The sequence below is a fragment of the Salvia splendens genome, chromosome 2, assembly GCF_004379255.2.
Source record: "Salvia splendens isolate huo1 chromosome 2, SspV2, whole genome shotgun sequence".
NCBI classification, from domain to species: domain Eukaryota; kingdom Viridiplantae; phylum Streptophyta; class Magnoliopsida; order Lamiales; family Lamiaceae; genus Salvia; species Salvia splendens.
This window is the reverse complement of record NC_056033.1, coordinates 43,569,754-43,641,842: the sequence shown is the minus strand read 5'-3', so window position 1 is coordinate 43,641,842 and position 72,089 is coordinate 43,569,754. Positions and strand designations below refer to the sequence as shown.

The 72,089-nt window shown below is 39.7% G+C and overlaps 4 protein-coding genes and 1 non-coding gene across 8 annotated transcripts; 3 read left to right on the top strand and 2 right to left on the bottom strand.

Moving 5' to 3' along the window:
• Window positions 1-1,020: 1,020 nt before the first annotated feature.
• On the top strand, window positions 1,021-1,964 carry LOC121767848 (non-specific lipid transfer protein GPI-anchored 14-like). Of its 2 annotated transcripts, none has more exons than XM_042164182.1 (3): window positions 1,021-1,443; window positions 1,514-1,624; window positions 1,694-1,913. In XM_042164182.1, the coding sequence occupies exons 1-3, from the start codon at window positions 1,101-1,103 to the stop codon at window positions 1,696-1,698; spliced, it is 459 nt and encodes a 152-aa protein (XP_042020116.1). In that variant the 5' UTR covers window positions 1,021-1,100; the 3' UTR covers window positions 1,699-1,913. The 2 variants fall into 2 exon arrangements, with proteins under 2 accessions (XP_042020116.1, XP_042020108.1); XM_042164174.1 differs by having other exon boundaries at window positions 1,027-1,443; window positions 1,713-1,964.
• Window positions 1,965-18,005: 16,041 nt separating this feature from the next.
• Window positions 18,006-20,581, top strand: LOC121767828 (tRNA (guanine-N(7)-)-methyltransferase-like). Its single transcript, XM_042164154.1, has 8 exons — window positions 18,006-18,531; window positions 18,630-18,686; window positions 18,761-18,836; window positions 19,087-19,166; window positions 19,274-19,323; window positions 19,400-19,484; window positions 19,599-19,697; window positions 19,973-20,581. Exons 1-8 carry the CDS (start codon window positions 18,331-18,333, stop codon window positions 20,195-20,197), a joined length of 873 nt encoding a protein of 290 aa, XP_042020088.1. The 5' UTR covers window positions 18,006-18,330; the 3' UTR covers window positions 20,198-20,581.
• Window positions 20,582-20,878: 297 nt separating this feature from the next.
• On the bottom strand, window positions 20,879-38,100 carry LOC121793071. Of its 3 annotated transcripts, none has more exons than XM_042191278.1 (26): window positions 37,796-38,100; window positions 37,395-37,475; window positions 36,438-36,575; window positions 36,054-36,164; window positions 35,919-35,969; window positions 35,725-35,825; window positions 34,423-34,522; window positions 33,378-33,509; window positions 33,030-33,299; window positions 32,852-32,930; window positions 31,605-31,693; window positions 31,437-31,520; window positions 30,835-30,909; window positions 30,700-30,747; window positions 29,844-29,939; window positions 29,476-29,705; window positions 25,319-28,848; window positions 25,142-25,221; window positions 24,840-24,920; window positions 24,430-24,501; window positions 24,250-24,355; window positions 23,973-24,027; window positions 23,557-23,685; window positions 23,002-23,119; window positions 21,823-21,905; window positions 20,879-21,448 (listed from the first exon to the last, which is right to left on the bottom strand). In XM_042191278.1, exons 1-26 carry the CDS (start codon window positions 37,958-37,960, stop codon window positions 21,076-21,078), a joined length of 6,477 nt encoding a protein of 2,158 aa, XP_042047212.1. In that variant the 5' UTR covers window positions 37,961-38,100; the 3' UTR covers window positions 20,879-21,075. The 3 variants fall into 3 exon arrangements, with proteins under 3 accessions (XP_042047212.1, XP_042047213.1, XP_042047215.1); XM_042191279.1 differs by having other exon boundaries at window positions 20,879-21,436; XM_042191281.1 differs by lacking the exons at window positions 35,725-35,825; window positions 35,919-35,969; window positions 36,054-36,164; ... (1 more) ...; window positions 37,395-37,475; window positions 37,796-38,100 and adding an exon at window positions 35,667-35,688.
• Window positions 38,101-59,976: 21,876 nt separating this feature from the next.
• On the bottom strand, window positions 59,977-60,513 carry LOC121780354. Its single transcript, XM_042177941.1, has one exon. It carries the CDS (start codon window positions 60,511-60,513, stop codon window positions 59,977-59,979), a length of 537 nt encoding a protein of 178 aa, XP_042033875.1.
• An 804-nt stretch (window positions 60,514-61,317) lies between these two features.
• LOC121793193 lies at window positions 61,318-61,424 on the top strand. Its single transcript, XR_006049031.1, has one exon. It is a non-coding gene; the product is annotated as a small nucleolar RNA R71 (small nucleolar RNA).
• Window positions 61,425-72,089: the final 10,665 nt, after the last annotated feature.

Genomic DNA, 72,089 nt, shown 5'->3' with positions numbered 1-72,089 from the left:
TGATTTCATAAATTCGCAAGCCCATCAAATATATATGGGCTATTACAAATTTCTTGTATTCATTTATTTGTAAAAATTGTTTTTAAATATAAAAATAATTTTTATAAATAAAAAGTATTTTTTTAAAAAAATTGATTTATTGCGTCAGCGTGACGACGCCCACTCGCGGGCCGGCGAGTGGGCGTCACGCATGGCGCAGGGGCGCGCCACGTCGCCACGGCGCGTAGCGTTACAGCCCGTCCCGTGTCTCGCATGCACGGGTCGCGGGATCGGGACGAGCGTGGGACGGGACGATGTGCCGCAACGCGTCGCGCGAGCGTTCCGTCCCTCCGCAACGGAACGCGGGACGGTAGCGCGCCACGTTGTGGGTGCCCTTACACAACTCAGTCTTTTATAAAATTTTTGACACATAGTAGCTTTTTAAAAACTTTTTGTAAATTTTTGGGGTTTTTTAATCGATAGATGGTGGGAACACAAAAGAAAGATTACATGATTCAAAGTGTAGCAAATAACTAGTCTTTTATTTTTAAAATGTTACTCCGTGATTATTAATTGTTTAAGGTTTTTTTAGTTGTCTATGAATGATTATCTTCATTTATTTTTTTACTACTATTTTTAGTAATAAATTCATCGTTAACTCGTTTCACTTATATTTTATTATAAAATAATATATAAAAACATAAATCTACATTCCAATAAAAAAATTTTTATCATTTTCCATTACGAATCAATTTAAACCCCTAAACAGTAGTATTATTGAACATATTCTTTTATTTTTCTACCCCTATAAATTATGTTTTCACTTTTTCCATTTCATTTCAGTGGAATCAACTTAAACCCCTAAACAGTAGTATTATTGTACATATACTTTTTACTATTTTTCTAACCCTATAATTTTCACTTCATAATAATATAGTACTCCGCATCTAGAAAACTCAAACTGTAGTGGACATGGCACTAGACATAGGGTGGCAAAGTAATGATTGAATAAGCCAATATAGGGAAATTAATCAAAGCACCCTTCCCTTGTGTTTTATATTTGGCCACTCATTTTTTGTTGATAAAACGTCACTCATCAAACCTTATTCTATCTCTAGAAAATGAATATCTCCAAGGCTCTAACATTGAAATCTTCGTTCTTGTTAGCATCAACTTTGATGCTATTCACCTTATCAGTCTGCGACACATCCAAGGACAAAGAAGAATGTGCACAGTCATTAGTGGGATTAGCAACATGTCTGCCTTATGTCGGAGGAACTGCAAAATCCCCCACACCAGATTGCTGCAATGGTCTCAAGCAACTTCTCAAAACCAACAAAAAGTGTCTGTGTGTGGTTATTAAGGATAGAAATGATCCTGATTTAGGCCTCAATATTAATGTCACACTTGCTCTGTCTCTTCCTCATATTTGTAACGCCCCGGCTAATATTTCACAGTGCCCAGGTAAGCCTGCTTTATATATGTTCACACATATTTTTTCAGCTTCATTAATTGAGTTAATTAATCGATGCAGCTCTCCTCAACTTGCCACCAAATTCACCAGAGGCTCAGGTTTTTTACCAACTTGGGGAAAATAGAAGCAGTGTTGCTGCCGGCCCTGTAGCAGGAGGCCCAGCTGGCAGTGGTATGGATAAATAAAATTTCCATTTTCAGTAATAACGTTTAGTTATGGAGTACTTAATTAATCTGATAGTTTAATGTTTTTATGGAAGCGGCGGTTCCGAGTCCAAGCAGTGGCGGACCACCCACATCGCAGCAGAACACCGGTGGCTGTGGCAAACTGAATACCAACACACTACTTCTTACCGGCTTTGCTGCTTTTATAACACTATTTTCTCCTCAACTTTAAAAACTAAACTGAACTAAAATAAAATTATACTACCATCTTTTCATTCGAGTATGAGTTCGCGATATTTCTCTTTTCTCTAATCTTTGTTAATAAAGATATTTATCCTTTGAGTTTATTTCTAGCTTTGTTTTAAATATTTGAACCTAATTTAGTTCATGACAAACTCACTAGTAAGGTGTATATTTTTTTTTCAAAGAGGAATTAATAATGGTTTTCCATTTATTTCTGTGGTGATTCCAACTCGACCTATTAATTAGAGTAAAAGCATTTTATCACCTACGGTTTAGTGTCACTAGTATGATTTTGTACAGCCTCGTGTCTCAATTCAACAACCAAATTGACGATATATTCGTAAACTTCAAAAATAATTATTATATCTAATATTGCCCAACATATTATATTGATTGCTATAAGTATTATAACAATGTTTGAACTATTTCATTTTTTGAAAATATGCTAGTACTATTGATTCATTGAAGTTGTCAACAAACCTATATTAATTAATGAATATTTGAAATTTTAAACATGTGAAATAATCGATTAAAAATAGTCATATTCATAATTTGGATAATGATGGACATTCGCAATATATTTGAATGAAATAGCTAGATTGATTAATTAAGTTAACTAAATTGACCAACTTAATAAATCTAGTAAGAGACATAGTTATAATCCTTCTTAGATTCATAACTTAGCCCAAAGTCCCAAACCAAGGCCTATATAAATAAGGGTGATGGGTCGTAATAAAACAATACAACGAATAAACAGTAATTTTCTTTCGTACATTTAATGGACTATCACGAGTTCGTGATATAATCTTTGAATTTATATTTATTCATTAATAAAAAAATACTATCTTATACAAATAAATTCGAATCACGTGCAACTCTAATTTTAATATGCTACACATAGTAGTGAACAAAAATCAAACTCAGTGCATGTTCAAATCCCACTCGTCCCAATAAGAGCATCCACAATGGTCTAGGACCTCTCATAGCCCTCACATAGTCTTCCCACTGCGACATCATCCAGCACTAAAATCCTCCTGCCACATCATCTGGACATGCAACTGGACATCAAATTGCCCTCACATAGCCTATCCACATCACTAATAACAATTATATAAATTTAATTTACAATTGTAGCAACATACGGGATTTAATTTACGAGATAAATACAGAAAAATTGAATAATACTATTAAAATTTCAAAAAGTACAATAATTTTAAAAAAATACATTTAAAAAAATTACATAAATTTAAGTAAAAACTAATGCCTTTCAATCCTCCGCTCCCACAACTCTTCAATTAAATCCTTTTGGAGTCGAATATGAGCATCCGTCTGACGCATGTCGGCATGTGCTTGGAGGAGGGCTTCTTCATCGTGAGGTACCCCACCTCGTACGTTGGCGGCGGCGACGCCGTGGCTTGGACCGGCTTCATCATCGTCATTGGCCCAATCAGTCAGTTGTACATCTTCATCTTCGACAATCATGTTGTGCATGATAATACAGGCGTACATTATATCAGCAATGCAGTCGACATGCCACAAACGCGTTGGTCCCTTAACTGCAGCCCATCGCGCCTGAAGCACACCAAAGGGGCGACAAGTTGAGGACGTTTAGGTCGTTGTTCGAACCGGCTATCCCAAAATACGCATGCCAAATCCACGGTCGGTAATCAGCTACGGCCTCAAGGATCATCGTGGGATTCTTTCCCTTGTAGCCGGTCGTGTAGAACCCCTTCCAGGCAGCGGGACAGTTCTTCCACTCTCAATGCATACAATCTATGCTGCCTAACATTCCCGGGAACCCATGCTGCTCCCCGTGCATCCGCAGCAGATCTTGGCAATCTTCGGGGGTAGGCTTTCGGAGATACTGATCACCGAATACTTCAATCACGCCCTGACAGAAATACTTGATACATTCGAGGGCAGTCGTCTCACCGATGTGGAGGTATTCGTCCCACATGTCTGCCGAAGTGTCGTAGGCCAACTGCATGATTGTCGCAGTGCACTTTTGAATAGGGGTGTGGCCGGGTTTGCCAGCCGCATCGTGCCTGAAGCGGAAATACAGATATCGCTGCTCCAAACCGTTAACAATACGCATAAACAAGTCCCGCCTCATCCTAAAACGACGCCTGAAATGGTTGGCGTTAAAACGCGGCTCCTCTGCGAAGTAATCTGTGAACAGGCGCTGATGTGCAGCTACATGATCACGATCAACCACTTGTCGACGGCAGACAACTGGTCGTGGGCGAGGTACCGGCGGCTGCATATAACTCTGCATCCATCGATCAACCTCACGACTCGTATAGGCATCTAGCTCTTCGTTCAGCTTACGCTCGTACTCATCAGCATCCCCATCACTACCACCACCACTACCATCGGCATTACTCATTTCTTAAATTGATCTTGTACAGAAAGAAAGATAGAGAGAGTACTCGTTAAAACAAGTGGTGCGAATGAAAATGACGTCCAAAGCGCGTATATATAGTGTTTTCGAAAAAAAAAATTTAATTCTAACGCCGATCCGGGGCCTACAATGGCGCCGTGAGGATCGGCGTTAGAACCGGCGTCACCACACGAATCGGCATGGGTACGCCGAAATTGACGCTGATTTCGCCGACGCCGGTCGCAATGGTTCGGCGTCAGAACCGGCGTCGGCGAAAAATCGGCGTCGCGGTTTTGACGCCTCCATTGCTGATGCTCTAAAATGCACACAAAGTTTGTTGGAAAATCAAACACAACGCAGGTTATTGAACTACAAAAATGTTCTTAGAATATGTCACTCTCACCCTCGTAAGTACCCAACGTTCCAAAAATCACATTTTCGATCAAAAACACTCAGAATTCACAAATTCAGGCACTATTTGTACCATCCTGTCCTTAAGGCCTGAAAGGATATAAATATCAAACTACACAAAAAAAATTCAAAATATCAATTAAAGTACACAAACTATATACAAATACCATAGCATATTACCACATTATGAGCTATGAGATCCTTAGAAAGAGTATTTTGCATAATAAAAACTAAAATAAGATAAATAAATATTTGTATTAATATTTTTAAACAATCATTACACGTATATAAAATTAAACAAAACTCTTTAAGTTTTTCATATTTTATTGTCAAATTTTTAAAATAAAATAAATATAAAGAATTGTTGAAAACCAACTTTTTGTAAAATACATTTGAAAGAAAAATATAAGAAAAAATTGAAATTACCAATTAAAGCCAATCGCAAAAATTTGGTTTTTAAAATTTGACAATGAAAATATAAAAAATTTAGAGATTGTAGTTTAATTTTATATGTGTAATGATTTAAAAAAAATTTAAAATTTGACAATGAAAATATAAAAAAATTTAGAGATTGTAGTTTAATTTTATATGTGTAATGATTTAAAAAAAATTAATACAAATATTATTTATCTTATTTTAATTTATATTATGCCAAAAACTCATTCTAATGATCTCAGGTATCTCATGTTAATGAGGTAATATGTTACTATTATATTTGTATATAGTTTATGTACTTTTAATTGATATTTTGTATTGAAATTTTTGTGTACTTTGACATTTATATGTTCTCAGACCTCAATGGTAGTATGGTAAAAATCGTGTTTGAATTTGTGATTTTTGGACATTTTTGACAAAAAAATTGATATTTGAAACGTTGGATACTCAAAAGGTGAGAATGACATTTTATGTGTACCAACATAATTCACTCTAAAATATTTTATCTAAGTTCTCAATTTGATTTTTCCATCTTTTAGGCATCATTCAAAATTTTTGGTTAGAAAATTTGATGTATGAAATATATTTTTTATTATGTATATTAATTTTGAATATTTAATTATTTGAATATTTTTTGATCAAAAAAGCTATTCTAACAAAATTGAAAATTATAATTTTTGAAGAAAAAACATTCGTCGCGTTCGAAAATTAGAAAAATTCAAACTAACTTTAATATACAAACATATCTTCTACCCTTAGGCCACCCGCAATGGGGCGCCCGATGGCGTCCATCGTCCTCGGGCGCGGACGATGCCCACATTGTGGGTGGCCGACATCGTCTGTGCCCTACGTCACGGACGATGGCCTATTGTCCGCGCCATTGTGGGCTCGGCGGACGATGGCGCGAACGATAGGCCATCGTCCGCGCCATCGGGCGCCCCATTGCGGGATCGGCGGACGATGGCACGCGTTTTCGATTTTTTGTATAAATACCCCTACCCCACCTTCATTTGTAACGTTTCATTTCACGATTTCACCCTCGAAACTCACATTTTTATTATTACTACGAAATTGATTCAAGTCCCAAGAGTCCGATGTTTGGGGAGGCGGGTTGGCCGGGTACAGAACCGGGCGAATATCGACCGTTCGACGCCAACACGCAGTACGATCCCGAATTCAGCATGGAATCGTACGGTTTGGATGACATGGAGCCGTCTCCAAACCGACCTGTCGCGCCCTCCCGCCGCGCCGCCGACGCCACCCCTTCTGTCCCCGCCAAAAAGAAGCGGACCCGACACCACGCGCAGAAGTTGCCGCCTCCGGAAAATTGTGAAGAGTACGCCCCCGGCCGTACGAACTACCAGCCGGATGAAACCCTCATATTGGCGAGGTGTTGGGTGGACATATCGGAGGACCCGATATTCGCGAACAACCAGAGGCAGGTGGCGTACTGGGAGCGCATCGCCGAGCGCGTACAAGCGCCAACGGGAGCAGCTCCACAAGCACTGGGACCAGGTGAAGAAGCAAATCAACCTGTTCTCGTCGGAGTACGAGAAGTGCGCGAGGGAGCAGGGGAGCGGCGAGAGCTTGAGGGGCAAACAGAAGTTCCAAGGTGCGCGCCAAAGTGCTGATGTCGTATCAGTCCCTGTATGGCGAGTTCAAGCACGAGGCCATCTGGGCACTCTTGAGGGACAAGCAGAAGTTCCAAGGCGGGATTCTGCACACCGGGGCGACAAAGAGGACGAAGACCACCGAAGCTGGTGGTTACACGAGCAGCGAAAGTGGAACTCGTCCGGTGGACCTCAACCGGACGTACGAGGACATTGAGAGTTCCGGCACACCGATGTCCTCCCTATGTCCCATAGGCGTCAAGGCTGCGAAGGCCAAGGGGAAGGCGGCGGCAACATCATCCTCGACCGTCGCCGCCCCATTGCCGATCCCGGTCCCGCTCCAGACCCCGAACCCGACGGCTGCCGCGTATGAGCAGTTGGCAACAGCCTCGATGGCGAAGACGTTGTTGCAGACGCACAAGGTCCTCAAGAAGTGTACGGACCCCGCCGAAGACGAATATCTCCGGGGGTTGATCGATGAGCTGCGCCGAAAGTTGGGAATTGCGTAGATTAGCCAATTTGAATCGTGTAACTTTTGTTTAATCAATGCAATCTTCGCCGATTTTTAGTTAATCGTTGTGTTTTTTAATTAGTTTTCATTACATATTTGAAAACATTTAAATTAATTAACAAAACAATAGTAAAACATATAGGGCGCGCCTTAGGGCGCCCCATTTCAGGTGGGGGGTAGGAGGATAAAACTGATGACGTGGCGCGCCTTAGGGCGCCCCATTGCTAATGGCCTTAGAGCATCTCTAACCGTGCTCTTAGCTAAGTGTACGATTGTGAACCCGGTCCAACTTTTATTCATTTTTTATTCCATGCTCTTAGCTAAGGCACAATACCACCAATCGTGCTCTTAGCTAATGCATGTTTTTCACTATTCAGAGGTCCAACTATTCTATTATTCAATTTAAATGCTTCAATAACACTTCTATAATACTCCATCCGTTCCGCGGTAGTTGAGTCATTTCATTTTCTGTACTCATTTTGCAAAAATGATACGTAATAAATAGTTAAAATGGAAAGAAAGTAAAATTGGTGACAGAATAAGGTAGATAAAAGTCTTATCAATATTATTCTATCTATTATCATTTTTCTAAAACAAGTGCAGAAAAAGAAATGACTCAACTACCGTGGAACGGAGGGAGTAATAAAATACATTAATAAACCCGAAACAAAATTATAAATTCCTAAAAAATAAAAATAAAAATTTAAAAGTGCATAATTAAAAATCCTAAAAATTTAAAATTACATCCCAAAAAATTTTAATTGCATAATTTAAATTCAAAAAATTATAAAGTACATATTTCGGGTTTGGAAGAAGACTACACCTCCGGTGGCGGGCGAGCGGGTGGGAGGGGGGAGTATACCTAATTGCACTTAGATGGATTCATTCATCTTGATACTCGCAGCTCTTTGCTCGGGAGTCATTCGGGGCAAATCAGCATTAATAGCTATATCCAAATACCCAAATAACGTATTCAGGTTAGGAGGGATTGCAGGGGGTGAAGGCATGAGAGACGGAGCCGCTGGTTGGGATTGGCTCGTTGCGCGACAACGGCCAGCCATCGCCGCCTTCGTCCCTTATGGACGAACCGGCGCCGGAGCTATCCAAGTGATCTCCGGCAAGCTGGCTTGCCACCTCATCTTAGCTGACGTCGGATTGCGACCTTGACCGTTTGCTGGTGGAGCCTAAGGAGGATTGGGTGTCTCCCGACCACTTAGACCTATGACACACCTTCTTCCAAGTATTGAGATGCTTGAATGCTTTGTAGGTCATTGTTTGGAAAGCCATCATGGCGCCCGTGATGATGTCAGCTTTGCTGGAGCCGCTCTCGGCCGTCCGCTGTTCCTCGAGGAAAAACCCTAGAACTTCTGTATGTCCTTGCTCTTCCAATCGCATTGCGCAACATACTCTGGGTGCGCTCCATAGTTCCCGCCGGACGCTTTAGCGTTGTAGATGTTGCAGATGCGCTCACAGAACTGCTTCCTACTTTGGTTTGTGCCGACAGCGGACACCGAAACATGTAGTTGGCGTGTTAATCTAAAAAATGCCATTTCGAATGGCGTGTTTAACATAAATACGCCACCCTAGTCGGCGTGTTTCTGTTGAACCATATACCAATCAGATCTCCCCCAACATCGCAAACCCTAAACACTTTCCCTCCCCAAAACGCGAAAACCCTTCCCAAGGCGGAAAAACCTTTCGCTCGGGTCGACCCGGTGGTGGATTTGAGCGTGGAGATTTCGATTTTGGCTCATTCTTCTAAACATTAGTCTTTCTAATCGGTTAGTATATCAAATTTTAGACTCATTCTTCTAAACATTAGTCTTCCAATATTTGATGGATAGTTGTGATAATATATATTGTAGTGTAATTAATATAATAGTTTGACCAATTGTTATGGGCACACTAATATTTTGATGGATTATTATGATAGTATATATTTTAATAGAAATATTTTGACCAATTGTTATGCTATTATATGTTGTAGTATATCTAATTTTGTTACCAATATTTAATGGATTGTTATAATAATATATATTGTAGTGTATTTAATAGAAATATTTTGTCAAATTTTTGGGTCACTCTACATAATGATGAATGTAAAAATAATACATATTTATTTGTGTTTTACATTATTGCAGATAGTATGACGTGGTGTGTCAATTTATATTGGGGTGGAAAGATAATTCCCGGAGCAGTTATTTCGTATGATCCTCCTTTTGCTAAAGGATTCATTATGTTGGATGAAACAATTTCGTACGATGAACTTGTGGAAAAAATTTGTGAAAGGATGGGGATAAGCATATATGAAAACAAAATTCAAATAATATGGAAACGTACTATATGCTTTGGATCCGGAGTCACGTTTATAGGTGTTCAACTAGAAGAAGTATGCATGCAACTAATGTTTAGTGAGAGTATGGTTATTGGAGGTGTAATTGAATTATATGTGAGTATTCGGCAGTTACTCAACATCATAGTCATCATGTCATAAGTTATGATGTTGGTACGTCTACGAGAGCCCAAGAACCATATTTTGCTGTAACACAAGATTTTGATGTTGGTACGTCTACGAGAGCCCAAGAACCATATTTTGCTGCAACGCAAGATTTTGAAGCTAGAGGCGTGCATTTAGGGGAACGTGACAATTGTGATGTGGTTGAGGACATAATAGGTCCTGATAAAGCCGACTTTCTTGATCCACAATCACCTTATTATTCTGAAGATTCCGACACGGTTAGTACAGACTCAGATAGTGATCCGTCGGATGATGAACAATTTGTTGCTTCAAGACCATCCATTCCACTTGGTGATCCACAATTTGGAGAAACAACAGTTGGAGAAACATCAGTTGGTGGAAGGGCAGTTGGAGGAAGAGTAGTTCCACAGTTCCCACAGCGTGGAATCAACTATTTTCGCACCTTACTAGGTCCATATGATAGTTTTGATCCCAAAAACTTTGAGCGTGATGATCCCAGTGTGCATTATTGGAGTGAAAAAGATCCTAGCAATGTCGGTTTGCATACTAAATTTAGAACGAAGTTGGAATTAAAGGCAGCTGTGACTCATTGGCATTTGGAAAAAATCCGACAATATACAGTTGCTAAAAGTAAAGGAAAGAGATGGCATGCAGTTTGTAAGTAGCCACAAGGAAATCCGAAAGATAAGTTCTTACCGCCATGTTTGTGGGAGTGCCGAGCAACACTGAGGAAGCATGATGAACACTGGCAAATTAGAGTGTTTAGCACTGCTCATACTTGCATGGGGGATCGTAACTATAATGGTCACGCTAATCTTTCGTCGGGTATGATAGCGTTGAGTGTTCGCCATCAGATAGAAAACGATCATTGCTACAAGGTAAAAGCAATTGTGGCGGATATTGAAAATAGATTTCATGTCAAAGTTAGTTACAAGAAAGCATGGTATGCTCAGATGACAGCGATTGAGCTTGTATACGGTGGATGGGAGTGGTCGTTCAAAGTGTTACCAGCTTATTTGAATGAAATGCAAAGACAAAATCCTGGCATAATTGTGGAATGGTTGCACGATGACATATTAAGCAATGGTATGAACAAGGTATTCAAGTACGTATTCTGGGCTTTTGGACCAGCTGTGGAGGCTTTTCAACTATGCAAACCAGTTTTAACGGTTGATGGAACTCATCTACGTGGACGATGTCGAGGTAAAATTCTTATTGCCGTTGGATTTGATGCTAATAAGAAATGTTTGCCTGTTGCATATGCCATTGTTGATGAGGAAACCAAAGAAAGTTGGAATTGGTTTATGGAACGCATTAGACTTCATGTAGCAAAACATGAAATATGTGTCATATCTGATAGGCATGTCGGAATCATAGATGCAATTAATTCTCCCATATGGAAAGAAGAACCCAATGTGGGTCATCACAGATTTTGCTTTATACATGTTAGAAAGAATGTTTTGCAGAATCACAAAGGTATCATGGTCAAAAGACTTGTTTGGAAAATTGGTATTGCTACCAAGAAGCGCAAGTTTAAGATCAGACGTCGTTTACTTCGAAATGTCAACACCTACGCTTTGCAGTACCTTGATGCCGTGGAGTTAGAAAAATGGAATCTGACGTATGACAAACACAAAAGATGGGGTGAGGTGACCACTAATATGGTGGAATCTTACAACAATGTGCTGAGAGGCGCAAGACAACTCCCAATTAAAGCTTGCATTGATATGATATTCTGGAGGACAATAGAATGGTTCAATGACCGGTCAATTGCATCAACACAGTGTGCCACACCACTTACCCCGTGGGCGCATGACAACTCCCAATTAAAGCTTGCATTGATATGATATGTGCAAAAATGATGCAAAATGTCAATTACATAATGTGAGAGCACACAACACAATTGCAGGCCATTATGTGGTTCGAACAAAGCGTCGAATTGGTGGAAAGGGCGCTAATAAGTGGAAGGTAAAGTACTTGAGTCGCACTGTCAAATGTCAAAAGTGGCGATGTGGAGACTTCCATGTTCACATGAAGCGGCCGTTGCGGCTGTTTAAGAAACGACAACATGCCTGCCGCTTGTTGATCCGTATAACCGCACAGTGGTTTGGGTACACCAATATTCTATCGACGGTGGTCACTCCACCCCGACACCAAGATTATTGGGCCGTGCCTGAATGGACTTTGTGCAAGTTCAACGATCTCATTTAATGCCTAAAAGGTCCGGTCGATACCCGTAACTACTTTAGGATTCCTAATCAGATGATATCCGTGAAGCTGACCAGCCACGAGCCCGACGCCGATGTAAACATTGTCGTCAACCAGGTCACGACAGGCGCAACTGCCCGAATGCTCTTTCAAGGATGGATACTCTAAACGATTTTATGCCTCCACCTCCACCAAGATATGCAGTTCGAGGTCGTCATTCTGTCAGTCACACTGATGATGCCGATCACGATTTTATGCCTCCACCTCCACCAAGATCTGCAGTTCGAGGTCGTCATTCTGTCAGCCACACTGGTGGTACAGGCGAAGACATCGGTCTCAGTGATGTCCCACATTCTCCACCTCGGTCTTCTGTGCGAAACGATTTTTTCGGGGTTGATTTAGAGAATGTAGTTGTTCAAGATATTCCTCCGTCTAGACTCTCAACCGCCAGAATTGGGAAGGGTATCCGTAGCTTTTTTACGCGGAAAAGGCGAGACAATTGAACTTATGCATTGTGTAATATTGGATTTCTGTATTTAGTAATATTTGGACTTATGTATTGGGTAATATTTGTATTTACTTATATATTGAGTAAAATTGCGTTTTAAGTATCAAATGATCAGCTAAAAACGCTAACTTGGGTGGCGTTTTTTATTGAAACACGCCTATGGGAGTGGCGTGTTTCAATAGACGCCAACGGGACTGGCGTTTTTGTTCAGAATGCGTCGTGAAAAAACTGGCCAAAATTTCTTCTAACTTAGACACGCCAATGACATTGGCGTTTTTCACAAAACACGCCATCTGCATTGGCTTTTTACCTAAGACGCCAATGGAAATGGCGCGTTTGTTCAGAATGTCGCTATTTCCTCTATCTCTTTATTTGCCAGTTTTCATTTCAACTACGAAATAATAATTCATACATCCAAAGACTTAAGCATAAAGACTTAAAATCAATGAGTTCAAAGCAAATGAAAAAAACACCAATATCAAATTACTAATATAAAGAGTTCAAATCAATGAAAAAACACTAATATCAAGAGAATGTATCCAATTACTAATGTAAAGAGTTCAAATTAGTTCAATCGTCACGACTTTTCCGCATAAACAGGCGCCGTATCCCCTTCCCAATCTTGGATGTAGATCTAGGGATCCTTGGGGGAGGAGTATCTTGAACAACAGCGTTCTCAAGATCTACCCCAAAAAAATCATCATGCACAGACGACCGCGGTGGAGAAGCGGGGACATCACTGAGGCCAATATCTTCTCCGGTACCACCGGTGTGGCTGACAGAATGACGGCCTCGAAGTGCAGAGCTCGGTGGAGGTGGTTCCACAAAATCGTCATCGGAGTTGTGTACGAACTGAGATGACGACTCTCCGCAGGCGGTTTTCTTCTTGGTTCGTCGTTTTGCCTTTTGCCTTACGGGTACGTCCACGTCCATTGCAGAGCGCTGCGAAGGACGGTAGTCCATCAGCTGAGCCTCCCCGGATATCTGCAGTCCTTCTTCAACCATCCTCGAAATGGTTTCCATATCCGGACAAAAATGTCCTGTCGCAGCTCGGCCACTTAGAAAGTGGCGTATATTGTGAAGCGTCTCCACCTACAATTTTTCAAAGTTAAGTACATATCATAATATGAATTTAAATAAATAATCAGGGTTTAGTTAAGTATAAATAATGTACCGTAAAGTTATGAGACGATGTCGTTTCGTGGAATCCCTCTTCAGCATGCACGCCGGGTTTGGTTAAATACACCACAGTGATCTGGCGAAACCAATTCATATATTCTTCCGTTGCAACAGGCTCAGTACTATCCTCCAGATCAGTCCATATCGTAAAGTGCCTGTTGTCCCACTCCTGTATATAATTGGCGTGCTATTGAACCCAATTCCGACCAGATTTTCCACGGCGATCTTGTTTCAAAAAATCAGAACCGTGGAACAGGGGGAGATCCGAGATATACGGTTGGACAATCCCGAATTGGCGCAACACTCGGTGTGGCAGGTGTGGCTCAGCCAGATTCCAACAAATAAGCGTTGTTATCGACATCCATATATGACGACCGGCATCACAACTTTCCGGCAACTCTCGGTGGAGATAAGGCCTCCAAATAAACTACATGTGATACAAATTTTTCAAAATAATTTCAATAAAAACAAAAAACAAAAAACAAAAAACAATTTATAAGTATATGAAGTACCTGATTAGGATGCATCATGGAGAACTGATCTCGGAAATTTTCAATACAATGTCCGGGTGCTTTTACATATGACGCCGGACCATTCCATCTAAAAAATTTAAATTATGAGCGAATAACACGAAGATTGATGAACATTAAGCTTAAAAAATGAATTAGTAAACAACTTACGCGCTTGCACATGGTAGATAGTCTGTATGCACGGGATCTAGCATCCTCGGTCTAATATTTGGGATTCTCTCCCAAGCCCAAAGCTGTAATAGAGTTAAGGCTCCCCCTACATCCGTCCTCTTAGCAACGGCCGCTTCACACAAATTGTGGTACAAGCAAGCAAGCGTCGCACCACCCCAGCTATATGTAGAACACTGTTCTATATCCATGAAAAAGTGAAGGTAGAAGAACGGAATTTTATTTTCGGAGCCGTTGGGAATCATCAGACCACCAAGTAATAGCAGACAATAGATACGAGCCCGCTGAGCATATATGTTGTGTTCGTGGTCACCAGACAGCTCAATCCTCAATTGACGCGATAAGCTTGTCTGCTTAAAAGCCATTTCCTTCAACTCGGATGCGTCTGGTATGAATCCTGTTAGGGTTTAGTTTACTGAAAAGCATGTTTCGAGCAAATTCGCACGAATAGGAATTTTGCTTGTATACGAAAAAACTCTACAATCCACTTTTAACCCGATTCAGTATTATTCGAGCAGTTTGCACGAATAGAATCAGTATATTATTACATTGAGTTTACTTTTGCGTTTATAAGATGTTTTATAAACATTTAAATGCATAAGAAGTAAACAAAGCCTAAGTCTTTTGCTTAGTAGACTGGTTGTGGGCGTCGTCCACTTTAAGGTAACTACAGTCTGTTCTTTGCAATGCTTTGCAAAAGAAAAAGAAGAATTTCACAACCTAGATAGGCTTTGGCTACCTATCGTGAAAGGTTGCAATGTCAGTCCGATTATTTCCAAGCCTTATTGAAATAAGATGACGTTGGTGTGGTATAGCACTGAATGGATCTAACAGCAAGACGTGTCTTTATGCTATCTACTGAAAGACGGTGTCTTGATAAATATTTAGTTCTTAATCAATGTACGTTAGCATTGAGCATACGATATTGAGTATCTACTACTTTGACTTACCAAAGATGCGGGTTTTTCGTCACCCAACGATCTAGGTATATTGGGTAGTGGTGATCATTATCTAGCGGTGCTAGGATTGCTATTATGTTGAATCGCGCACGAGGTGAGTCTCGTTTGATAATGTCCTCAAGAGGAGCTTGAACAAGGTTTTATTATTCGGAAACTGGCCAGTTGGAGTTTTATTACTCTATGAATAATAAATAAGTGTTTCTTGCTAAGTCTACTCTTGGAATTAATAAGATGTTAATTAATTAAGTCCATAGCAGACTTTAATTAATTAATGGACATTTCTATCTTAAGCGCGGGAAATAAATAATAAATAAAGTGGAAACCCGGATTACTTGTAATTTCGGATTTGGATGGGGAGTTCAATATTACGTCTGTAGTGGCTGCTCGTAATATTCCAATATAAGCTTGTATTAAATTGTGGGTTCAATTTAATTAGGAAAAAGCTAATTGGGTGAGCCCATATCCAAAGCCTTCCATAGATCCCTGACTGGACCCAATATGAACTATTATAAATAGGAGAATAAATGAGACAGAAATTATTATTAATTTCATTATGAAATTTCGTCCACCCTCATATTTTGAGGGAGGAACGATTTTCTTGAAGAATTCTCCTCCGTGAGTTCTTCAGCTCCTCCTCCGTGAGAAAGTTCTGTCTTCTTTATTCGAGTCCTAGTGTTTCGATAAGATCAACCCACACTGATTTCGGAATACAGTTCGGGACACCAGTCAGAAGATCCGTGGTCTAGTATTGAAGATCATCGTGGAGAAGGCGCAAGCAATCGACGATTCTTTGGAGAATCAACGAGGTAAATTGGCTAACCCCGTAGTATGCATGTTTTAGGATTTATTTGTTCTAAAGCATGTATGTAATTCAAGTTATGAGCATGATACATGTGATAATTACGCGAATAGATTTTTTCTAAATAATCTGCTAAATAGATCTGTATTATGTGATCCGTTAGAACGCACGCTTCTGCTGCCAGCCCCTTCAAATCCTAGAAAATCCAAACACCTGTCCTTCCAATATCCCGCTTCCGTCGGGGGGATGTAATCTGTCAGAGCCTCTCCATCAACTTTCAGGCCCCATAAGACCTCCACGTCTTCCAGTGTCACAGTCGCTTCACCAACTGGAAAGTGAAACGTGTGAGTCTCTGGCCTCCAACGTTCAATCAAAGCTGTGATAAGATGGTGGTCAATGTCTTTTGGTTTACCACACCTTAATATACCCCCAAACCCCATCTGATCCACTATTGTCAAGACATATTGATGGATGGGAACATCCCAAATTATTCCTTCATATCGTCGGCAGCGTACATATTCGGATGGAACTCCTGCCCATATGTTGTTAGAGACATGTTGTCTCTGAAAATATAATACAGATGGATCCGCAGGACCACATGCAAGCCGACGACGAGAGGTTGAAGATGATGCCATAATTTACCTACACAACATTCATAATCCAAATTCAACAATAACCAACCATAAACCATTTCAATAATTAGATACAATTTAATCCAATATCACAAAATTGAACACCAACATCAAATAATTCACCTACACAACATTGCACATTCAAAATCATAATCCAATTCACCTACACAAAATTAACAATTTAAATTAACAATTCGTCCGACCTAACAATTTCAATTTGCCCAATTTCAATTTTGCCTAACCTAACAATTTCAATTTGTCCAATTTCAATTTGACAAACCTAACAATATAAACAAATTTAACAATTCAAACTAATCAACATACATCAACCAAAACCCACATAAACCAAAACAATTTGCCCAATTTTTTAGCTATAACAACCCTAGGGTTTAGGTTTATAATCAAATTTATACAAAAATTCACTTAAACCAAACAATCCAACATAATAATCAACAATAATGTCATTCAACCATCCAAAATGCATAATATTTCTACTCAATTCACAACTCATTACAAACCCTAGCTAACTATCCACCACTTACTCTAATAATGTAAAAGGTAAGCATACCAACCAAAGAAAATAGATGAATTTGGGGAAGAATAGCACCGATTGATGAATGTAGGCCAAAATCACGGAGAGGAGGGCGATTTCGCGTAGAGGAGGCCCGCAGCTTGGAGAAATCGCGAAGTGTGTGTATTGTGAGATTTTCGCGATTTGGGGGAGGCACGGCTGGTATATCAGCCTGTGAAAACACGCCACTCAGGTTGGCGTTTTTCGCGACTAGGTGAACACGCCACTCAGGTTGGCGTTTTTCGCAAAACAAGTAAACACGCCACTCAGGTTGGAGTTTTTCGCGACTTCAGTAAACACGCTACTCGTGTTTGCGTCTTTGCATAAACACGCCAATCTGTTCGGCGTTTCTACAACAATACACACGCCAATTACAAAGGCGTTTTTTCAGGAATACACGCCAACCAAGTTGACGCTTTTCAACGTAATTGCAATTGGAGAGAATACGCCCAAAATACGGCACAAGTATAAAACGCCACCTACGTTGGCGTCTTTACGTGTAAACACGCCATTAATATTGGCGTTTTTACTTAAAGACACGCCAATTGCATTGGCGTTTTTTCCATATGTGGAATAGATAACAAAATGGGTACATTTACGTTATCTTTAATGTAAACTGCCCCAGAAACCCGATTTTTCCGAGAATGGAGGTGCTGGTAGTGACGACTGAATGGGTCAGAATTGATATTTCTCTTTTTCCCTCCTTTCATCTTTCTCTCTCGCAACAAAGCGAATTTCTCTCTCTTGAGTCCACTTCGGTGATTGGGTGCTGAGGGTTTTACAATCTCACAAGCCCATTTTCGATATTTGAGCCATTCACTTCTCAATCCACTTTATCCCAATGGGGAAATTTATTATTTTCGCCTATCGCAATATGATTCCCATTTTCTAGTAAAGTTACTGCTAATAAATCAATTTGGCCAAAAAGAAAAAATTGTGGGGATGAAGAAAGAGTTTTTTTTATTTCTTATTATACTACATATATTAATCCATTCACTTCATAAATAATTTGCTACAAAATCTGTTAAGTTTATAAAGTTTCCCGTCCTCCGGTTGTTAGTGCGTTGCTCATCGACAACCCGGAGCTCCGATGTGGTGCTCCTTACCCAGATTTATCCGCCCCATCACCGCCGTATCACCACTGCCGAATTCATCACTTACTATTTTATGCCACCACGGAGGTTCGGCGGCGGTGTATCCTGCTATATCCTCACCGGAAAAACTAGAATATAGCACCCAACTCGTCACACGGGAATACGCTGACCTAAATCTCTCCAACAATGATTCCCAGGTTGCTCAACTGGAGTTTAGGGTTCTATATATATGAAAATTAGTGGAAAAATCAAATTTTAAATGAAATGCTAACATATGTTCGATTGGGTTTTTCAGGAGGTTGGTCATGTTAGGGTCCGGCAGCATGTTAATCCTCTCAGTTTTTCCAAAATGGTAAATTATATAGGTGCATTTTTAAAATTTTATACTTTGTGTGTGTGTGAGATCCATATTTGTGTTTTGCATAGGTACCGGTGGAACTCCCAGATTGGAATGCTGTTTATAAAGATGCTAAGCTGCCATTGATGGTGGATATTGGTAGCGGTAAGAGCTTATTTGTTTTTCTTATGCTTAGGGGATGGAAGACATGCAGTTCACTGGTAGTAATTTTAACCATATCTCTATTAATTTACACTTTATCTTGTTTAACATTTTTGTGCTTCTGATCAAGAACATGATTGGATATTAATATGATATAGGATGTACAGATGAAATTATGCGAAATTTGCATTTCTAAACTCTTAATGCTATCTTGTCACTAGGAACCTAATCTCAGAAGTGTTGCTAATTTCAGGTAGTGGGAGATTTCTCCTATGGCTTGCCAAAAGAAACTGCGGATTGAAGAATTATCTAGGATTGGAAATACGTCCTAAAGTATGCTATACATTCCTTTGAGCATAGATCTAATTGCACTTTTTTGCTTCGTGGAACCCAAACAACTTTAGAAATCTATTCCTACCTGACTACTTATTTTTCTGCAGTTGGCCAAACGTGCTGAGCATTGGGTGCATGAACTAGGGCTGAACAATATGTAAGGATAACTTTACTTTATCTTCTTTGGGAAGTCCTTAAAATTTGAATAGTGGTTTACATGTTTGTGGATGCAGCCACTTTATGCATGCCAATGCAACGGTCTCCTTCAAACAATTTATAACTACATATCCAGGTCCCTTGGTTTTAGTTTCTATATTGGTGAGTGTTTTTCATATCCAGGTCCCTTGGTTTTAGTATCTATATTACCCCCGTTTTATGATTGTAGCTAGCTGTATTTTCTTATGTCGGAGAGTTATTTGCTCATGTATGCAGTGTCCAGATCCTCACTTTAAGAAAAAGCATCATAAAAGAAGGGTTGTGCAGAAGCCTCTAGTCGATTCCATTGTAGAAGGCTTAGTTCCTGGAGGACAGGTAAGGGATTTCTCGGTGTTCTTTTCTGACCTGATATAATCTGATTATGTCTTCTTCAATATATGCCATACTTGACACCATTTCCTGTTCTTTTTTTTTCCTCAATACAACCCCAATTGTAAGATAACCGAGTGTATAATCCGTTTCCAACTGGACAGTCTTACACAACCCACTCTTGACTTGTCTTTAAAAGGATAAGACATTTAGAACCTGCGGCATTCCACCGTGTGTACGCTAATTATTAAGTGTCGCCTTCTTTTTTTTCTGTTGAGCAGATATTCATACAATCAGACGTCCAGGAAGTAGCAGTTGATATGAGGAAATATTTTGATGCTGAATTTGACAAGCTTGTGCATATTAACCATGTTGATCCTAATATTCTTTGCGACAATGATGGATGGTTGTTGAGTAATCCAATGGGCATAAGGACAGAGAGAGAGATCCATGCAGAACTCGAAGGAGCTAGTATTTACAGAAGAATGTATCAGAAACAACGGTAACCAGCTGAGTAATCTGTGGGCTAACCAGACCTCAGAACATGAGACCTGCACTCATTTCTTCTTGGAGTTGGAAGAAGTGGTTGGTTTGTCAAGGATTGGAAACACGGCCTGGTGCAACCGTCTCCCCTTGTTGCTTGTGGAAGAGAATAGTTCTGTACTTATATCTGAATCGAGTTTGAGTGAAAGGCTTCTTGACTTAATTTCCTGAATCACGGATGACCTTGTCTTCTGTTATCAAAATTCAGCCAATCTTTTTTCCAAAAGTTTTCTACTATAACCTCGGGTGTTTGAGAATGTTTCTTTGGTGAAATGTATCTTCAGGATCCATCTTAGGTTTAGAGGGATTGGTTCTTTTTATCGATTCACTTTATATTTCCTTTTGCAGTTTCAGAGTTTCCCCGTGTCAGGATTTTGTTGTTCCTCCTCTAACCCTTCACATCAATCTCCATATACGTTCTCATTGTGAAAATACCATTCATTTTCTTTACTAATATTAATATAGTATATTTTAAAAGGATTCCCTTTTAAAAGTTTGATGTTGACTATAAAGCCCTTTCTTTTTTCATTGATGAAGTGATATAAATTGAAGAATTCATAATATTCATATATTTTTAAAATTATGAGTTACCCTTAAATCATTTTTTTATTTGTCCTTAATCACGAACACATACCAGTTCAAACTAATACAAAAATTAGCAAAAATTACTACTAAACTTGAAAGTGCATTAATATACAAGGTGATAGCCACCGGACACTAGTCCAATGATGTATCACTCTCTCCGAGCCTCATTCTATCAGCCGGTGTACCACCATGTAAAAATGTTACAACAAACAAGCATACAACAAGAATACATTAACTTGTACACTTCATACATTCACTAGTGTTTTCGCTCCCATTTTCCTTCACGTCTACCATCGCGTTCTTTTCTGTCAATTATCTGGCGTGATTTGCTGCCCCTGGATCCATGCCTCTGACCAGATCCGAAACTAATGGGTTGCCCCTCCATGTCTGGATCCCCAACACTACCTGTATCACCTGAATCCTTGCTTCCATCAAAAGTTTCTTCATAACTGCTGCCACATTCATCTGTTCTTTCACGCGATTGCAGAATGGTGGGAAGTTGTCCCGAGAATGAACCTCTGCCAGGTAGAGCTGTTGTGGTGGTAGCATCAGCACCACGACTACTTGCTCTTAAGCTACCTTCGCCCCCATCCCTGCTTGCTTCTCTTTCACGGTACCTATCCCGTGTTCTATTGGTTAAAAGCAATAAAAGGTCACTCACGAGAAAAAAGTCCTACAATTATCATGAATCTTACGTGGCTAAAAATACACGATAGAATTTTTATCTTTTCAAGATTACTGTTTATTCATGAGTTACCAGCACTCAGAAGGATCACTTTTTTTCCATTTCCCTTTCACGAGCCTCAAAAATTATGTTTGGGGTTTTTCTACCATATTAACAATCTCTCTGCAGAACCATGGCTACTTTTTAGGGATAACAATATGAGAGACACCATGATACTAATTAATTTCACATTTGCAAAAAAGACGGCAACCTTAAATCGTAGCAAAAATAAGTATTCTAAACAAGACTTATAAATCGTTTCAATAGAATAAAACTCACCTAGTTTGACTGGAAGATGAAAATTCTCGTCTTGAAGGTCGGACTCCAGATTCTATTTGCTCAAGTTCCCGCTGGAGATCCCTCTACAAAAAATTTCATCTCTGTTAGTTAAAGAGCCACATGATTAGATAAATGAAATTTGAGAAACATGGATATCAAGTACAGAGAGGAGCTCAAGTTGAACTCTCCCATTTATCAAGCATATATAACTCAGGAGCAGGGATACAGAGCAAAAGTTTGTCAGGAGCCAAACTCATTGTTGAATAATAAAAGCAAAGAAAATCTCAAAGAGAGAAAGAATAAAAGGGAAAAAAATTAAGTTAGATAACATAGAAAAGCATAATACATTCTAGGTCAGGATTGAAAGGCAGATTAAGCAGAAGGCTCCAACAATCAGAATGTGTGCCTAGCAATGCACGAATGAAGATTTATAAGCAAGCAGTTCTCATGAATTTCATAAAATATACTACCTCCGTCAAAAGGTAGATGTCACACTTGAGAATGACATATGATTTTAGGTAGACGTCACATTTGTTTAGTGGAGTATTAATAAAGAGAGAGTGTGATTGGATGTATTAATAGTTACTTACTTTTGTCCAAAAAAATAACTGACATTTTTTGTGGGACAACAAAAAAAAAGGAAAGTGTGACATCTACCCTAGGAAGGAGAGAGTACAAATTAGCTTATGATATACTCCCTCCGTCCACAAAAAATAGGGCACTTTCATTTTCTGCACTCGTTTTGAATAAATGATAATAAATAGTTAAAGTGAAGAGAAAGTAAAGTACGAGAGAGAGTAATGTAGAGAAGTCTCTTGTCAACATTATTCTCTCTCTTACTTTTCTTTCTCTCCACTTTAACTATTTATTATCATTTTTTTCAAAACGAGTGCAGAAAATGAAAGTTACCTATTTTTCGTGGACGGAGGGAGTATTCTAGTAATCATGGTGCAGTATGATAAGGCATTCTATTAAGTTATCAGTTACTATCATATTTTCTATAGGGATATTTCAACATGACCCAGAGGCAGACTATTCATGATCCAAGGATGATTTGCAGAAAAGTTGGCAACTGGGATGAGGCATGTAAATATGACTCCTGAATCATAAACTTTTTATTCATCAAGTAAATATGAAAGCACGATCATCTCGGCAACCAGTTACTATAGTAATCCTTGCCTGAGCCTGCTTTTCTTTCTCCATTTCAAGATTGTTCCGTAATTCTCTAGTTTTTGCTCGTTCAAGTTCAAGCAACTGCTGTCTCTCGAGCTCCTTTTCTACCTCATCTGCTCTCTCTCTGATAATCCATATTGCAGATTTGTCACTACAAATAATATTCACATACTATATATATATATAGGGGTGTGATCCGTTGCTAACTTTTCTTAAATTGCTAACTTGCTAACTCATCAACGCAATGTATTAAAAATGTCAACACAATGATACTGAAATGTCAATATAAACTTAAGTTGATATTTTAATGCATTATGTTGACATTAATATTTAAATGTCAACACAGTTTATTAAAATGTCAACACAAATATATGTTGACATTTTAATGTGATCGTATTGATATTTTTAATACACTGCATTGATGAGTTAGCAAGTTAGCAATTTAAAAAAAGTTAGCATTTTAACGCACCCCTATATATATATACATTGTTCTGCATTTTTGTATTTAAATTTAATCTATATATATATATATATGATAATAAACCAGAAAAAAGGTGAAACCTATCAAGCTTCTGAATGAGTTCTGCTTCTCGTAAAGTTGCCTCTTCTAAAAATTGTTGACGGGCATGCCTCAAAAGAAGCTTTTGTTGCCTGCGAGCAACTATTTCTTCCCTGAGTTTTGCCTTTTCTCTGGTGAAAGAGTCCAGAAAGGTCAGTAATAAGTACTTCATTATTCAAAATATTGATGTGGTTATACTCCTGGTTTTATTCTATTCTTTTAAAAAAATAAGTAGTACTCCACTTAACATGAAAAAAATATTAACAAAATAAAATATAAAATGTGTTGACAAAAATAAATTATTTATTAATTTCATATAATTCCACAAATTCAAATGGAAATGTATGCATATTAATATATATCTCATTAAACACTAATGTTAGAAGACTAGATATGAACAAGCATTAACAGAACTTACATAGATTTAATTCTTTCTTTAATTTGTTGCAGTCCAAGATCATCCTTTGAATAGGCTGCAAGGAACAGAAATGAGTATAAAAATTAATTAATCTAAAGCTGTACAATAACATCTCACAGAATTAGTTGGTAGTACACTATCAAGTGGAAAAATTACTATTTGCCTCATATATTAATGACAAGATAAATCTCTTTCCGCAGATCTGCTCCTAAATAGCTAGTATATTAGTAGTAATATTACAGTAAGAGAAAACTACATCAGGGGCAGCTAGTATTACAGGACATAAATGGAAATTGGCGCCAATCTTTGAGTTTGAAGGTTGAATCAGGTAGTGGGTGCTCTTTTTGCAGAAATTCCATTTCCAGTTGAGCTTCTTCCAGTTCCTACAAGAATAATAAGAAATTACTACCTGGTGTAATTTACTAAAATAAGCAATGGTTAGGGTTCAAAGGCTGACCATGAACCTCTGTTCAGCATCCTTTGAGAAGAAGTCCAAGTATGATTTGGCAGAGGTTAAATTGCCAATAACCTGGAATTAATGAAAGATAAGTGGACGCCAAACCAAAGTGAAGTATGAATGTAAACAACAAGTCAACTTAAGTTTCATTTGAAAATTTCAATATTCATTATCATATATTTGAAAGCTGCACAAGTTTTTTAATGTGTTTGAAAAAGCTACAAATAGATTATTGAAATTAATTTTAGGGAGAAAATAAGAAATTCTGTAGTATCAAATAAGAGTACTTAGCAAAATGACACATGAAGTTGCAAATAATGTTCAATTTCATGTATTTGCCTTTCAATTGGCAAATTCGTTTTCCAGACAAAGATTAATTTCATATAAAGTAGTGAATCCTTGATGAATACCATAAGAATGGAATCGCGGGTAGTTAAAAAATCAGGAAGTTGCTGCTTTGGAGGAGTTGAAGAAAGCACTTCCCTCAAGACCTACATCCAAGTAGAAAAATGAAGGGAATGGGAAAAAAAGATTAAGTACATTGGTAAGTTCTAACTGATACAGAATTGAGAAAGAAACATAGAATAAAGAATGAAGATTTAGATACTGATAATTCAATTAAAGGCTATTGCATTTGGACCGTATTTTACCATCTCAAATTATAAGCCCTGTTGGATATTATTATCTTATAATGCGTATCAGACTGCAATACCTGTTTAGCCTGTTCCCCGTCACTTTTAAGTCTGCATAGTGCTTCACAAGCCTTTTTCTCTAGGCTGGTGCAATACCTATCTACAATTAATAAGAAAAATGAAGTACTTTTAGATATATGTCTGGCATCTTTAGATTAGCTATTTTTGTTGATAAGAATAAGATGTGTGAGGATTACCAATTTTAGACATTCCAAAAGCTTCAATACTTCTCCAAATACTTTCTGGAATCAGTGAAATATCTTCAGATGGACAATAAAGAAAAACACTGGCTATGAGTGCCAAAGAGAATTGTGTAAGTGGGCCATAACGTGTTGGTTGTGAAAGAGCTGTCAAACACTGAAGAATGTTGTCAGCAGATGCAAGAAACGATTGCAGTTTAGACCTCGCAGAATATGGTATGAAGTTGATAAGAAGTGCTGTTGCATTTGTTCTCAGGAGCAGTGATGTATCAGAAGATGCCATCAAGGCTACGTTGTCCCATGTGGCTGCAACTAAAGAAGATAAAATATGCTCATTAGCAGAAATGGGCGAAACAGGTGTAGCTATAACAGACTCGATTGTTGACGATAGAATTAACTTTCCACCATCAACATCCTGGCCCACAAGTCTGCCCAAGTGCTTTAGTACAATATATCGTTGTTCCGGCTCAGGATGCACAAGCATGGCACGGAAAAGATCAACCAGAGGAACTTCATTCTGACAGACCTTATAGATACCTCTTGCGAACAATAATTGTATCAGCTTGTCAGTTAATATTCTCCAAGAGATGTTTGGAGCACTGTTAGAAAAGTTCTTAACTGCTAAGCATATGTCACTTATCACATTATCCAAACAAAAGTGCTGGGGCACTCCCAGGAGAGAGTCGAGTAACAGAGATGCGACCTCCCAACAATGCTTATCCTGAAGCAGTAAGATCTTTTTAGATAGTCCTTCAAGACTTGTCCTCCAAATATCTTGCACATCATCAAAAAGTTTGCTCGGATGGAGATCCTCTACTTCTGAAGAGGCAGAAACTCTATCAGCAATCAACCATAAGCACCTTGAGTATATCAAACACTCAGCACATGTGGAGGTCAGTTTCTTGGACAGTTTATTATGTAGACTCCAGCACTGTTCCAAGGTCGGACAGAGTTTGGAAATAATGGCCTCTATTTCTATTGGTAATGTCTTTACTTCTTCCAAAGTCAATTGACAAACCTTTTGACTGACATCAGCAACTGGTTTATCTTGATGCTCTCCAGATACATCAGTAGGAGAGGGAGAATAGCATATATCATTGAGAAACCAGGAGGAGAACTCAGGAAAACCATTAACAAAGCTAATGCTAGCATCGGAATCTGGAGAAACTTGAAGTGGAATAATACCCCAGACTTTAGAAGTAGCAATTAGTAGGTCTCTGCAGTTCTCCATGAGAACCTGATATGCACAAATATAATCAAGCAAAGAATTTGTTCCATCAGATGAGGCAAAATCAGCCCATAACAGGGCGGACTGTAAGAGTTCTGTTTTCCTCTGGAAGGACAAATTACCAAAAACGGAAGCTAGAACATATATTGTTAGTGCCTGGCATTTTCCTTTTTCCACAGAAGGGCCTAGATTCTCGTCAGTAGACTTTATAAATTTAAAGAGCTCACTGAAGCATAAAGATTCAAAACTCTGACATGATTCATCTACTAATGTATCTTCCCCGGTTGGCACCTTATTAAGGGAGTATGCTATAATGGGCTTTAACAAATGCAATATCGATTCAAGAAATGATACGTCGCAGTATGTTGTCTGACAAAGGGATACAAACACTTGCACCACTCTCGGTATCTCTGGAACCATTGCTTCCATATGCTCAACTACAATGGTTTCAAGAATGTAAAGGACGACAGCTTTTGCATTCTTGGCAACAAAACCTTTGTAATAGTCAGGCTTATCTTTGGATAAGGCCTGGGTATTCTTACTTTGCACAAAGGGACTTAAGCATATATCAGAAAACCAACACATTAGATCTGGCACCATATAGGTAGAAAGAAATTTCATTTGCAGGCCAACTGCCTCCAAAATAGTTTCACCAAAACCTATAAAGTCTTCCTTCAAATTAGGAAAATATTTGCTGATAACAGGATACAAGACATGAAAAGATTGCCATCTATCTTCACATCCTAAGCCCTTGCTTCCATCCTCACAATTTATATCTGGGTGAATACTCAATTTCTCAATCTGCTTGCCCACATTTTTCTGAGCAGCGATGTTATCAACTACAGAAAGGTCATCCGAGAATATGGATAAAAGATATGTTAACTCTGAAAAATCAGAAACTAGGAAGAGACGGTCATCAAGATACTGCTTGGCATTGCGTGCAACTGCCATCCATCCAAAATACCTAACAATCGGGAAAGGAGAAGAAGAAAAGGCTGGTACTTTCTGCAGCCAGACCAAACTAGGAACAAGATTCGAGAACCGAAAACCATTTCTGACATTAACTGGTAGTACAGATCTTTCATCATTGCCACTTGAACCAATGACCAAGTTTTGAAGGAGAATCCAGCAGCGTTGCACCTCATGCAGCTTTAAATTGTGTAACTGTGGGTCGCCTTCCTTTGATTGGTAACAAAAGGATTTCAAATGCATGTTGAAGGATTCAGCAAACTTTAATATCACATCAACCACAAACTCAGGGGCACAGAATAATCTAGTTGCAGAATGCAACAGAAAAAGAAGGCACCACATTAGAATCTCCTGCCTTGGACGCTGCTCCTGATGTGAGTCTATCTGCAAATGATGTATCAAGAAATCGCACAGTAGTGCTTGATTCTGCCTAACCAAGGTAATCGCATCTGCTGAGAGATTATCATGCTGGAACAAATTAACAGCATCCTCGCCCCCTTCAACAGACAATCCCAAGGTTTCGCCCTCTGATGCCACTTTGCGGTACTTCCTGTCTAAGTCGGCTGCCTCAATCAGGATTTCAAGAACAACTCTGTCCCTTCTCCTTTCAATATCTGCAACAAGCTTCAAATCATTATCCTTTTGTCCAAAAAAATTCTCAATATCTGCTGCTCCGAGATTATCAGAATTTCCATGGTAGATTTTGCTCACACTGGATAAATTGTCCTTGAGATGGACCATAAAGTAGGGATTTATATAACATTCTGCAGCAAGAAGCAAAGCATCTATGGCAACGTCATGACTCTCCTGAGTAAACTTTTTCTGGGAGATCAAGTTCAGAGCTAAACGCCTAAACTCAGAGGCCCTTAGCTCACAACCTCTATAATTTGTGAGTTGTGAATAATCAGCCAGCAAATTACTGAATTCAATACCCTGGTCAGCATCAAGTGCAGCATCATTTCGAAACTGGTTGACTGAATTTTTAAGACTGGCGTTGTTGACCTCTAAACTTACATTCAGATGGTTAGAATCTGAAATATTTTTGTCTGTGGTGGATGGAACATGAATGAGGGACATTCTATTCAGTTCTGGTGGAGCAAAGAGAAGATTGACATCCTCCAACACATCCACTTTCCCGGTAATGTCAGTAATATCAACCTTTGTATCAGTAGTCTCTTGGCTATTTGACCGAGAAGAGATTACCCCATGATGAGAAGAAAGAGGTAGAGAAGCTAATGACTGTGGCTCCACCTTCCCAGGAGAAGGGAACTTGCGATTGTCAATATCAGGAGGTAACTGCATCTGAGGATCCAAAACTGATAGAAGTACACTGCACACAGAGCACTTCAAGGTGTTATCAATGTTTAATTGCAGAAAGAGATCAGAAGCAGAAAGGCAGAGCATGAGGAATACCATAGAACATCCAAGTTTCACAAAACAAAGGCTTAGCATACTTATGAGTTAATAAACTACAGCAATATTAGTAAAAGATGCTATAATCCTTACGTGAATTACGAGCAACATTAATGAGCTTATTTCAGTGAACATCACAAGCAAGGAAAACTTATAGTCCCTTGAGTCCTTGACATTATTAATTTACAAAAAAACTGTATTCCTGCTATATATTTCTCTTATTCAAACCAACTTCCTGCTGAACATATGGCATGTTCAAATAAAGGGTGCCTGTCAAATTAGTATGCAGGGGCCATACTGAAACCAGGGAGAAGACAACCCCCCATGAGTTCCTTCTATAACTGGAAACAGTTTGGAATATTTATGATTACTTGAGATGTGTCAACACGAAACGGTCAACTAGATCAAAAAATGGTCGCAACCTCTAAAAAGAAAGCAGATAGAAGAGATCTCTAAGCAAAAACTCATAATCATTAAATAATAAAGGTGCCAATTTTCACAAAAATGAAAGCCCTGCGTACCAAATATATATTAATGCTATTACCTAGGAGCAACAGATACACGTCTCCATTCAGCCTCAAGAGACGGAAGCACAGCAGACTTCCTTACCGCTGTGCGAATGACATTTATTGCAGTAGCACAATTCTTTTCTTGACTTTCACTAAAAATGGAAGATACATTTCCAAAGGCTATCATGCCCTTCAAGGGGGTTAAGGAAGGATCCAGATAAGGTTCTAGCATCTCCACCAAGAAAAGTAACTGGTACTTAGCCTCCTGAAACATGTCATTATTAACATAACCAGTGAAAGAATCATTTAGTGAGAATTTTTTTCTTTGGGAACAGAATTGGAGACGGACAAACTTAAAGCAATTTCAATACTTTGTACATTAACATGTTGCTAAAAGCACTACCTTATATTTTTCCATAATATCATCCATGTTTCCAGACAGCATCAGGACAATATACTTGAGGGCAGCACGTCCACGGGAGAATGAAACATGAGTGCCCTGTAAATGATAACAGGCGCCTTAGTTAGCCTAAAGCATAGCAGGTCCACATCTAGAGAGATGATTGTATTAAATGGACCATCCAAATGGGAACAGATAAGTTACATCAGTTCACCGTTTGAACTGCTCTAATGGCCAAACCTAGTACTCATCTCTAGCCATATGGAACAGGTCAAGTAAAAGGTACCCTGATGACACCAATAAAACAGCTTACTATAGATATATGCTACTCCCTTCATCCCACTCTAAGTGGAGCATTTCTATTCCGGCACGGGATTTTATGTAGTGTTGTATTGTGAGTTAAGTGGGGAGAATAAAGTTAGAGAGAGGGAAAAAGTAGAGAGAGGGGTGTTTCTATTTTTAGAAATGTGTCATTTAGAGTGGGACATCCCAAAAAGGAAAATGATTCACTTAGAGTGGGAGGGAGGGAGTACTTTGTAACAAGACACCAGAAAACAGATGATAGATTTATATATTCCAGTTCACGTTTCTTTCCCAGTCCCAGGTCAGAATAAGCAATCAGAAATAGAAAAGGAGAAACAAAAATCTGTTTTTAGCTTGAACCCTCTCTGATAGCTCCAATTTCCAATAAAACAAAGATATTAAGTATAAAAGAATTGAAAGGAAAAAATTCAATACCATCTGCAACAATAATAGCATGATAGATCATGTTCTTTTATACTATTTCCTCAGACAAAGAGGACTGTTCCACTGAAAAGACAAGAAAATAAACTATGGTCATCCAAGAAGAATGGAATACCTGGATCACACCCAGAAGGTCCTCCAAGAGCTCAATGGTCAAGTCCACCTTCAATCAAGAACATTACAACAAATTAAAAAATGGTAACCCAGACAAAATCCATATGGTCCATTCTATTATGACAATACGCATAACCTTTGCAATCACTTGAGCAGTCCATGGTGCCAACACACCACAGCACAGATCAATAAGAACACACGCTGCTTTAGCCTGCAATTGGAGATGAAAGTTGGTTTAACATTATGAACTAAACGCAGAAGCAAATGGAGTTGCTATGGGATAATGACTTTTTACTCCTACAATCCTCTCTGCTACATAAAGTCAACATATAATGTTAATTATGTTGTGCTACATCGATGTGTTTAGTTGACCAATCTATCACACATATGAAACTAATTGGCATAAAGACGTAGTAAACGTGATCTTATCATCAGACTCGAGAAAGAAGAATAATAATATGCATATGATTGCTGTTAAATTGTTAAGTTTCAAAAGTTAACCAACTCCTGAACAGGCAGCAAGTACAACTTCTATGCTTGGTCCACCTGCAAATATATCAAACACAACCTAGCCTAAATGATGAAAGTCTTAACGAGTGCACAAGCTATAAAATGAGAATTTTATACAACTGGGTGGGGAAGAAGGTGGTCACAGCAAAGAATACGCTTAGTAACTGTTCCTTTTTAACAGAAATTATCATCAATTTTATTCAAATAATAAGAAGTAGCATAACCAACATGTGATGGAGAGAAAGATGCTAAATAGCCAGCACAAGCCCGAAGTAAAGGACAGTAGATCGCTGAAGATGAAGTTGCCACAATCTGCCATTACAATTATATAGATTAAAAACTGAGTGCACTCTGAAAAATGATTCCGCAGAACATTGCACATAGAATGCGTGATACCTGAGAAAGTGCATTTTGTACAAATGGTTGTTTCCAAAGAGAGAACTTGTCATCAATCTGATAAGGACTGCTTGAATTAGGTCGAAGTGCTGTAGCAAATCAGAAGAGACAGAAGTATTGAGAAATGCCATTGAGAATTAAAACATCCTTCCAAATAACAGATTTATTTAAGTTTTTAAGCAATTACAGTTTAATATTGTATACATTCGATAATAATATCCATTTAAGACTTGAAGTGTACTTCTGAAACCTGAGTTGGAGTAAGTCTAAAACATAGCATCAAAATGTACTTCATAAGTCCAAAACATAGCATCAACATGTATCTCCAAAATCCAAACGTGAATAAGTTCATCTTTATTTGCAAATGGTTGAATTGTACCAATTTAGATGAGAATAGACTTGAGAAAGAGACCTTAATTTCAGTCTTCTTTCAGTTATTTATGTGGGTTTGTATAAAAATTAAATGAAACTCTGATAAGCATATAAGCTAGGGAGCCCTAACTTAACCCAAAGCCATGGTGAAAGGTGAAGGATTGACTCCCACTTATACGTCATTCCACACTTTCATGTGGAACCGATGTGGGAACTGGTAGTATTATATTTGAATTTGACACAAAATCAAAACCAAGAACTGGCTATCTTATTTCAACTAAATCAAACTTACTCATATTAATATTCTGATACAAACAGCCAAGTCATACTTTACAAATCAAGTTTTAATTAAATAAGGCTGCTTTTCCAAAACAACCTCAGTGATTTATATAGCCATAGTGCCATACACATCTACAAAAACATCAATCAGCCAAAGGCCTGGAATTTCTGTGTAAATCATGTTACCATTCTTTAAAACCCAAATCATAAAGCATTCAGAAGTCTACAATGTAAGTAGATCTACTTACATGTTACAGGAGGAAATAATATGGTTAAATAAGGACCTGTAAATGGATGCAGTAGTAGCTAAAAGAACTAACTAAGTATCAGTGCAAAGAGATCAGGATGATTGAGAAAGTAGTCCTGGCAAAATTCTTGAAATGGTAGTACTATTTAAGAGCTAGATTCCGGAAATGGGATAGTACCATATCGAGAATTTTTCTGTCATAGCCTTCACCCTGACGAAATCTAAACCCAGAATATTACAGGAGAACAATATTTAAGTTTTGATGTCAGAACTTTACATTCTTCAAAAAGGGCTGCATTAATTCGAGGCTCATTAATTCTAGATAGAAAAGTGGTAGTAGCAGTAGGACCTGGAAGCAAGGCTTGAATTAGTGGTAATGCCAGCCAAAGATGTGAAGTATTTTCAGCAAGCTTACTACAATGTGATAGCTGAAACAAGAACAAACCATTTGCTAATTACATTTTGATAGAAATTCACTACTTCAGATTCAATGCAAAACAGAACAGATCAGGCTTCATGTAGCAAACCTGGGAAGTGGAAGCATAAAGAACATGCACTAGTCCTTCTTCAACAGCTGCAGAATCTAACATGTTTAGGTATGTGAGGTCCCAAGAATCAAATGGAATTTGAAATTCCTCCCCCAACAAATTCGAGTAATCAGGTAATGAAATAGGATCACGATGATCAGATTTAGGAGTCTCATCATGTACAGAAGATGTAATCTCTGAAGCTAGACCAGAAGCAGATACTTCGTGCATCAGCATAGGCTCCATAAACTTCAAAAGGATTCTCGACACCTGTTAACATCATGGGCCTCAGAAGCAAACCTATACAAAAACCAGGATATACATAAGGAAATAACACGCATTTCTCACCGTCCTGCATACATTCCCCAGGTTGAAATCTTTATGAGCCTTTCTGAGTAGTAAAAGGACTGCATCAGGACGGAAAACCAAGTGTGTAGATATAGGTAGGGAAGCAGACAATGTAGTCCTTGATCTCCTTGGCTGAGCATGGAAGAACAGAAAAATTGCAATTAGCCATCAATCACTTGAAAAATAAACATTGAATCAAATGTAATAAGGTACCAATATGGAACATTTCAAGTACAAACTAGTAGGAGCATTTATACTACGAAATTTCAGAAGAACATTTTGTCATCCTTTTTTTCCACTAAGTCATGATTTGATTTCAGGAAACCCTTAATGCTTTAATAATTAATAGTATACACAAGCCATAATTCTTATTTTCTTTTTTTCTTTTCTTTTTTTTTGGAGGGGGGTGTTGGGGGATTATACTGTGGTAGTGTGGTCATCACAAAAGTCTCAATGCTTCCAAAATCCAATCAATGACAAACACGCCAACACTCTCGTTACAGTTTTTAATATCTACATTGTTGAAAATAAAATTAAAAAGCTAACAGAGTCAGAGCAGAGGCTTAAGAATATCACTGTCATTGTCTGCTTAAAACTAACCGTTTTGCAAAGTAAAAGCAGTAAAATTATCTGAATTGTTTTACCCCTTGTAATATATAAAATGGATTATGCAAAGAATTTCAGCATCAATCTGTCTATGGGAGAGCAATTTCACGATCTCACCAGACACACATAAAGAACTTAAACAGAACTGAATCACAAAGAGAAATGGATTGCTGATCAGGAAAAGATCATAGAACTTGTAGCTCAACTACAACTATGAACAAGATGTTCATCTTTTTACATTATTGTGATGTATCCGAAGTAATTGAACTGAAAAGAACCTCCATTTCATGCGAAGCAATTTTCAAAATGAGTAGCAGACACAGAAAGAAAAAACAAGGAAACACAATTACCAATAAAAACATTAGTAACAGAAACCACACATACTCTCAAAGAGCTGACAGCATCAAAAACATATAATATAGGATTACTATTGCAGTACCTCAAAGTTTGAGGAAACTGTCAAGGCAGTAGACGAAGACGACATATTGGTCTTAGAAGCTTCATGGTCAGGAAAATTAGGAGCCAGCCTTGCATTCTCTCTGTCATGTTACGACAAACACTCTTTAGGTTTGATGTTTAATGCTGAACAGCTTATAAACTTTTCTGGTAATAATTTGATGTAAAGAGTGGTATCATTTGAGGTTCGAGGCACTTAATGCTGGCAGGTCATTAAGTAAATTGATTCAGCATGGTATTTTAAGGCCAAGAAAACATGAAAACAAATACCCTTAAGAAAGACTGAACAAAAAGATCCAAACATAGTTCGTAGAAGAGACGGGACTACATAGAAATCCTGAGGGAGTGGGACAACCTCTTAGAAATCGAAATCATATACTTTAACATAGAAAGGATAGATCAGTCGGCAATTACACTTTTTTTTAGCAGCCTCAAGTCTACCTTTCAATATGCTATGCCACAGGATGGAAACTCAGATGAGTGACTAATTGGTACTTTGAATTCACAACAAATGTTATAATGACCATGAGGGATTTCTTTTCCAGTAAATTAGCAAGAAGCCTTGCAAACCATACCTTTTGGCACAACATAGGATAAGATGACTTCTTTTCATATAGCCAATCTCATATTCCTCCTATTAATGATATCTCGCTCTGTGCTCCTCTCTTAGCTTCACTCAACACAAACAGAAAGATTCTAACCCAACCAGTTCACAACATGGGCTTCCCTAAGTAACGACTTAAGTAGATGTGGATGCATAGGTATTTCCCTATTCACAATTAATGGCTATACATTGTAAGTAGCTTTACAGGGCATGTACACTGTTAAGCACCAACTCAAACTTGCAGGTGACAAATTTAAGAAATTAAAACCACTGAAACCTATAGCAATAATTGAAATTTCGTGCTCAATGCAAATCAAGTATGTTCTCAACCTAGGACCCTATCCTGCTCCTTTAGCAACCCACCCACCATAGACCATGATCCTAGTGTCAGAAAAGTCATTATGCTTCTTGAACAAGGCATTCTACTCATTCAGCAGCGCATTGCAAATTGAAGATCAGATTAAAATGCAAGGGATAATGACCAGATGAAACAGTAAAGGACGTGAACTACCAAATACCAATTGTCAACCTACTTCTCAAGCAGTACGCACTTGTGGCAGAATTGATACACAGAGAACCCTCATGATATATAAGTGATGTTGGTTAAAACTTGAGAAAAGTACCAGCATGTTAAGGGAAGCTCTGTATGGAACTTCGCACGTATATGCTAGGTTCATGTACCTTTCGCTTGCAATCCGAAGGATAGGATAAAATGGACCGGCAAGCATAGCCAGAAAACGCATAGTAGGTTGTGCAGCTTCTGCAAAGCTATTAAGATCAGCCTGCAAATATTAATCCATATGTGCAATAAAACTTCAGTTACATGTAGGCTACAACACATACTTTTCACTAGATAAACTGGTCCGAATCTATACCTCAAGGTGAGGAAGAAACCTTGCCAACCGGCTTGTAACGTCTTGAAGCAACTACAAACGAACAGTTAGAAAAGAGAACAATAACAGAATTATGAATAATGCATTAGCCATGTAAGTCAATGTTAGCTAATTCACCTGGAGATGCATATCCACAGCATCTTGTTTGTGTGATATAATGTATGGTAACAAGTAGTTAGCAACAGGTTGGAACTCTGGCTCTAAACCAGGAACCGAAATCCCAATTAGCTGCAATTGAAAGGGCAGTCGGTTTGTTATAAGATAAACACAAAAATTTGGCAGCATAGGTTTCAAATGTGCGGTCATAATTAACATTGATCTTTACTGTACTGGAAAAAAGTGCATTGACAAATATAGCAGATAATGTGAAAAAAAATCGAATTGCACACAGAACAGAAAATTAACTGAACATATCTGTGTTAAATGCTTAGACAGTCACATGTTACGGCTCAATCATGATCACCTAGAAGCAAGAACAAGGAGTACAAATTCAATGATTACCTGAACAAAAAACAAAGCAATTGGGTTTCCACGCATACAAGATATCCGCACAAAACGGCAAGGTGTGTAATTCATTGGGTACATCATGTCACGCCGAGGAGCTTCACAGCGGGGACGAACCTTAACAAAGGTCTCTGGCTGTCGAGTGAACATGTAAATTGGGTGAAAAAATTATCCACGTCAAAGTCACTAAGAAAATATATCATTCTAAGAATCACATGAGAAAAGTGAACTGTGAGTCCAAGGGCATAAGATATGAGGATTGACAAAACTTCAGATGCCAGGCAAAAGAATCGAAGATGACAAGTAAAAAACAAAGGATAAAAGAGCCAATGTGTAAAACAGTATCTAATATGTTCAAACAATCAAAACAGGTAATTAGTCAGTCATTGTCATTCCGCCAATGGGCCACTACCATGCAAAGTTCATGGCAACTAAACAAGAAATAACTTGTGCTCTGATTAAAGCTGAAGCGAAGATGAGATGTCTGTAACAGGAAATTCAATCCTAAAAAGCCCATGAAATTGCTTTTTCCCAATAGTAAGTGAGACCAAATAAAATATAGCACAAAATATAATCTTCCATTTATATTGAAAGAGAATTAAATAACTCGTCCTAGATATGGTTCCAAATACAAAATCACAGACAAAAGAAAGAAAAATTACAAAAATATTCATCAACATGTCTAGTCTTCTCTTTACTTGTGGTGGGGTGGGAGGAGGGGGTAAGGATATAATGCGATCCATGAAACCGATTTCCTTTGGCATAATAATAATAATAATAATTTAAATGAAGTAAAGTCCTCATCATTCTTCGTGCCTAATAAGTTTTAACAAAAGAGAAAAGATGTGACAAGGAAAAGATGTGACAAGGAAAAGATTTTGTACACGATCAAATTAGAAGATTATATACAGATACTTGGTATACATAAATTCTCAAAACTCATGTTAAACAAACCTTATAACGTAATCCAGCTGAAATTTCCCATTCCAGAACTGACTTGTTATATATCCGTATGTGCGAGAGCAGACAGGGTTCCTATGAAGGAAAAACACGAAAGCATTAGACAACAATTGCAGGTGTAACATATTAGCATTAAAATTTCCAGGTTATTAGCTGAATTAAGCAGTGAGTGAAGTAAATAACCAATTAAAATTCAAAATTCTAACACCCTTTTCGCAAATACTACAAGATATAAAATATGTGGCAGCATCCCAAATTAAGCACAGCCTCAAGATTCTCTCACACCAACCACTTGAATCAATAAACTAAGCACAATTAACTGAATTCAAAACAAGAATACAACACTAGAATTCAAAGGGGGGAAAGAAGAAAAGGTTCGCATGAGCAAAACATACGTCGAGCTCAAGCAAGATCCACTCTTTGGTGTTAGTGGCAGTCGACCAATGGTTGCGGAGGTCCGTATCGAGCAGGTGAGCAGCCTTCTGTGCAGATGATTCTCTAGACATCGCCTTCACTTTGTAAACCAATGGCTTCACCCTTGGCTCCAACTCTTCCTCCATCTCCGTCTCTCTCTCTCTCTCTAGATGTAAGAGTAAATATATTTATGTGAGAGAAAGTCGGTATATGATTCGGCGCTGCGGATTCTTGGGGTTTTTACACTGGGAGAGAAACTTGTCGTAGTCACCCCCTTGAAATTCAATTTTCAGAATTTGAGAAATCAAGATTGTTAGAGCATCAACGGTGGCAATAGCCCACTCATAGTCAGTCACAAATTCCTCCTGTCATATCATCAGCATTAAAAACTCCTCCTGCCACATTATCAGGATAAGCAACTGGACAAGCAATAGTCTAGTTATAGACTAGCCATAATAAACAAAATTATAAAAATAACAATCACACAAAATACGGAATTCAACTTACGACACAGATACGGAAAAATGCAATAATTTTATTTAAATAAAAAAAAGTTACATTAAAAAAAATTACATAATTAAAAAAAAACTAACGCCGTGCAGTCCTCCGCACACACAACTCTTCAATTAAATCCTTTTGGAGTCGAATATGAGCTTCCACTTGGCGCATGTCGGCATGTGCTTGGAAGCGGCCGACTTCATCGTGAGGTACCCCACTTCGTACGTTGGGGGCGGCCACGTCGTGGCTTGGACCGGCTTCATTATCGTCGTTGGCCCAACTAGTCATTTGTACACCTTCATCTTCGACAATCATGTTGTGCATGATAATACAAGCGTACATTATATCAGCAATGCAGTCGACATGCCACAAACGCGTTGAACTCTAATTGCCGCCCATCGAGACTGGAGCACACCAAATGCGCGCTCCACGTCCTTGCGCGCCGACTCCTTCCGTTCTGCAAACCAAATCCGGGCTCGGGTCTCCCGATTTTCGGGCTTGTACACCAACGCCCTCCGAATGCAGACCAGTGGCCAAACTGACGAGGACTGCAGGAGGATAGCGAAGAAAGCCTTCCCTGTGCCCGGGCTTTACAAGGAGTTCACCTACTGGAACTGCTATGAGGTGCTGATGGACTCCGAGAAGTTTCGGGCAGGTGTCGATGCTGGCTGGCCGAAGAAGCAGCGCCTGAACTATACCGGTGATTACAGCGGCGGCAGCCGCGGCGGTTCCCACGACCTCCCCAAGGATGTACAGGAGTTCTCGCCCCCTCCCGCGTTTGCTCGCCGCACTCTCCCGGTTGGTCAAAGGCGGGCGCAACGGGCTCGTCAGGCCTCCCAGGAGGTCCAGTCGGCATCCCCCTTTGGCGGGTCGACAGCCGAGCTCCTCTTCTTCGCGCGTCAACAAACGCGAGCTCAGATGTACAAGATCTTAGCTGAATGAAGGTCGGCAACTGACCCCGAGGAGAAGAGTTTTCTTCACGCAATGCTCGTGAGTATGCGGGCCGATTTGGATCCCGCCGCCGCACAGGTGGGGGGCTCAGACGCGGGCTCAGATGCCGCAGATTTGGGGATCCCGGATAGCGGCGGCGACGGCGACGAAGGCGAGGAGTGAGGCGGAGGCGGGCGGCTCGTGTGTGGCGGAGGAGATTTTTTTTAGATTAATGTAATTTTTTTAATTAATGTACTTTTTTTTAATTAATGTACTTTTTTTAATTAATGTACTTTTTAAATTTTCAATATTATTATTGAGTTTTCTCGTATCTGTGTCGTAAATTTAATTTCGTATTTTGTGTGATGGTTAATTATTTGTTGTTATAATTTTGTTTCTGTATTGCAGATTTGGCAGAGATTGCAACGTTTTTGGGTATTACCACTACTATTGACCCTGAAGCCATCCAAGTGAATTCGAATTACGTTATGTTCATTTTCTGAGTCTTCGCTAGATATGCTTTATCACGTTCCTACTTCTTCAAGTCCCCATAACCATAAGCCTCATCCATTGTACACTGTTTAACCACAACGTTAAGCCCCATCCATTGTACACTGTTTAACCACAACGTTACAACTACATTGATTGTTTAGTTTATGCTTATTTTATTTCTGCATTTGTGCATTAGGGTGAATTGAAAAGGGAAAATGTATTGATGAAGCATTCCCTTAGCTACTTACAAACCAACTATTTATGCTCAAAATTTAAATCCTCCAGTCTCGTGTTCTATTTGTTATAAATATGTGAAATTACAAGAAACAAGTGTTTATTCTTTCGTTTTTGTGTGCTCTTCAACTGACATTGAAATAATTCTACTGGCATGGGTTGCCTGGCCATGAAGTTTTCAACTTTCAATTGCTTCTAAAAATGTTTAGGATAGACGCATGCTAGTTATACATATTTCTTGATAGTGATAACTTTTATTGCAGGGTCGAGGAAGTTATGAAGATCGTACCGAAATGTTGCGTCTTATTGTGGATCTTGTGGAGGCAAGCATCTATGCTGATAATCCCGAGTGGAGGTGTTTATGTCTAGATTCCGTGTTGTCATTATGAGTATATCCTTTTTTTTAAATGATGATCAGATGGTATATTTATCCAGCTAATGTTTAGTGTCGTCATTTTGTTCAGTGTAGATGAGCAAGTAGCTAAATATATTCAGCTTATCGATGCTATAGCTGAGAAACAAGCTCAAATTTTCTCTGAAGAATGCAAGTTGTTTCCAGCAGATGTGCAGATCCAATCAATATATCCACTGTAAGAAGTAATTATTTTCTAGATTAGTGTCATTACCCTTCGTTGAACCTCTTTTCAGATTCCCTTTGTTGCCCATAAGAAGTAATACTGGTTTGAATTCCATTTAGCATTTTCAGGTATGTTTCAGATGAACTAAAGATCATCTGAAACAGTTGCCGGTGAGCCATCTTCAGTAATGAGAATAATTTCAGAGTGTGAAACTGCACTGGCGTTCCTGAATAGAGATCTTGGAATCCTGTCTGCATCCATTGCTCGTGAGAAGGGCTAAGATGCATCTTCGTAAATTTTGATAGGAGTTGTTAGTCAATGCTTTAATGTGTATCTCATTCTTTAGTTCAGCGTGTTGTGGTACTGTCTCTCTGTCATTTTATTGTATTGTGTTGGGAAAGTTCATCAATTAGTCCCTTGTAACATACTGAATCATGATATCTACATTGACTAGAGCTATGACTTAAATTGAAAATTTATGGATAAGCTGCATTATTTAATAGTATCTCATAGTACTCCATAAAGCTTCCCTCTTCATTGTAAATCAAGAGCATAGATTATTTTACATTGGTGTAATAATATTATCACACCAAATACACTATTCCACCACTAAAGACTTACAAATTGAATAATCTTGGTAGTTTAGAGTTTTTGAGACATTATAACCATTTTCTACCAATTAGAATACACCCTTAAGGAGTTACAAGTTGAGTAGTATTGGTTTTAAGACATTATAACCATTTCTACGAATGCGAATTCACCCTTCAAGAGTAACATATTGAATAATATTGGAGTTGAGCCATGTGGCCCATTGAAAGGAGTGGACCACGTGCCTCTTAAAGCGAAGAGCACCGCGCCAGCCTCAGTCTGGCTTCATAGAGCAGCGTTAAACTTCCCGCTCTCTGCAGTGGAAGGATTATGGGCAGATGCTATTCAGTCCAGTAAAGTTGAGTTGGTTGGCCCAATTTAACTTTAACTTTTTTTCCAAAATATATTAATAACTACTTTCCTAATTTGATGTCCTTTCAATTTTTTCTGAATAAATAAACACTAACTTTTAACAATGTATGCCCTAATCCACTCCACAATCTTAGAATATCAAAGTCCCCAAATGTGAAATTTCTTCAAATTGTTGGAATCGTGCTTGGTCAAATGATTTTTGACTAATAATAAATGTTACAAGACATTTAATTTTGTGAAATTAAATGCAATAACCTCGATATACGTTCCGAGTAGATTACCATAGTATATTCATTTTCTCAAATCTGATTTCCGGTGAGTGAGAAATAATATATTAAAGTTGGTCACAATAAATCTAGAAATGAACTATGTGAAAAGACTAAGGGATTAATTAACTAGGTGTTAATTATCCCACATCGGGGATAATAAACTTCGTTGATGAAGTATTTAATCAGATGAATTATCATGTGTAATAATTATCGTGGAATAAGACGGGTGACAGAGCCCACACGCGCGCACGCGCGCGCCGCAGCCGCCCGCACGCGACCCACGCACCGTGACCCGTGCCCCGGGTTCCGTGCCTTGTGCCTTGTGCCTTGGGCTGGTCTTTGGAGCTGGTCGTTGAACGTGGTTTGAGCCCCGTTTGTTCTTTTTAGACCACCCCAAACTCCACGCTATCCCCGACTGGTCCTGGTCCACGTCATGGTCCCGCTGGACCCCGACGCATGACGGAAGACAAAAGGTCCCCGCTGGACCCCAACTCACAACGGGAGTCAAAAGGTCCCCGTTGGACCCCGACGTATAACGGGAGACAAAAGGTCTCCGATGGACCCCGACGGTCCATGGTGTATCACGTCGTGTCTCTTCAGCTCCCAATGGCTAGTGCACCAGTCAGTAACCCCCGGCGGTTATAGTCAAGCCATCATGTCACACATGATGGCTGTTGACTCCATCAATGCTCCTACTGGTGGAATTAGCCTATAAATATGCAGTCACTTCATGCATTGCACATTATTAGACACGCAACACATTTGCATAGCTCTCTCCCTCTCTGCATTGTCTTCCCGCCGAAGCTCTGCCCTCGCCATCATCTAGTTCGCCGGAGCTTGTTCCGTTTGCGGTGCTGCAACGAACAAGACGAAGCCGTTTTATCTTTGGGGACGACACGCCAAACCGAGAGCACTACCGGGGCGTATCTTGTCTTGCGGAAAGAGGACTCCTCGACTCGGCTTACATCTTTACGGTTTATTATTTCGAATTCTTCTTTGTAATTTCAATTCAATTTATTTTCCATTTAATTTCTCTTTTCTTCATTGGGTTTTACTACGCCCGGTTAGTGTATCTTTGTATCGCAGTTAAACAATCATTTTTAACCAACAATCGCAAGACGAGATATACTTTTCGTTGAAGAAGGAGTTTGAACTTTAAATTGAATCTAAAACTTTCGAAAATAATACCTTAGCGTGGAGATGGATCCCGTCGTTGTGTTCCCCGTCGCCGCTTTCCCCGACTACAACACCGACGTGCCCACTGTTCCCCGTCGGGTCCCCGCCATGACCACGACTCCCGTCGAGTCCACATCACTGCACTTGATTACCCAAGCGCCTTGAGTGCTCAATAACCCATTTGGGTCGACCGGTGCATCCACGTTAGGTGGCACCGATGGTTCCACATTAAGTGGTTCCATGGGATCCTTAATAGGATCGAGTGTTGGACCTTTCGAGGTCAACACGGGTGTTGGGGCATTCGGGACCAACACGGGTGTTGGGGCCTTCGGGACCAACACGAAGAATGACGGTTCCATTTTTTGTGGTTCCGCGAGATCCTTGATTGGATCGGGTGTTGTGCCCTTCGGGGTCAACACGGGTGTTGGGGCCTTCGGACCAACATGCTAAATGACGTTTCCATTGTTAGTGGTTTCATGAGATCCTCCAATGGATCAAGTGTTGGGGCCTTCGGGATTAACACGTGTGTTGGGGCCTTAGAGGCCAACACGAGAACTAGTGGTTCCACGTTAAGTGGCTCCATAGAATCCACTAATGGATTGAGTGTTGGGACCACCGGGTCCAACACGAGAGTTGATGACTTTGGGATCAACACGACTGACTCCAATGTGGGGGAGAGACCTCGTGAATGGTCGATGACAGGGAAATCCTATGGGACGTCTCCCGTCGTCCCCATGGATAGGGTCGTTGGGTGGTCCCATTGGTCTCAAGGGACGTCTCCCGTTCGTCGGGAGACATGAGAGACATTTTGCTCCCGTCTGTGCCTTAGAAAATGTTCGAAGACATTTGGCACACATTGGTCCCAAGGGACAACTCCCGTTAGTCGGGAGACATGACAGACATTCGACTCCCATTCGTGGCATGGGAAATGTTAGGAGACATTACTCACTCGTCCGTTTCTTCAAAACGTCGGGAGACTTGGGGAGACTTTTCGCTCCCGTTAGTGCCTTAGAATATGTCGGGAGACGTATGACACACATCTGTGCCATGGGAAATGACGGGAGAAATTTTGCACCCGTTAGTCTCCCGTTCGTCGGGAGACATAGGGAGACATTTGGTTCCCGTTCGTGCCTTAGCAAATGTCGGGAGACATAAGGCACACGTCGGTCCCTTAGAAAATATCGGGAGACGTTCGACACCCGTCCGTGTCTTGAAAAAATATCGGGAGACATTTGGCACCCGTCCAGATATCGGGAGAAAGATGAAGCCACCAACCAAGAAGCTTGGTGGAGCCAACTTTATCAAACATGTCAAAGGCAACATTGCCGTCGTGGTAACTGAACAAGTCAACCACGTCGAGAACAAAGGTGGTTGGTATATCGACACGGGCTTCACTGCCCACGTGTGTGCCGATAGAAGTAAGTTCTACACTTACAAGACTGTCGAGGGGAGAAAGCTCAACATGGGGAACCAAGCCTCGTCCAAATGTGTCGACGTTGAAGATGTGGTCCTCAAGATGACGTCCGATGTGACAATCACTCTGAGAAAGTGCTGCATGTCTTGGACATACGCAAGAACATAGTTTCTGGATCAATACTTGTAAATAGGGGTTTTTAACTTGTATTTGAGTCTGATAAGTTCTATGTGTATATAGTTTGGAAAAATCATCGGAAAATATTATGAAACCGAGGTGCATTGACTATTCGTCGTGTTGAAAAGCCATTGGCTAATAATGAAAATGCAAATACTTCCTCAAATGTATAGTATTATAGATTATGATATGTGAATCCAAATGCTATAAAAGTTTAGTAAACTTGGATTTACTAAAGACAAAAGAAGTTAATACCCAAAACCATGTGAGATTTGTCTTGAGGCGAAAAATGACTAGATTACCGTTTCATTCAGTTGAACGGAACACGAAACCCCTTGAATTAATTCACACTAATGTATGTGATTTAAAATTCGTGCAAACTAGAAGTGGTATAAAATACTTTATCGCGTTCATAGATGATTGCACAAGATGTTGCTATCTTTATTATTTAAGAAATAAAGATGAAGCAATTGAAGTGTTCAAAAATTATAAGAACGAAGTCGGGAATCAACTTGGAGTGTAAATCATAATGATTCAAAGTGATAGAGGAGGCGAATAAGTAGCCCTGTTTGAGGAATTATGCAACACAAGTGGTATAATTCTTCAAACAGTTGCACCATATTCACCACAATCTAATGGTGTTGCAGAACGCAAGAATCGACCTCTCAAAGAGATGATGAATGCGTTACTGATCAGTTCGGGTGTCACGACCGCCCATACAAGGGGTACCACAAACGCGGCGATCGTGACCGACATGCATGGATTACAATTTAGAAGATCAACTTAATTAACTTAAAGAAAGGAAAACAACTTAGTTTAAAAATTTTAAGGTTATATTTTTTTTTGAAAAGACATAAGAAAAATACATTAAAAAAGGACAACGGAAAAAAAATTAGACTTAAGAAATACAACCATTAATAACTAAAGTAAAACAAACATTTAACTTAAATCTCGAAGAATATCATTTTCAAAAGACAACGTAAACACTTGTTTAAAAACTAATCACCACCATACATGTTCAAACACAAAGCATAAAGAAAAGATTAAAGTCTTGAGACATGGTTCAAGTTATAGCAGCGGAAAATACAGTTTAAGGAGAGTCAAGGACTACGCCTATGTATGACGACACAACGTATCCTACGTTCTCAAGCCAGCTCAACATCCACCGCAACATCCCGCTCAACCTGCACATAAGAAAAATAATATGCAGGGCTGAGTACTTGTTGTACTCAATGGGCTCATGCCGAAAACATTTTAATAAGTTATGTCATCCATACCAGTGATCTCGAGTTTTATGTATTAAGAAAATCACGAGAAACACAAAAATATTCAAGTCTGGCCAGACAATTTATCTCCCCACTTTTCACATCAATCCATCAATCACAATCACAGTGCGACAATAGTGTGGCCACACTATTCGCCCACGAGACCGGCCGACTTGCAAGGACGGCTCACGATCCCACCAGTGTACACAGCCCGATAGGGTTTACGGCCCTACTCGGACCCGAATTCGTTTCACAACACAGCCATATAGCCTAACGGAGTAAACTCATACGAACTAGGCATCAGGCACATAATCTCATAACAAAAACATCATGGCATGACATAACAGTTAAACCACCCTTATATCTCCACATAATATTTTTCGGAAAAGTAAAGAGGTTTGAAAAGAAAGTCCACCTCGTTCGCTTAGCAATTCACAACCCAACTTAGCAACTCTCGATCCTCGAGTTCACGAATACACAACACCCTTGTCAACGACAACACAAGTCAGCCTCACACAACAACATATCACTATGCATGTCCTATCGTTTCTCTCTCATCGTTTTCCTCAATTTCCCAAACCCGACATACATCTCAAAGGTGTAAACACACGTAACACATTTCAACTTATCACAAGTGATTTCAACATTTAAGCACATTCCTTGGACATACATGCATCATACAATACTTTTAAACTTGAAAAATAAGTGTCATTTAATCAAGGCAGAAAACTGGCAGAATTGCGCGACCGTTTTGTAAAAGTCACTTTAAATTCACCCGACCTCAAAACATGCTAAATTTTGGTCACGATACAGAGGACACATTCAAGTTCATCCATGAAAATTTTCATATCGAAATCACGTCATTTAGTCAGTCATATCACATATTGAACTCTCTGGTCGGAACATACAATTTCTGGCAGTATTGCGCAGTTCATTTGAAAAATTCACCATAAATTCATACGATGCCAAAAAAAGCTGAAAATTTAACACAATACAGAAGACACTTCAAATTTTCATATATCTCAAGAATCACATCAATCGGAGGTCATTTGGTCAGACAAAAAGAAAACGAAACATTCTTGGCGAGAACTCACGTTTCTGGCAGATTTGCGCAGTCAACTTCAAAAATTTATTAAAAATTCATTTTTCGATAAAACGGGCTGAAATTCACACGAGACACAGAAAACATCTTGAAGTTTACTCAGTAAATATTTCATAGCAAAATTCGTTCGTTTGATAGGTCAATCACAGATCATAAGTCACTGGTCGTGCACCACAGATTTTCAGGTTCATAGATCGAAAATAGGGTTTTCATCTTCCATCAAACAAACATCGATTTTTCATGCTCGAACACACATAATCATGCTTAAAAGTTTCTCACACACATATTTGCACATGAACTCACATCATTCACCAACTATTCCAATCCAACATCACATGATTTCAATCAAAAACACAATATTATCAAAGTTCTTATGCAATCACACTTTCCCACCGATAAATTTTTCGATCTATTAATCCTACACCCTCTATATGCATGTAGGATTCAAGAATAATGTTTCAATGAAGAGATGAGAAGAAAAACTTAGTTATACCTTTTCGAATCACGAAAACGAACGGTAGGAACAAGGATGGAGGCGATTCGTCGAAACTCTTGAAAAATCCACTCCAATTGATGCAAGAAACAATGAGGGAAGAAGTTTTTGGAGAGGATGGAGAGTGAAGGGGGGAGGCACGAAATTTTGAGGGAGATGGGGGCTAGGGTTTAGTTTAGGTGTTTGTATAGGATTAGGTTAAAGTTTAAAGAATTATTTAATTAATTATGGAGGGATAACATAATGGCCAAATGAAATAAAAGTCCCATAATTAAAAGAATAAAATAGGCATGTAGGATGGGGAGGAATTCGAAAATTCCATGTAGAGCATAACAAGGAATTTATTTGGTATTTACTTGGAGAGAATATATTCACAACTTAGGAAATAAAAGTGAATATTCCATAAACAAGGGAACAAAATAAATTAAATCTCCAAGTAGGAAAATAATGAGGAAGGGACGAAAATTCCATAAGGAAATGCACAAGGAAATTATTTAAATCCTCAATTAAATAGAATAGGATTTAAATTTGGTAATTTCTTTATAGGAAAAGACTCCCATAAAATAGGCAACAACTAAATAAATTTGCACAAGGAAATTAACCAAAATGGGGCGTGCGACACAAGGAAATATTCACATCCCCAATTAATTGACTTAGGTATTAATTTGGTATTTCATTGAATAAAAGGGATTCCACAAAATAAGAAACAAATATATTCTCCTCTAAAAAATAGGGACACCGAAAATTGGCTTAATTAGCCACAAGGAAATAATTCAACTCTTAATTGAATTGGGGCGAGGGAATAAAATGTGGCAAGATTTAATTGGATTTAATTTGGATGAATATCCCAAAACAATTAATTAAATCCAATAAAGAATAAATTCTCAATAATTGGAGGGGCCGACAATAGCCATTTTTTTGGCTAGAACAAGATGCATGATTTTATTTAAATTGACTCCCCACATTAAAATCTAATTAGCACTTCATTCCAATTCCCCCATGATGATTTATTCCACATAACCAAACTCAAACACGTAGCAACAATTTAAATTTCATAAATGAAATTTCCAACCGACATTTATTAAATAAAGGTCATACAAATTTTTGGGATGTTACATCCTTCCCCTCTTAACAGAAATTTCGTCCCGAAATTTTGACTGCCTCACATAAACGACTCGGGGTATTTTTCTTTCATACTTTCTTCTAACTCCCACGTGGCTTCCTTGGGACCATGGTGTTTCCACAACACTTTCACTGATGCTATCGACTTGTTTCGCAACTCTTGCACCTTCCGATCTAGGATTGCCTCGGGCCTTTCCTCGTAGTTCATGTCGGGGGTTAGGATCACCTCCTCTTGATGAATCGCATGCTTGGGGTCGAACACATACTTGCGCAAGTGCGACACATGGAACACGTTGTGCGCATTCCCAAAACTGGGAGGTAACGATAAACGGTACGCTACAGGACCTACTTTATCGATAATCTCGTACGGCCATACAAAACGCGGCTTCAGCTTGCCCTTCATTCCAAACCTCACAACTTCTTTCGTCGGGGATACTTTCAAGAACACTTTGTCACTAATGTCGAATTTAATTTCCGTTCGACGCACGTCGGCATACGACTTCTGCCTATCTTGAGCTTCCTTGATTCTTGTGCGGATTTGATGCACAATTTCGGTCATCTCCCTTATAGCGTCGGGTCCTAACATCTTCCTCTCGCCAACTTCATCCCATTAAAATGGAGATTGACACTTCCTGCCATACAAGGCTTCATACGAAGCCATATCGATCGTCGCTTGATAGCTATTGTTGTAGGTGAATTCAACCAACGGTAGAACAGTTTCCCAACTTTTCTCTCGATCTAAGACAACGGCTCGCAACATATCCTCAAGTGTCTGAATCGTCCTCTCTGACTGCTCGTCCGATTGCGGGTGATAAGCAGTGCTGAAGTTCAGTTGCGTGCCCAATTCTCGTTGCAAACTCATCCAAGACTTTGATGTGAACTTCGTATCGCGGTCTGACACAATGGTCTTTGGCACTCCATGCAATCGCACAATCTCATTCACGTAGAGATTAGCTAACTTATCCGCGCCATAAGTAACTCGAATTGGTAAAAAGTGCGCGCTCTTAGTTAGTCGATCGATGATCACCCAAATTGCGGTGTTGCCCTTCTGTGACTTTGGCAAACCCGTCACGAAATCCATAGCTAGATGCTCCCACTTCCATTCGGGAATTTTGAGTGGTTGCAACTTCCCATATGGCCGTTGGTGTAAGGCCTTCACTTGTTGACATGCTAGACATCGTTCCACATACGACGCTACGTCTCCTTTCATTCCATTCCACCAAAAACGTCGCTACAAATCTCGATACATCTTCGTGCTTCTGGGGTGTGCAGTGTAAGGCTTGTCGTGTGATTCACTCAAAATCTCATCTTTTAGCGCCTCATCGCTCGGCACACACAATCGTCCATCATACGTCAAGGCATTATCCGCCTCCTCACGGTAATGATCAAGCTTCTCGGCTCTTACCTTTGCACGTAATTATTTCAACTTCTCACCACGTCGCTGGGTTCTATGAGCTTGGTTCTCAAATTTGGCTCAATCACTAGCGTCGCCAAATCTCGCTTCTACTGTCTCGGGCGCTCTCACTATCTCCAATCTCATTCTGACAAATTCGCGAATCAACGCTTCCTCTTGCGTTAGGAAATAAGCCAATTGCGGTTGGTTCTTCCTACTCAAAGCATCGGCTACTACGTTTGCCTTGCCCGGGTGGTAGTGAATACCACAATCATAATCTTTCACAATCTCTAACCAACGTTGTTGTCGCATGTTCAGCTCCTTCTGCTCAAAGAAAATACTTGAGACTTTTGTGATCTGTATATATTTCGCATCTCACTCCATAGAGATGATGTCTCTAAATTTTCAGTGCATGCACTACTGCCGCTAACTCCAAGTCGTGAGTCGGAAAATCCAATTCATTATGTCTCAACTGTCGGGAAGCGTATGCTATCACTTTTCCATCTTGCATCAACACACATCCAAGTCCTACTTTCGATGCTTCCGTATAGACGGCGAAGTCTTTGTCGGTTGCCGGCACAGCTAGAACCGGTGCTGTCGTCAACTTCTCCTTCAATAGTTGGAAACTCGCCTCGCACTCCGGCGTCCAAACTACTTTGATTACTTTCTTTAACAGTTGCATCATCGGTCTCGCAATCTTAGAGAATCCTTCAATGAATCGTCGATAGTATCCCGCCAATCCTAAGAAGCTGCGGATTTCACTTTGGCGTTTTTGGAGTTTTCCAATTCTGCACGGCCTCGACCTCTGCTGGGTCTACTTGAATTCCATTTGCCGTCACAATATGACCAAGAAAGTTCACTCGATTCAACCAAAACTCACACTTACTAAACTTGGCATAAAGCTTCTCCTTTCGCAACGTTTCCAACACTGTTTGTAGATGCCATCCATGTTCCTCCTCGTTCTTCGAGTATACTAAAACATCGTCGATGAAGACTAACACCAACTTGTCAAGATACTCGTGAAATACTCGGTTCATCAAGTCCATGAAGACGGCAGGGGCATTAGTCAGCCAAAATGGCCTCACGACGAATTCATAATGGCCATAGCGAGTGCAAAAAGCAGTCTTAGGCACATCCTCTCGTCGGACCTTTAGTTGATGATACCCTAATCTCAAATCCATTTTCGAGAATACGCCCGCTCCTCGAAGTTGGTCAAACAAGTCATCAATTCTTGGCAGTCGGTACTTATTCCTCAAGGTCAACTTGTTGAGCTCACGATAGTCGATGCACATCCTCATCGTTCCATCCTTTTTCTTTACGAACAACACAGGCGCTCCCCATGATGATACACTAGGTCGGATAAATCCCAAATCTAGCAGTTCTTGCAACTGAATCTTCAATTCAGCCAAATCTTTAGGGGCCATTCGGTATGGTGCTTTCGATACTGGCGCAGATCCAGGTTCTAAGTCAAATGTAAACTCTACCTGTCCGTCGGGTGGCGGTCCTGGCAAAGCTTTGGGAAAATCTCGTACTACTGCCACGTCTTCCACTTTCAAATCCTTCTTTTCATCTCCGTTCAAGTACACAAGATACGCCGGACGCCCTTATCTTATCATCGTGGTCGCTTGTAATGCGGAGATTATGGAAGTTTGTCGGTTCAGGGAGATCCCATACAAGATAGTTGGCTCTTCGCCCGGGGCTTGAAGAGAAATCTGTCTCTCTTTTACAGTGAATCGTTGCGTGGTTCTCGGTAAGCCAATCCATTCCCAAAATTATGTCAACGCTCTCCAAGGCATGACGTGTAAAAGTCGAGCTACTACTCTTAACTCTCCTAACACAAACTTTAGTCAAACAGTCTTAACTTGGATATGAACCGATTTTGAAATATAACAATTGGTTATGATCATCCCCACGGAGCTTGAAAGAACATAAGATAGGTCATGAATATGGGATGAAATCAAACAAATGTCAATTCTCATAGTAGGCTACCAAAAGATAACTCAGTTGTTCGACCAAATTTGGAAGGTCCACACATCAATGGATAATGACTTAAAGGGTTGAAGAAAAGAAATGATCAGTTGCATGAGGATTGAGAAATATAGGCAGTTGTCACAAAGCGGTACTGATCATGGTTCAAGGAAAATCATAATATGGACTGACAGAATCACATCAATAGGTTCATAAGTTTGTGAAAGGCAATCAAAGTCAAAGGGGTTATTGAAAACAAAAAAATCAAGTGGATTAAGTTTGTTAAGGCAAGGAACAAAATGTAGGCCTTAACTTCATTTTGTAGAAAGAAAGGTTCTATTATGGAAAGGATACATGAACTGAACCCAAAAGAATTTCACTCTGTAAGGAAGAACTTGACACAGACATGGTGACAAAATAAAAGGCTAAACAAAAGTTCGAAGAAGAATATCCCAATAGAAAACATGTCTGTGAAACGTGATTATATTGAAGGACGTAACTGCAAGCAGCCTTAGGAATGAAGCTCAATAGCAAAGGCTCACAGAGTCAAAGTATGGTCCGTATAGATAATAGATCAAAGAAGACTACAATCAATCCAAGTGTCCAAAGTTATGAAGGCAACACCACTTTCCAAGAAGTGAAAGTGAGTTAAGACTCAATGGAGGAAAAGAAACAATATGCATCACTTGCAAGGGGTGAATGAAACAAGCTGTTAAATAGACAATGGCTCACGGCTATTTGAAAGGTCCTGAAAGATAACTTCTTATAATCCAAGTAAGAACTGTTGACTAGAATAGTTTGTTCCACCTATTAAAGTCGCACCTCCTTGTTCATCTTTCGCAAGCCGAAACTGGTAACATCGCTCTAAGAACTGTGGATTCCACACTGAGATTCTTCGTGTCATTACCATAATAACGATAGTTGAAATCCATATCTTCATAAAATTCTTTGCCTGTCATAATGACTATCCTCGTATGACATGGTTATCATCCTCGTGCTCCTTAGCAGGGTATGGAGATCATCTCCATCGTGCTTCCACTTACGCAAGATTAAACTATACTAATTTAAATTGCGAGTATGATCGCTCGTCGTTGCATGAAAATATCTCTTAGCATCAGTTCTTCTTGTCTCGCACCTTGACTTAAGCATTTGCCTTAACTTTCATATTCTCGTACGTTTCATTGCTCAGAGAAGCAATAGTTAAGTTTTCAACTTAGAACTACGATTCGCACGGTCAACTAGGCTTATATTTTAGTTACTCTAAGTTCACCACACAATTCATCATCTCATAGATCATCATCTACTTCAATTTATGTCATTCATACCCCAAGATAAACACACCACATTTTCACTTCCCACAGCAAAACACTTTCGAACTTCACATTATGTTCAAAACTTTTGAAACAAAATTTCTTTACACTTTCTCACTTTCCTAAAAATTTTCCACATCTCACTTTTAAAGTAAAAGTTTTGACTCAAACTAAATCGTAATTTCGCATCAACTTTCATCATTCGTATAAAACATTCCATAGAATAACACATCATACCTCGCACCTCATAACATACATAACATCACACTTCCACAGCTCAATTTTCCAAACGAAGTAAATTTTTTTGTCGAAACTTTTTTTTTTTTTAACAAATCATAAACACCACAATTTCCATTGATCAATTAATTTCCTCAAAAGAAACATATTTTTATTTAAAAAAAATTCTAACAACTTTCCACAACATAAATATTTTTCCTCAACCATACTCTACTAGAACAACTAGTCATTAATATCGCAAAACAATCAACCTCAAAATCATTTTCCCATTTTTTTTCTACATGTCTAACACCATGCAAATCTTTCAAAACTCATAACGCATTTGTATTCCAGACAAAACACTCATGCACTTCGCATATATGGTTGAAACAACATTTTTAGTTACTCATCTTTTCTCATAAATTTCAACATTCTCAAAACAACTCATCAATTGTCATTTTTGATGTAAAACACTCCATCTTCCTATGTTCGCATGCTTACATCGTAGAACTTTCACACATAACACATATTTACGACATTATGTCACTCATGCTCATGTTCCACATAAGTATACCAGAACAATATCACATTCTTACATACGACACGTGTTTAGATCATCTCACAAATCATGCTCACATTCAACTTCTTTACGTCATCACATCATTTATTCACGAATTTGAACATGAGAATCACATCACATCATCACGTAATTACATGCTCATGCATTCTTTTGCCCAAACCATCCTCATCATATCATAAAGTTTATACCTCGTTCTCATATTTCATCAACAACTTTAAAACATACCTCACTTTCCTTGGTTGAGCGTGATGCTTTGGATGTTGAGCCTTCGTGACACTTCTAGTCAATACGGGTTCACTAACTTAGACTTAAAGTGAAAGAAGACTCTCGGACCAGAGCGAAAGAACAAAGCTCTGATACCACTCTGTCACGACCGCCCATACAAGGGGTACCACAAACGCGGCGATCGTGACCGACATGCATGGATTACAATTTAGAAGATCAACTTAATTAACTTAAAGAAAGGAAAACAACTTAGTTTAAAAATTTTAAGGTTATATTTTTTTTTGAAAAGACATAAGAAAAATACATTAAAAAAGGACAACGGAAAAAAAATTAGACTTAAGAAATACAACCATTAATAACTAAAGTAAAACAAACATTTAACTTAAATCTCGAAGAATATCATTTTCAAAGACAACGTAAACACTTGTTTAAAAACTAATCACCACCATACATGTTCAAACACAAAGCATAAAGAAAAGATTAAAGTCTTGAGACATGGTTCAAGTTATAGCAGCGGAAAATACAGTTTAAGGAGAGTCAAGGACTACGCCTATGTATGACGACACAACGTATCCTACGTTCTCAAGCCAGCTCAACATCCACCGCAACATCCCGCTCAACCTGCACATAAGAAAAATAATATGCAGGGCTGAGTACTTGTTGTACTCAATGGGCTCATGCCGAAAACATTTTAATAAGTTATGTCATCCATACCAGTGATCTCGAGTTTTATGTATTAAGAAAATCACGAGAAACACAAAAATATTCAAGTCTGGCCAGACAATTTATCTCCCCACTTTTCACATCAATCCATCAATCACAATCACAGTGCGACAATAGTGTGGCCACACTATTCGCCCACGAGACCGGCCGACTTGCAAGGACGGCTCACGATCCCACCAGTGTACACAGCCCGATAGGGTTTACGGCCCTACTCGGACCCGAATTCGTTTCACAACACAGCCATATAGCCTAACGGAGTAAACTCATACGAACTAGGCATCAGGCACATAATCTCATAACAAAAACATCATGGCATGACATAACAGTTAAACCACCCTTATATCTCCACATAATATTTTTCGGAAAAGTAAAGAGGTTTGAAAAGAAAGTCCACCTCGTTCGCTTAGCAATTCACAACCCAACTTAGCAACTCTCGATCCTCGAGTTCACGAATACACAACACCCTTGTCAACGACAACACAAGTCAGCCTCACACAACAACATATCACTATGCATGTCCTATCGTTTCTCTCTCATCGTTTTCCTCAATTTCCCAAACCCGACATACATCTCAAAGGTGTAAACACACGTAACACATTTCAACTTATCACAAGTGATTTCAACATTTAAGCACATTCCTTGGACATACATGCATCATACAATACTTTTAAACTTGAAAAATAAGTGTCATTTAATCAAGGCAGAAAACTGGCAGAATTGCGCGACCGTTTTGTAAAAGTCACTTTAAATTCACCCGACCTCAAAACATGCTAAATTTTGGTCACGATACAGAGGACACATTCAAGTTCATCCATGAAAATTTTCATATCGAAATCACGTCATTTAGTCAGTCATATCACATATTGAACTCTCTGGTCGGAACATACAATTTCTGGCAGTATTGCGCAGTTCATTTGAAAAATTCACCATAAATTCATACGATGCCAAAAAAAGCTGAAAATTTAACACAATACAGAAGACACTTCAAATTTTCATATATCTCAAGAATCACATCAATCGGAGGTCATTTGGTCAGACAAAAAGAAAACGAAACATTCTTGGCGAGAACTCACGTTTCTGGCAGATTTGCGCAGTCAACTTCAAAAATTTATTAAAAATTCATTTTTCGATAAAACGGGCTGAAATTCACACGAGACACAGAAAACATCTTGAAGTTTACTCAGTAAATATTTCATAGCAAAATTCGTTCGTTTGATAGGTCAATCACAGATCATAAGTCACTGGTCGTGCACCACAGATTTTCAGGTTCATAGATCGAAAATAGGGTTTTCATCTTCCATCAAACAAACATCGATTTTTCATGCTCGAACACACATAATCATGCTTAAAAGTTTCTCACACACATATTTGCACATGAACTCACATCATTCACCAACTATTCCAATCCAACATCACATGATTTCAATCAAAAACACAATATTATCAAAGTTCTTATGCAATCACACTTTCCCACCGATAAATTTTTCGATCTATTAATCCTACACCCTCTATATGCATGTAGGATTCAAGAATAATGTTTCAATGAAGAGATGAGAAGAAAAACTTAGTTATACCTTTTCGAATCACGAAAACGAACGGTAGGAACAAGGATGGAGGCGATTCGTCGAAACTCTTGAAAAATCCACTCCAATTGATGCAAGAAACAATGAGGGAAGAAGTTTTTGGAGAGGATGGAGAGTGAAGGGGGGAGGCACGAAATTTTGAGGGAGATGGGGGCTAGGGTTTAGTTTAGGTGTTTGTATAGGATTAGGTTAAAGTTTAAAGAATTATTTAATTAATTATGGAGGGATAACATAATGGCCAAATGAAATAAAAGTCACATAATTAAAAGAATAAAATAGGCATGTAGGATGGGGAGGAATTCGAAAATTCCATGTAGAGCATAACAAGGAATTTATTTGGTATTTACTTGGAGAGAATATATTCACAACTTAGGAAATAAAAGTGAATATTCCATAAACAAGGGAACAAAATAAATTAAATCTCCAAGTAGGAAAATAATGAGGAAGGGACGAAAATTCCATAAGGAAATGCACAAGGAAATTATTTAAATCCTCAATTAAATAGAATAGGATTTAAATTTGGTAATTTCTTTATAGGAAAAGACTCCCATAAAATAGGCAACAACTAAATAAATTTGCACAAGGAAATTAACCAAAATGGGGCGTGCGACACAAGGAAATATTCACATCCCCAATTAATTGACTTAGGTATTAATTTGGTATTCCATTGAATAAAGGGATTCCACAAAATAAGAAACAAATATATTCTCCTCTAAAAAATAGGGACACCGAAAATTGGCTTAATTAGCCACAAGGAAATAATTCAACTCTTAATTGAATTGGGGCGAGGGAATAAAATGTGGCAAGATTTAATTGGATTTAATTTGGATGAATATCCCAAACAATTAATTAAATCCAATAAAGAATAAATTCTCAATAATTGGAGGGGCCGACAATAGCCATTTTTTTGGCTAGAACAAGATGCATGATTTTATTTAAATTGACTCCCCACATTAAAATCTAATTAGCACTTCATTCCAATTCCCCCATGATGATTTATTCCACATAACCAAACTCAAACACGTAGCAACAATTTAAATTTCATAAATGAAATTTCCAACCGACATTTATTAAATAAAGGTCATACAAATTTTTGGGATGTTACATCGGGGATGCCCCAGAACATGTGGGGGAAGCTGTTTTGACAGCTAACTACATCCTAAACAAAATTCCACTCAAAGTAAGGATGTCACTCCTTACAAGTTGTGAAAGAGAAGGAAGTCATCCTACAAATACCTCAAAGTGTGTGGGGGTGTTTGACAAAGGTGATGGTTCCTCCGCCGAAAGAAGTTACAATCGGTCCTAACACGATTGATTGCATCTTTATTGGGTATGCACTTAATAGTAGTGCATATCGATTTGTTGTCTACAAGTCTGAAATACATACTGCGACCATAGGAACAACAATCGAGTAAAGAAATGTAGTATTTCTTGAAAAAATATATTTCCTCGCAAAGACAAGGAAAATGTTGCATCCAATTCTGAGACGAGAATTGAGGATGAAGCCACTAGTTCTAAATCAGCGGATGAAGAGCCAGAATCGCGCAAGCGAACAAGGCCTGATCCAAACGATACAATACTAAGACGTGGTAGTAGGGTCAGTACACCAAAGACATTTGGTCCTGACTATATTGCTTTTATGTTGGATGAAGAACTAACATCGATAAAAGTAGTCTTTGCTGGCCCAGATGGGCTGCACTAAAGAGAAACTGTTCAAAGCGAAATTGATTCAATTTTGCTAAATCACACTTGGGTGTTGGTTGATCTACCTGAAGGTGCTAAACCTTTAGGATTCAAATGAGTCCTTAAAGCAAGTTTAAGGCCGTTTGAACAGTTGATAAGTATAGATGGTGACTTAAGATGAAATCTATGTGGAACAACCTGAAGGTTTTGTAGTACCTAGACAAGAGTAAAAGGTTTGCAAACTGGTTAAGTCCCTCTATGGATTGAAACAAGCGTCGTTGCAATGACACTTGAAATTTGATAATGTGATGTTATCAAATGGATTTAAAATCAACGAATGTGACAAATGTGTCTACATTAAAAACACTGATAATGGATACGTTATAGTGTGTCTCTACATTGATGATATGTTAATCATGGGTAGTAACACCTAAGTGATTAACTATACGAAAACCATGCTAAAGAAAAACTTTGACATGAAGGATATGGGTCTAGCCGATGTGATTTTTGGAATAAAAAATTCTAATTCAAATGAATCACATTAACACAATCTCATTATATTGAGAAAGTACTAAAGAAATTCAATGCCTATGATGGCATCCCAGCTAAGACGCCTAGAGAGCTCAATGTTCATTTCAGCAAGAACAGGGGTGAACCCCTTGCACAAAAAGATTATGCACGGGTCATTGGATGCATTATGTATCTTCCTAATTGCACTCGACCTGATATTACTTGCGCCGTGAACAAGTTGAGACGATACACGAGCAATCCAAACAAGGAGAATTGGAAAGCTCTTGTAAGAGTTTTGAGGTATCTCAAGTATACACAAATCATGGGCTACAACTTTTCGAGATACCCCCGGTACTTGAAGGGTACTGCGATGCAAATTGGATATCCGATAACAAAGACTCACTTTCAACAAGTGGATATGTCTTTACTATTTATTGGGGGTGGTGCTGTCTCATGGAAATCCACGAAACAAACATGTATAGCCCGATCCACTATGGAATCTGAATTCATAGCTTTAGATAAAGCCGCGGAAGAAGCCGAATGGCTTAAAAACTTCCTTGAAGATATTCCATGTTGATCAAAGCCTGTGCCTCCAGTGTTAATTCACTGTGATAGCCAAGCCGCTATTGGGAGGGCAAATAGTGGCTTGTACAATGGTAAGTCTCGACACATTCGTCGACGACATAATACCGTGAGACATTTGATCACAACAGGGGTGATTACAATTGACTACATAAAGTCATTGGATAATCTAGCGGATCCGCTAACCAAAGGGTTAAATCGTGATCAAATGAATAAATTGCTAGAGGGAATGAGTTTGAAATCCACAAACTAAAGAATTGTCATAGTGGTAACCCAACCATGATGACTGGAGATCCCAAGAACTTGGTTCAATGGGAAAACTAAGCAATAGAGTGTTGTAAAACTTGCCTAGTGGTGAGGTTAAGTCTATGACTTTTAATGATCCCTAAAGGATCTCGTTGAGATGAAGTTCTCAAAGAGACCGGGTATGGCAAGATACTTAACGAGGAATCACCTATGTAAGTGTGAAGTGGGGCCGCTTCAAACGATACACTTATGAATCCAAAGTGGTGTCCAAGGCCTGAAATGGACACAAAACGTGAGAACGGATGAGGTTGAGGTGTTTAAGTGTTAACATCATTGTCTCGGTGCACGACGTGGAGGAATAGTTCAAAGCATCGCGCTACTAGTCCGCCTGTGTATCTGATGGTGTTGACTATGGAAGGTTCAAAGCCAAAAACTACCTATCCGCCATTTGCAAAGTAATGCTAGTCGATCTCAATTTACCAATATTCAACTTGTTGAAGAAGGACAATGGCATAGGATTAATGCTAGCCCCTAGATCGCACAAGGCATTCTCCACAAAGCAATTTCCAATAGTGCACTCAATAGTGAAGCTTCCCGGATCTTGCATTTTGGCCGGCAACTTCCTTTGAATAATTGCACTGCAACTCTCCGTCAAGTTGACCGTCTCATAGTGCCCCCATTTCCTCTTTAGTGAGACCACATCCTTTAGGAACTTTGCATAACTTGGCATTTGTTGAAGTGCTTCAACAAGAGGGATGTTAATTTGAACTTTCCTAAAGATATCCAAAAATCTTGAAAATTGTTCATCCTTCTTTTTCTTTTGCATCATTTGAGGGAAAGGAAGTTTAGCTTCCGTGGGCTTAGGAGGAACTATTGTCTCGGGTTGATCTTTTGGTGGGCTCTTCGTTGGTGTCTCCACCTCTATTGTCTCTTCTTCATCGGGTTGCACAATAGCTTCCTTTTCGGGCATAGGGGGCTCTTATAGCTTGTTCCACTCCTCAAATTGATAGCCTTGCAATCCTTTGGGTTAGGAATGGTGTTGCTTGGGAATTGCCCCGGTTGATGAAGTTGACCCACGGCTTGGGCAATTTGACTCATTTGATGCTCCAAAGCCCCCATTCTCGTGGTGACATCCACTACCGCCGTCTCAACCTTATCAATTCTCTTAGTAGATTGTGCCATGATTCCATCGGTCTTCTCCATTAGAGCTTTTAGAAGCTCATGGGTGACATCATCACTTGAAGGTTTAGAATTGGTGGGCACATTAGCGGCCCCACTTGTCGACCCACTAGGTGTAGGGAAACGAGGTGGCGGAGGTGGTTGGATAGCATTGTTTGGATTGCCATAAGAAAGGTTTGGATGTGCATTGAAGGGTGAGCGATAGCCTTGGTAATTACCACCCCCATTGTTAGGGTGATAGTTGTAGAAGTTCCTTTGATTCCCTCCTTAATGCACATAATTGACATCTTCCACGGTATGTAAAGGCTCTCCCATAGGTGCCACTCCCAAACTAAGGCCATCCACCTTTTGATTCAACAACATCATTTGTTGGTTGAGAAGATTGAATGCATCTGAATCCACAACCGAAGCTACCGGCATTGAACTATCTCGGCCCGAGCTCCAACCCTTGCTAGTATAGGCAAGCCTTTGAAGCATCTTCTTGCACTCCTCGACCCCTTTGTCCAAGAATGAACCCCCCGAACCAAGGTCTAATTGACTCTTGATAAACTCCGAGCATCCATTGTAGAAGAGGCTCACTTGATGGCCCGGAGATAGCCCATGGTTGGGGCATTTCTTTAGCAAGGCGTTGAATCTCTCCCAAGCCTCAAACATAGACTCTTGTCCCTTCATTTTAAAGTGGGAGATCTCTGCTTGGAGGTTGAGAGTGGAGCTTAGAGGGAAGAATCGATCCAAAAACTTTTGGGCTAAGTCGTCCCAACTTGTAACCGAGCCCGACTCAAGGTTATCAAACCAATCTCTAGCATATCCCGACAATGAGAATGGAAATAGCCTAAGTTTGATTGTATCGTCAAGAACCCCATTAAGCTTAGTTGTATTGGCAATCTCCAAGAATTTAGCTAAGTGCCTATTAGGATCCTCAGTGGGCATTTCCGAGAAAACACGTTGCTCCACAAATTGAATCAATCCCGTCTTCAACTCAAAATTGTTGGCATTCACCCTTGTATCATAAGGTGGAGTTGGGATATTGACGTTCCCAAATGTGTCTCTAACCGGAGCCTCTCGCCTCCTTTCCTTCTCTCTTTCCCTTCTCATCTCCGCCATTTCTTGTTGTAGTTGGAGAATGATTTAGTCCTTGATTTAAAGGAGGTGGAGGTGGAGGGGGAACTCCCTCATTGTTCCCATGTGGATTTTCCATTGCTCAACTTGATGTTGAGCTCTTGCTCTTCTCCTTCGTCCTCTTCTTCGTCTATTGGCGGCTTCTATCTCTAAATTAATCGGCTCAAAGGGTAGACGACTTGAGCGCGTGAGCATAAAAACCTACACAAACACAAGAGAGGAAACAAAGTCAAATTAGAGCTAAACTAGAAAACTAAACTAAATAATAAAGCAAGTAAATGTCTAAACTAGTATTCTCTATCTTTTCACAATATCAAACATAAAAGCAAACTTAGTACCCGGCAACGGCGCCAAAAACTTGACTCATGCTAATTTAGCAATTCAAAAGCGTCACCCGCAAGTGTACGAGTTAAGTAGCACGTAGCAAGCTAATTATCGATCCATGAAGACTAAAAGCCGGTTTGAGTACTATGATGCAACTTTGAACACTATCTAGACTAATAAAAGGGGTTTTTTGGTTTTCTTAACTAAGATCAAAGAATAATTAAGCTAGTAAGACAATTAACTAAGAAAAACAAACAAACAAAGATAGGTTTTCACACAAATTGGGAAGTATAGGGAAATGGATCCGTTAGAATGGATCAAGGATTTCATCTACGGGTCATGCTCATCTATTGGGCCTCAAATGTGATTAGGAAAGTCGGGATAATCGGTTAGACCCCCTCTCGGGTGCATCTAACACGTGGGTCAATCTCTAGTGTAGGAGTCTCGTCCATACAATTCGAGATTGACTCCAAAGCACAAACGGACCCCAAGCCCTCTCTCTAGCTTATGCATCTCTCGACTACATATAATGCACGGAGTTGTTGATTACACATCTATCCTAATCATGTATTTCTCAATAACATCAATTAGGCACAAGATTTATCTAATTGGTAGCTAAGCAATTAGATATTAAAAGACCAAGGCTCAACAAAACCAACAAAAGAGATAGATATGCATTCAACCATAGATTCAAATCCATACAATCCATTCAAACTTCACCAAATCCCTATTAAAAGCTTAGCTACTCATAGTCAAAGCTAAAATAAAAAAGCAAAAACAAGGAAAACAAAGCTAAACATAATAGAAATGATAACTAGAACTCTCTATGGTGGAATTGATGGTGGGGAGTCTCCTTCCTTCAATCTCTTGAAAATGGGAGCTCCTTGACTATTCAAATCCTCTCAAAACTTTGCTTTCTTGCTCAGATTCGTAGTGTGGAAGTTAGGGTTTGGAAATGAGTGAGAACCCTTTTATATCCGGAGTGAGAAAGAGGCAAAAGTGGGCAACAGCAGTTATCGCCCGGGCCGGGCGATTTGTAAATGGGAACATGCCCGGCCGGCGTTCTGGGTAAATCGCGACGAAGTCTTCAAACGCCCGGCCGGGCGTTTCGTTGGATAAAAAACGCCCGGTCGAGCGAACTTTCTGTTGTCTTCGGCTAACGTCCGGCCGGGCGTTTTTTATATGGAAATCGCCCGTCGGGCAAAATTTCTGTGATCAGCCCGTTGGCTCCGTTTTGCCCGTTTTAGACCTGTTCTTGCAACAAAACTCCGACAAACTCGTTAACTCTAAAAATAGCTGAAAAGTGGGTGAAACATATACTTTATACCTCAAGAGATTCAACAACATGTGTTAATCACCCATCTAAACATCCTAAACAATGAGTTTGTCAACCCCGACTCACAACGGGAGTCAAAAAGGTCACCGCTGCTGACCCCGACGTATAACGGGAGATAAAAGGTCTCCGATGGACCCCGACGGTCCATGGTGTATCCCGTCGTGTCTCTTCAGCTCCCAATGGCTAGTGCACCAGCCAATAACCTCCGGCGGTTACAGTCAAGCCATAATGGCACACATGATGGTTGTTGACTCCATCAATGCTCCTGCGGGTGGAATTGGCCTATAAATAGGCAGTCACTTCATGCATTGCACATTATTAGAACACGCAACACATTTGCATAGCTCTCTCCCTCTCTGCATTGTCTTCTCGTCGAAGCTCTGCCCTCACCATCATCTAGTTCACCGGAGCTTGTTCCGTCTGCGGTGCTGCAACGAACAAGACCAAGCCGTTTTATCTTTGGGGACGACACGCCAAACTGAGAGCACTACCGGGGCGTATCTCGTCTTGCGGAAAGAGGACTCATCGACTCGGCTTACATCTTTACGGTTTATTGTTTCGAATTCTTCTTTGTAATTTCAATTCAATTTATTTTCTGTTTAATTTCTCTTTTTTTCATTGGTTGTTTGTACTACGCCCTGTTAGTGTATTTTTGTATCGCAGTTAAACAATCATTTTTAACCTAACACAAATTAAATGCAGTCCGCCAGTTTAGGCAGTTTTATATATGAAAAAAAAACAAAAAGACTTACGATGTAAGGAACATTTCTCCATACAATTAGATGCAATAAATTTTGAATATAAGCCACTCGAGAGGATAATAATTCATTATATGCTATATTTGTTGAACGACTTGATAGTTTACTTGGTAAGTATTATGCCTTTTGGGCTTTTTCTGAATAAGAAATACCAACTAGTATTTAATTTTATTGAATACAGATATACAAGACTAAATCCTCAATTGATGGATATCGACAATAATGATGGCACAAAATTAAAGCATTACCAAAGAAAAGTCAGGCAATTATAGCAAAAAATCTCAAAATCTAATCAATCTCTCAAATTCAATATAAATGCATCTCATCTCACTACACAAATTCAAAGAAGCACAATGAAAACTGCCACTTGTGTCACAACGTTAATCATTGCTATCAATAAGATGTCTATGATCACAACACAAGGCCATACCATAGACCTAATTCGTAGGGAATTCTTACAATCTCCTTCCCTTATTTCTTGGTCGCACCCATTTATGACCATTTTGCGACCTTCTTTCAACCACCATGCCAACACACGCATATCTCAAACGCCGCTAGTTGATATTTTTTTGACAAAGGAGAATATCTGATGAAGCTGTCCATTGGCACGCCACCAGTCGAAACTTTAGCTGCTGTCTACACCGGCAGCGACCTTGTTTGGATCCAATGCAAGCCTTGTACAGAATGCTTTCGCCAAAAAGCCCCACTTTTTCAACCTAAGTTTTCTTCAAACCTACAAACCTGCTGCTTGTACTTCTGCTCCATGCAATGCCCTTCATGGGAGGACTTCTTGTCTCCAGGACACTTGTCGTTACACCATTGGATATGACGACAAGTCGTTTAGTAATGGTTATCTTGCCACGGAAACTCTAAGATTAGGTTCCGTGGCAATTCCCAATGTTGTTATTGGATGTGGACATAACAACCGTGGCGCATTTGGTCCTCATGTGACCGGGATTGTGGGCTTAGGTGGCGGTGAATTGTCACTAATCACCCAAATGGGATCTTTGACCCGAGGCAGATTCTCGTACTCGGATCATACATAGGCGGAGCCTTGTCTTCTAGTAAAATGAGTTTTGGGGATGATGTTGATGTGCCAGGTGATGACGTGGAGACAACTGTCTTAATGGCCAGGTTCCCTAAGAGCATCAGCAGTGGCGCGGAATTCCCAGCGAAATTCCCCACGGAATTCCCAAAAACACCTCCTGCCACGTCGTACGGACTTCCTACTGCACTGTCTTGTCATACGAACTTCCCACTGCACTGTGGCGGAATTCCCCTGCGGAATTCTTACATTAAAAAAATCACAAATTCACATATTAAACAATTTCTGGAATTAAACAATTTACGGAAGTAAGAATTTATGAAATTAAATAGTCGACACGAACAGAGAAAATGCAACCACTTTATTTAAAAAAAACATACTTCATTAAAAAAAAAATACATAATTACTAAAAAATTATATTATTAAAATAAAAACCGGCTTCCACTCATCGGATTCCCCGTCGCCGTCCCCGCCGCCGCCATCCCTCCCTTCGTCACCGTCCGACATGACTCCGAACCCTAAATCGCGCCACATATTGTTGATGAGGGGTTTAAGCGACCGCTTGTAATGGGGGTCGGTCGATTGGTGCCATTCAACCATTGCACGTAACAAGTTTCATGTGCCGCGATGCGGGCGAATGAGGGGTTATCGGGGTTCTCGGGATCGTTTTGGGCGGGTGCTGCCGATTGGGCCTCGGCAGATCCGCTGCTGCTGTCTTCCCTCGCCATCCGCGCCGTGAACTTTTGCCCAACCGGTGACGGCGGCGGGCCGACGATGTGGGTGTGGGGAACTCTGACTCGGGAGGGGAGAGTTCCGTGGAACCAGCACTGCTACTGTACTCTCCCGAGGCGCTGATCTTCGTCCACTTCGGCCAGCCGGATTCAACACCCGCAGTGAACTTGGGCGAAGACTGCACCACAAGATACACCGACCAATACTTAATTCCCTGAAGCCCTTGTCAGCGTCGGGGAACTGCTGATGAGCCAGCAGCTTCACATCCTCGGCAGACATGCCGCTGGTTGGCCGAGCGGAGGTTGTTTGTGTAAATGCCGGCAAATCGGCTGAGCTGCCTCTTCAACCGGTCCCACTGTTTTCGGCATTGCTCTGCGTTGTGAGGCTTCCCCCCTGGCGGTTTGAACTGGAGGTAGCTTTGGCTAATGCGCCACCACATCCGATCGATGTGCTGGTTCGCCCCGACGTATGGATCGATCCTCCACTACACTGATCCACGCCTTCGCCAGCGCGACGCACTCGTCCATGATCCAGACGGTCCTCCTGTTCTTGCTGGATCCCTCCCCCACCTCAGCGGCCCCCACCTCACCACCGTACACCGGGACTGCCCCGTCCCCTGCCCCTCCCTAGCTCGTTCCCCCCCCTCCTCACTGTCGCCGGTGATGCGTCGGTGGGAGAATCCCGGATCGGAGAAGCCCCAACTCTCGAGCGAGAACGTGTCATTGCCAGTGAACTGAGTCTCGAGAGGAGAACTCGTCGGGTTGTCCATCGACAGTAGGTCCATATAGGGCCGATAGACGTTGTCCACCGGCGATTGGGGGACCCCCTGCCTACTCCCCCCGCAGCGACAAGCGATCCCTGCATCATCCCGGGCATCATCATCCCCGGCATCTGGGGCATCATTCCGGTACTCGCCCCGGGCATCTGGGGCATCATCTCATACCACTCTGCGGGTACATGTTGTAGTACTGGGGCATCAATACCCAGTGGCATTTGAGATTGGGGCATCATCCCCGACATTTGAGACATCGCAGTGGACATCGACGTACTCCTGGCCGATGGAAAATGCGGCGCCGGTGACTCGCTCGAGGCGAGAGAATCGCTATCGGGTGCTCCATTGTTTCTTTCTTCTAAAGAAGGTATTTTTTAGAAGAGAGATACTCGTTAATAAAAGGGTGCGATGAAATGAAGATTTTTCAACCCGGATGTATATATAGGAACCGACCGAAAAAAACCAGTTAAGCAAATACGGGATTCTGCGCGGACTCCGTGCGAGTCACACGCACTGGGGGCGTCACCACCGCCCATACAAGGGGTACCACAAACGCGGCGATCGTGACCGACATGCATGGATTACAATTTAGAAGATCAACTTAATTAACTTAAAGAAAGGAAAACAACTTAGTTTAAAAATTTTAAGGTTATATTTTTTTTGAAAAGACATAAGAAAAATACATTCAAAAAGGACAACGGAAAAAAAATTAGACTTAAGAAATACAACCATTAATAACTAAAGTAAAACAAACATTTAACTTAAATCTCGAAGAATATCATTTTCAAAAGACAACGTAAACACTTGTTTAAAAACTAATCACACCACCATACATGTTCAAACACAAAGCATAAAGAAAAGAAAAGTCTTGAGACATGGTTCAAGTTATAGCAGCGGAAAATACAGTTTAAGGAGAGTCAAGGACTACGCCTATGTATGACGACACAACGTATCCTACGTTCTCAAGCCAGCTCAACATCCACCGCAACATCCCGCTCAACCTGCACATAAGAAAAATAATATGCAGGGCTGAGTACTTGTTGTACTCAATGGGCTCATGCCGAAAACATTTTAATAAGTTATGTCATCCATACCAGTGATCTCGAGTTTTATGTATTAAGAAAATCACGAGAAACACAAAAATATTCAAGTCTGGCCAGACAATTTATCTCCCCACTTTTCACATCAATCCATCAATCACAATCACAGTGCGACAATAGTGTGGCCACACTATTCGCCCACGAGACCGGCCGACTTGCAAGGACGGCTCACGATCCCACCAGTGTACACAGCCCGATAGGGTTTACGGCCCTACTCGGACCCGAATTCGTTTCACAACACACAGCCATATAGCCTAACGGAGTAAACTCATACGAACTAGGCATCAGGCACACAATCTCATAACAAAAACATCATGGCATGACATAACAGTTAAACCACCCTTATATCTCCACATAATATTTTTCGGAAAAGTAAAGAGGTTTGAAAAGAAAGCCACCTCGTTCTCTTAGCAAATCACAACCCAACTTAGCAACTCTCGATCCTCGAGTTCACGAATACACAACACACCCTTGTCAACGACAACACAAGTCAGCCTCACACAACAACATATCACTATGCATGTCCTATCGTTTCTCTCTCATCGTTTCTCTCTCATCGTTTTCCCAATTTCCCAAACCCGACATACATCTCAAAGGTGTAAACACACGTAACACATTTCAACTTATCACAAGTGATTTCAACATTTAAGCACATTCCTTGGACATACATGCATCATACAATACTTTTAAACTTGAAAAATAAGTGTCATTTAATCAAGGCAGAAAACTGGCAGAATTGCGCGACCGTTTTGTAAAAATCACTTTAAATTCACCCGACCTCAAAACATGCTAAATTTTGGTCACGATACAGAGGACACATTCAAGTTCATCCATGAAAATTTTCATATCGAAATCACGTCATTTAGTCAGTCATATCACATATTGAACTCTCTGGTCGGAACATACAATTTCTGGCAGTATTGCGCAGTTCATTTGAAAAATTCACCATAAATTCATACGATGCCAAAAAAGCTGAAAATTTAACACAATACAGAAGACACTTCAAATTTTCATATAGCTCAAGAATCACATCAATCGGAGGTCATTTGGTCAGACAAACAGAAAACGAAACATTCATGGCGAGAACTCACGTTTCTGGCAGATTTGCGCAGTCAACTTCAAAAATTTATTAAAAATTCATTTTTCGATAAAACGGGCTGAAATTCACACGAGACACAGAAAACATCTTGAAGTTTACTCAGTAAATATTTCATAGCAAAATTCGTTCGTTTGATGGGTCAATCACAGATCATAAGTCACTGGTCGTGCACCACAGATTTTCAGGTTCATAGATCGAAAATAGGGTTTTCATCTTCCATCAAACAAACATCGATTTTTCATGCTCGAACACACATAATCATGCTTAAAAGTTTCTCACACACATATTTGCACATGAACTCACATCATTCACCAACTATTCCAATCCAACATCACATGATTTCAATCAAAAACACAATATTATCAAAGTTCTTATGCAATCACACTTTCCCACCGATAAATTTTTCGATCTATTAATCCTACACCCTCTATATGCATGTAGGATTCAAGAATAATGTTTCAATGAAGAGATGAGAAGAAAAACTTAGTTATACCTTTTCGAATCACGAAAACGAACGGTAGGAACAAGGATGGAGGCGATTCGTCGAAACTCTTGAAAAATCCACTCCAATTGATGCAAGAAACAATGAGGGAAGAAGTTTTTGGAGAGGATGGAGAGTGAAGGGGGGAGGCACGAAATTTTGAGGGAGATGGGGGCTAGGGTTTAGTTTAGGTGTTTGTATAGGATTAGGTTAAAGTTTAAAGAATTATTTAATTAATTATGGAGGGATAAAATAATGGCCAAATGAAATAAAAGTCCCATAATTAAAAGAATAAAATAGGCATGTAGGATGGGGAGGAATTCGAAAATTCCATGTAGAGCATAACAAGGAATTTATTTGGTATTTACTTGGAGAGAATATATTCACAACTTAGGAAATAAAAGTGAATATTCCATAAACAAGGGAACAAAATAAATTAAATCTCCAAGTAGGAAAATAATGAGGAAGGGACGAAAATTCCATAAGGAATGCACAAGGAAATTATTTAAATCCTCAATTAAATAGAATAGGATTTAAATTTGGTAATTTCTTTATAGGAAAAGACTCCCATAAAATAGGCAACAACTAAATAAATTTGCACAAGGAAATTAACCAAAATGGGGCGTGCGACACAAGGAAATATTCACATCCCCAATTAATTGACTTAGGTATTAATTTGGTATTTCATTGAATAAAAGGGATTCCACAAAATAAGAAACAAATATATTCTCCTCTAAAAAATAGGGACACCGAAAATTGGCTTAATTAGCCACAAGGAAATAATTCAACTCTTAATTCAATTGGGGCGAGGGAATAAAATGTGGCAAGATTTAATTGGATTTAATTTGGATGAATATCCCAAAACAATTAATTAAATCCAAGAAAGAATAAATTCTCAATAATTGGAGGGGCCGACAATAGCCATTTTTTGGCTAGAACAAGATGCATGATTTTATTTAAATTGACTCCCCACATTAAAATCTAATTAGCACTTCATTCCAATTCCCCCATGATGATTTATTCCACATAACCAAACTCAAACACGTAGCAACAATTTAAATTTCATAAATGAAATTTCCAACCGACATTTATTAAATAAAGGTCATACAAATTTTGGGATGTTACATCCTTCCCCTCTTAACAGAAATTTCGTCCCGAAATTTTGACTGCCTCACATAAACGACTCGGGGTAATTTTCTTTCATACTTTCTTCTAACTCCCACGTGGCTTCCTTGGGACCATGGTGTTTCCACAACACTTTCACTGATGCTATAGACTTGTTTCGCAACTCTTGCACCTTCCGATCTAGGATTGCCTCGTGCCTTTCCTCGTAGTTCATGTCGGGGGTTAGGATCACCTCCTCTTGATGAATCGCATGCTTGGGGTCGAACACATACTTGCGCAAGTGCGACACATGGAACACGTTGTGCGCATTCCCAAAACTGGGAGGTAACGATAAACGGTACGCTACAGGACCTACTTCATCGATAATCTCGTACGGCTATACAAAACGCGGCTTCAACTTGCCCTTCATTCCAAACCTCACAACTTCTTTCATCGGGGATACTTTCAAGAACACTTTGTCACTAATGTCGAATTTAATTTCCGTTCGACGCACGTCGGCATACGACTTCTGCCTATCTTGAGCTTCCTTGATCCTTGTGCGGATTTGATGCACAATTTCGGTCATCTCCCTTATAGCGTCGGGTCCTAACATCTTCCTCTCGCCAACTTCATCCCATTAAAATGGAGATTGACACTTCCTGCCATACAAGGCTTCATACGAAGCCATATCGATCGTCGCTTGATAGCTATTGTTGTAGGCGAATTCAACCAACGGTAGAACAGTTTCCCAACTTTTCTCTCGATCTAGGACAACGGCTCGCAACATATCCTCAAGTGTCTGAATCGTCCTCTCTGACTGCTCGTCCGATTGCGGGTGATAAGCAGTGCTGAAGTTCAGTTGCGTGCCCAATTCTCGTTGCAAACTCATCCAAGACTTTGATGTGAACTTCGTATCGCGGTCTGACACAATGGTCTTTGGCACTCCATGCAATCGCACAATCTCATTCACGTAGAGATTAGCTAACTTATCCGCGCCATAAGTAACTCGAATTGGTAAAAAGTGCCGCTCTTAGTTAGTCGATCGATGATCACCCAAATTGGCGGTGTTGCCCTTCTGTGACTTTGGCAAACCCGTCACGAAATCCATAGCTAGATGCTCCCACTTCCATTCGGGAATTTTGAGTGGTTGCAACTTCCCATATGGCCGTTGGTGTAAGGCCTTCACCTTGTTGACATGCTAGACATCGTTCACATACGACGCTACGTCTCCTTTCATTCCATTCCACCAAAAACGTCGCTACAAATCTCGATACATCTTCGTGCTTCTGGGGTGTGCAGTGTAAGGCTTGTCGTGTGATTCACTCAAAATCTCATCTTTTAGCGCCTCATCGCTCGGCACACACAATCGTCCATCATACGTCAAGGCATTAATCCGCCTCCTCCTCACGGTAATGATCAAGCTTCTCGGCTCTTACCTTTGCACGTAATTATTTCAACTTCTCACCACGTCGCTGGGTTCTATGAGCTTGGTTCTCA

Bases quoted from the DNA above. Each gene is read 5' to 3' on its own strand.
- LOC121767848 (XM_042164174.1), top strand. From the start codon at position 1,101: ATGAATATCTCCAAGGCTCTAACATTGAAATCTTCGTTCTTGTTAGCA. The intron at 1,444-1,513 runs GTAAGCCTGCTT...TAATCGATGCAG, and splicing joins TAATATTTCACAGTGCCCAG to CTCTCCTCAACTTGCCACCA. The intron at 1,625-1,712 runs GTATGGATAAAT...TTTTTATGGAAG, and splicing joins AGGAGGCCCAGCTGGCAGTG to CGGCGGTTCCGAGTCCAAGC.
- LOC121767828 (XM_042164154.1), top strand. From the start codon at position 18,331: ATGTGGTGCTCCTTACCCAGATTTATCCGCCCCATCACCGCCGTATCA. The intron at 18,837-19,086 runs GTAAGAGCTTAT...TGCTAATTTCAG, and splicing joins GATGGTGGATATTGGTAGCG to GTAGTGGGAGATTTCTCCTA. The intron at 19,698-19,972 runs GTAAGGGATTTC...TCTGTTGAGCAG, and splicing joins GCTTAGTTCCTGGAGGACAG to ATATTCATACAATCAGACGT.
- LOC121793071 (XM_042191278.1), bottom strand. From the start codon at position 37,960: ATGGAGGAAGAGTTGGAGCCAAGGGTGAAGCCATTGGTTTACAAAGTG. The intron at 24,921-25,141 runs GTATTGCAGTCT...ACTTGGATGTAG, and splicing joins ACGGGGAACAGGCTAAACAG to GTCTTGAGGGAAGTGCTTTC. The intron at 21,449-21,822 runs GTGAGTTTTATT...TTTAACCAATAG, and splicing joins TCATCTTCCAGTCAAACTAG to AACACGGGATAGGTACCGTG.
- LOC121780354 (XM_042177941.1), bottom strand. From the start codon at position 60,513: ATGCCCGAAAAGGAAGCTATTGTGCAACCCGATGAAGAAGAGACAATA.